This window comes from Barbatula barbatula, assembly GCF_947034865.1.
Source record: "Barbatula barbatula genome assembly, chromosome: 2".
Lineage (NCBI taxonomy): Eukaryota > Metazoa > Chordata > Actinopteri > Cypriniformes > Nemacheilidae > Barbatula > Barbatula barbatula.
Window position 1 is genome coordinate 20272189 of NC_136767.1, and position 69714 is coordinate 20341902.

The window sequence follows — 69714 nt, forward strand, 5'->3', positions numbered from 1 at the left end:
CAGGAGGTGGGTGTATATTAACTTTCAGATGTCATTATAGTCCAGTTTTTTGGACAATGGTGTAACCTTTCGCAGATGTAGGGAGACGCTTATCAGGAATGTGCTAAAGATCACAATGTATCCTGTGATTCATAGAGATGCCATCTTTGAAAAATTAGATCTGTTTTTTGTTCACAAGGAGAGACCAGAAAAGTGTAAGAGGTTAAAAGTGTTACAAAACCCATCATTCTTTTTGCAGTAAATATTTTTTCCATAAAGAAAAACCATTATAGTATAATTTAAAAAGGACCCGTTCTCCTTAGCAAACACATCAGTAGAACATGTTCTCTCTTTTTTTCTGGCACTGTCTATATGTTATTTTTAATCCTTTAATACTTGGGAAGCAGGCAAGGGATTTGATTGTTGGCCCAGATTTGTCAATGTTCCTGCATGTGCATTTAAATACACGGTGGAAGTGTCGAAGTCTTCTGGAGGAAATTGCCTTGGCTTTGCAATCTTGAACAGAAGTCAGTTCTGTAATTACAGGCTGAATTCCCTGAGCGCTTGAATACAAACTCACCTGTTCCACAGAGACATAAAAGAAAAATGGAAGTGACAGAATGCATGACAACATAACAAACAGCAGTTTGGAGACGTGTAACTTAAACATGATTAAATGCTTGTCGTCTTCTCTGTATAAAATGTAACAAAAAACAAATAGTTTTTATTATCTTTATACATTTGTGATATGAGTTTGGCAGACATGACTGTAAGTTTGACATTAGGTTGGAATGCAATTGGAATATCTCAGTTGTAATAAACTCATCAGTAGCACATCATTGTTTATATATATATACATTAAACCCCCTGAGCAACATTGAATTACAACATTACAACATTACAAATCAGAGACATTGTTAGCATATTAACAACATTTATCTCTCTAACTTTGCAAATCATTTGATACACAATTGCTTGTGTTCTTGAAGTGCTGTTTGTTTTTGTTGTCTATGGATAGTCCCTGGACATATTTCAAACATATTGTGTGCTTTAAAAGAATTGGAAAATCTGCATAGGTTGCTTTGCATGTGGTAAACTCAAAACATGCGTCCATTATGGTTTTTAAGGGTCATGTGTAGGGGTAGGAAAATAAGGAATGACCCTACCACTCCGGGAGGTTTGTGGGGCCTCTTAGAAACCTGAACTGGTAGTTTATTGGAAGGGAACACTAGCAGGATTCTTACCACCCACTAATCCCTGTAAAAAAGGGGCAGCAACGGTCATTTAGTGACTCTTTAAGAGTTATTCGCTGCAGATTCCTTTTGAAAACTTCACATATAAGTTAGTAAAAATAAGAATACCACGAAACCAAAGCTGTCAAGGCATATGCACTGGCAGATTTCTCTGTTATTTTAGAATACCTGGGTCCCCGGAGAGCACATGGAGATTTGTAGAGCGTTGCTGTTGGAATTTTTCAGACTGTAATTGCACTTGCTTTGTCCTTGGGGACAACTTAATCGCAAACAATAGGTGTGATTGGCGGCTGAAGGTGACCTGGGATGTTTTTGTGCTCAGAGTTGTGACAGAGAAAGTTAAACTAACAGTAAAAAATGGGTGGTGCGGCCAACCAAAAGGACAGTATATACTGTATAAGACATCTGCATGGATGTGTCCATGTGTATCTTCAGATTTTCTTGTTGCAGCAAATTGTTCTGATGACAGTTCAGAAAATGTGATGGTGTCGAAATAAGGTTGCATTGTGAAACGCCTGGAGAGAACGATTCTGTTATTCCCTTTTTAACGGCATGCAAGTATAAAAATTATGTCTGTGTTTGCCCAGAAAATATATATAAGCCTTATGCAGTGCAGTATGTAGAACTTTACATGAACAGAGCTGAAAGAGCAATGATTTTTTTAAAGGCATCCATTCTGGCATTTACCTTACAAATGTCACTAACATTTAAATCTGAAGTTAAATTCAAAGTGCCTATAAAATGTCATTTGCTTTAAAAGCATGCATTTCCCTATACATCTCTTCTGGCATTGATCTAATAGCGTTCTTACTTCTCCAAAATCAATGTTGAGAAGTTTCGTCTGATTGTTGCCCACATTTGTCTTGCTTCTCAACGAAGAAAACTTAAGTTGTTTATTTAAAGTCTCAAAGCAATAAGCTTCTCTTAATCCCTGATTTATTATGGTTTGAAGAGACTAACGTATATAAACTCACACCAGTTGTTCTTCTGGATCTGATTCTCCGCATGTTTGCTGCCTGGAGTGTCAAGTTTAGTTGGGGAAGGTGTTTAAAGTCCAGCCCAGGGTGAGAGGACACGAGCTTGGAGCTATTCTGCTACTTACCTTGTCCAACCTAATGACCCGTAAACACAGAGCCGTCTGCTGGGTCTGGTCACGTGGGATTTGGTTTTGTTAGTAACAGTATCAATCAAATGAATGGAAACTTAGCAAAGCACTTTAACAAAACACATTTACTTATGAAAATACATTTAATTCAATTCAATATTCAACATTCAGTATAACCTTCGGCATGTGTTATAGTTGTACAAAGATGGCACAGGTGTAATTGAAGCACACTAATGGAAAGCATTATCACAGCATTTTTAAATATTAAATTCATTACTTTATTGACACTTGACTTAAGTCTCAATGTTTCACTAATGCAAAAATTGTGTGGCATCATGTCCACATTAAACTGAATAAATATGAACACAGCGTTCCTCGTAAACTTATTTTCTTTCTGCAAAAGCCATAAAACTCCAATGCAATGTTGTGTAAGAAAAAATTGTGTATTTCCGTACTTTGATTCATTAGTCAATGAATCAAGTCAAATTTTGTTTGCTTAATCTCTAAATACACCACATTCAAATGTACAATAGCTTTCTTAAACGTAGGTTTAGAAGTAGATCCTGGCATTATTGTTTTCCCAGAATCAAAATTCGGGACGAATCTCTATATGCTGCAATGTATAACTCTCTATGATGTAACCCAATAACATCTCGGTCTCACATTTTTAGAGTTAGAGGTTATTGTTAACACAGCTTGGTGGAATAAATCAAACATAGCTAAATTTGATATTCCAGGTGGAATGTGATTGATATTAGTGGTGTGTTCTGCGCGGGCACAAGCGCATAATGTATTAAAACGTGAGAGTATGTGTATGTATGTGTGTGAGAGAGAGAGAGTGTTCTGATGTGTTGACAGAGCTAGCTGACGTGCTGAGGCGTGACTTGTCCTCTATTTAGCACCCGGCAGGATTACTCACACAAGGGATGTGGATATGCAGATGAAAAGAAGTGAAGATAAGAAACAGAGAAGGACGAAGTTGAGTGCGAACATTATTTGGCTTTACCAAGGGATGGTATTTCAGAGGTCATGTGAGAAAGAGCACACAGGAAAATATAAGGATTGAACGGTGGCATACGAAAATGCCATGCTATCACACTGAAAATATGACATTTTAAAAGTCAGTCAAGGAGACAGATGGGCCAGTATCCCTTACTGAGGAGAGGACGTTTGGAGAAATGATGATATTTTCACAGTATTTCATGAAGACTCAATAATTGTCAGTCAGCCGATCATTATCACAAAATAATCTCAGGGATTATCAGGTCTTGTATATTCCTGCAGCGGTTTGTTTTGTTATCATGACCAGCTATAGATCATCCTTCTTTAAACAGTATATGGCTACTTTAAGTAAGTATATAAATGGAGATTTATTGACAATATTGATTTATTGATTGGACAATATTGATTTTAGTTGGATTTTGTATTATTAAAGGACAGAAACAGGAAGGACAATATTAATACAGTGTAGCAGCCATTATACAATAAACATATTTAGTGGCGATATCACAATTGACCAATCAGATTCGAATAAAAACTTGAATGTAATTCTTCAATGTATTCTATATCTGCAATAAAATATTTACACATTCCTTGTTGTTACGGTTTGAAGGTTGTGAAAATAGTCGCAGAACACACATCATGGTCTCAGCAGCCTGTTGAGTGAGACAGGTGAAGAAAGACAAATACAAATTAGGTGTGTGTACAGGCTGCACACACAACTGTCCCATTGGTGCAAGTAATAATGAGTTCACAGCATACTGCATTGCTGACAGAAGAGTCTTTCAAACTGATCGGAGACCTGCTCTGGTGTTTCTCTCATAATGGGCATTGTATATGGTTTGGAAGAATAGAGCTGACCCAAGATTTCCCAGCAACTTGCCATAACCTCAACTGAGCTCATCTGCCCCGTAAAATATCCCTTATCCTGCTCTTTGTTCTCCCTCCGCCCTCTCATTCATCTAAGCAGGGATGCATGGCAGAGAGAGGACAAAGAAAAGGCTGAAGACCATCCGCAGCTCAGAGCCCTGCTGGAAGATCACAAAGGCCGAGTCTTAAATGAGACAATCCAGGAAATCTCCTGTCATGCTTCCAGTGCAATAGCCCCGCACCCGATCCAACAGCACACTATCAGTAAAGTTATAAAAAACACTACGCCTACAAATTTGAAGGTTCAAGTCCAGGCAGTTATCACCTACAGATGAAAGAGTTTTCTAACTCCAGGATTTGGGAAGTGCCTGTGTTTGTCAAAAGATAACCTTGTAAAGCTTCGCTGGAATTCCAAAGCTTAGTCTTCTCTGCAGCACGCAGTCAACACATGTTATTGCGCTCCCGGCTCTGAGAAACAGAGACATAAACCTCCAGGACATCTTAATCTCCGAAATACACCCTGACATGCAGACCTGTGTCCCTGCCTGCTTCGTATGAATAAATCATCCATCCAAACTGGCGGCGTGTCTCTCTACTCAGCAATGGTAACGACGCCTCATTCCCAGTGTTGCCAGAGATATGGCTTAATGCTCCGAGGGTTCAGATAGACGCTCACATTCGCTTCAATATTTCCTGACTCGATAAGGTGAAGGGAAGGAGTGAACATTGCGATAAAAGTGCCACAACGTGTCTTAACTGATGTATTACCCCATTTATTTTGTGAAGGGAAGGAGAGGCAGGGGGCATTGGATAAGAGTGTCGTCTTTTGTCAAAACCGCTGAAAGTCACAGGGGTAAACAGTCATTCTCTGAGTTGGACGTGATGGTGGTGTGGGGATTACGCGGTCTCTGCAGATGCAAGGGACATCGTGCAATGTCATTGGAGCTGTTCGTGGAAATGCAGATGGAGGTGGATGGAGCGAGAGGGGGTGGAGGGAAGGATGAGGTGTTTGGAGAGGAAAGATGGGAAGGTGAGGAGTGAAATATCAGACATTTAAAGAGAGCTTTAAATGAGTCAGAATAAAATGAGGGAGAGAAAGGGTTTGGAATCGGATTCATTTATATTTTCACTCTGTGTAACGTTCTGTTTAAAGGGATAGTTCTCCCAAAAATGTAATTGTTGCCATCATTTATTCACCCTCATGTCGTTCAACACTTGTATATAATTTTTTTCCATGGATTTCAAAAAAAGATTGTAATGAGATCCATAAAAGGGAAGGAAGGAGGCGGGAACCGGCGAACATTTAACAAACTTTAATAAAAAAGAAACAAACAATAAACACGGAAGTAAAGACCGGCAGCCACTTCACCGCAGACTGCCGGCCATAAAACATAACCACAAACCTAACACATGTCCGGGCCCAGTCCTCTCTCGTCAACAGTCCTGCTGCTCATCCTTTTAAGCTCCGATCTCCTCCGTGAGAAATGCGGGACCGGTGCGCGCACAGCTGATTGCAACTATCACTCAAGCCACTGGCCCCGCGTCACGGCTCTCGTCCCGCCTTCCTCACCACAAAGATATTTTGAAAAATGTCTCCGTAGTTTTGTGTCCGTAATGGAAGTCAATAGGGACCAAAGTTTTAGTTACTGACGTTCTTCAAAAGATCTTCTAATGTTTTCTGCTAAAGAAAGAATGTCAAACTGGTTTGGAATGGCATGAGGGTGAGTAAATGATGAAAGAATTTTTCTTTTTTAGTTAAACTATGCCTTTAAGGAGCAGTTTGATGAAACACAGGCAGAGGATTGGTTTTATCATTGATAGCGACATTATAAAATTCATCAAAATATCCAGATGGAATATGATAGCTTTCCATCTTGACCTCATCACTCACAGCTATTTAGCTGCTCTCGTTTAGTATTTCTATACTTAAAAAAAATACAGGTGCATGTATTTTTTGTCAGGACATTTCTGTTAATGCTAAAACACATGCAATGCCATATTTAAAGGCGAAACAGCTAAAACAAAGAATACTGAAAATCTTTATTTTAAGAGCGCATATTGTGTCCTATTTTTACAGTGTATAGTAGAAGTAAGTATTTTTGTCTGTGCGTGTATATAACAACTTTTGTAAACTGAATATTCCCAAATAAAACTTTTCTAAATTACTTGTTCTCTATATATATTAAATGATATCAAATAAAAGTATGGGTTTTTGAAAGAACAAAAACCTGGATTTAAAATAATAATGATCTTATGATGTGCTTTTAATGGGTGTGATATGTAAACTGTGAAAAATACTTGAGCAAAAGTTAGAGGCAGGCACACCAGGTAGCTGTCTACCTATTTTCACTGCTACTTATTGCTAGATCAGCTAATATTTTCCTTCCTGTCCTTTGAGAGAACAGTTAACGGAGAACACATTGCGTATAAACAGCTCTCAGCGCATGTGTGTGGGCTGTCTGTGGTGGTGCATGAATTCACGCCAGAGTTGGATGCTAACGGTTAGCACGCCTAACTGTTAATTCAATTCATGAAGGGAAGTAAAAGGAATGAAAACATGACATAAATAAATATGATGCTTATATCATTCAGTCACAACTTTGATGGCTAGACATATCTGTCAGGAATACTCCATAATCTGTATACATTAGAGGAAAAATGTCAATCTTAACCAAATCTGCTTCCATGCAATAAGTAACAGTGTAGAGCAAGTGTATTTTTGGGTACTATATGACATGATGTGACAGTTGATTTCTCTCCCCATGTGGCTCTGGAATTCCACTGTTGTTAAGTCTGACCTTACGCACCCCATTAAAGCCTAATTTCTTCCCCCCATCCACAATAAACATGCCCCATGTACACTATTAACATTTTCAGTCATGAGTAATTCATAATTAATAATAAAAACAATGGCTGCGTTAAAGTAGATTAAAATAATACATTGAAATGAGCTTTCATTAAACACAGCTTATGGTGCATTGACTCTTCACTCATCTATTGATAGACATCTTAAATAAGAACCGCACATGGCTGGTATGTCTTTCGATGTTCATACCAACCATGACAAGCAGTTGACAGGAATGTAGGATTTTAGGTTTCAGGTCGCGTCCACCTGATGTGCCCTGATGATGGAAAGCAACAAAAAGATCATGGACTCGAACAAACAGACAGGGGGTGAGATTCCTAGCATATGAGCATCAAACAAAAATATTCTCAATGTGCCTTTCTCATTTGAATTCTGTAGATTTTTTTTTTATTTAGATTATTGATTTCTTTATCAAGAAATTCTTTGTTTAGACCATGTGTGAAAATAAAACCACAGAATGTGTACGCTCGCTAATGAGCTAGCAAACTTAACTGACATATTTGCATAAATGTAAATGATGTATGTGTTTGTGTTTGCGTTGCCTTTAGGAGCTATGGGAAACACATTTGTCTCTATATATTTTATTCAGTCGATAGAATCTTCTTTCAGAACAGAAATCTCTGTCAACCCCCAACTCTCTGCTTTCACTGGACTCACATTGTCTCACAGAGCTAAACTGAGTGATGGGATTTATTTTTTCAGCTCCATTGATGTCAAAGGAATGTGTAGCCATTTCCATTGCATCGTGGAATAAAAAAAAGCAACATATCTTTGTAAAAACATACAGACCCGTGAAGACTGAAAGATGCAGATTCTCCTTTCTAAATGACCCTGAACGCTAGTTGTAAATGTTCTTGATTTTTTTGCACTTCTCTATTTCCGTCTTATCATCAGAAGGGCTAAAGGGAGCCTCTGTAAATGTGGTAAAATCATGGGAAGTGCAGCGTGGCCGTATATGCCGTATTTTCTCCGACAGGCAGTTAATCTTTCATTTTTATGGATCTTCACACACCATGCCTCTGTGTCTGAGAGATGTTCATCACCCATCGGCGAACAAAAGCAGAAGTCTGAGACGATTTCAGTGGCTCCTGAGGTCTGAACCCCTCGGAGGTTGTTAGGTCATGGAGGTCACAGAAAAGACCTAATCTCCTGTCTTTGTCTCGCGAAATTTACAGGCTTTTTATATACGTGCACGGAGGTGCTGACCTGTGTGTGGTCTAAAACATCTCCTGCCACATTGGATTATCACCGCATCACATGCATCTGCAACAAATCTTTTATCCGCTCTCTTGTTTTGGTGCCTATATAATATACTTGCTATTATGTAAAAAGCCACCCTCTATATCTGAGGGCAGTAATAGCTGTTTTCCATTCCCCAAGCCTAATGACCATAATTCACTGCATCGCCTATGCCGGATTTATGCATAAATGTAGAAGGTAGAAAAGAGCCTTTCACCTCCTCCTGTGTATCACCGTATTAATACCAATACTTGCTTTATAAATTATGAATAGAGCTCTTTTCTTAACTAATTATATAGCCACAGCACCATTTCACTGATGGCCAATTTATTTTTGCGCTTAATCTATGCTTTTTTCACTTAAAGAGGCCTGTTTCAATTGCTGGTGGCAGCACACTTTGGGTAAGAGAAAGACACAGTAACTTCTGCACGCTGTCCAGATGACCGTCTCCAAGTTAACCCGTCCTGCTCGGGCTCCCTTCTGCATAACAGATAAAGATTAGATTAGGTTGAGGAGGGAGGACACGGGACACAAGCCAATATTAGTTGTGAATTCATTTTTAATGAGGTAAACAGGTCTGTTCAGGTCATGAGGGTGAGTGTTGAGTCCATATCTGCAACTGTCTTTTCTCTCAAAATCACCCTCTTTCCTCTGACAGCCGCAGGCAGGGCTTCTCCACTCATAATTACATCTCACCGGTGGTGATAGAAAGTGCCCTGCTACCCGTCAAGCCGTCGTGTTCCTGCCACCAATTACGTGGGTAAATGAAGTGTATGCAGCCTGTGCTTTCAGAAGCCTTTTTTATAATTTGTAGAAACACAACCATGTTGGTAGATTGAACCTCTGCGCTGCAAATGTGCAGTAATGTGGAAAAATATCTACTGAGCTGTTTCTTTAGCATTTAGCGTTGAAACAAATATACCAGTACTGGACATCTGAGCTGACAGGAATTTGTAACTTTTTTAGAGAGAGGCCTCTAAATTGTGAAGCGTACACTATACAAAATCCTATAGCCTATACACAAAAATAACATTTTGTAAAGAACTGTATATTTCTGCATGTGACCATTTTAACTGTATTTCAAAAATACTTGAAAAAAATCTGTCTTTGAATACAAAATGGTACATTTATTAGCAAAAGCAATAATAAAGCCCCACCCCTAAACCTAACCATCACTAGCGCTAATGCAAATTACTAAAACGTACATGTAAGATTTTTCAACTTCATTGTGTTGGTATGTCAAAATAATACGAAAGTACAGTCTGGACCCTGTTTCTTTGTGGTTGAAAGAATTTCCCAGTCTGTAAAAACCAAGCCCAAGTTTAAAAATCGAATTGAATATAGTGAAATAATGTCAAAAGTTTGATTTGAACCATTAATTTCACTACAATTACAATTGTTGACATGGCCTTAATAAGTCTACATTATTATTATGGTTATACTTTCACATGTAAAAAATGACTTTAGCTGGGTTTTCATTGACTGGCTCACAATGATCATGTCCAACCTTCATGACTTACCAAACCTTTTTGTTTTAATTTTCATTCATTGTAATACAAAATTAGAATTTCATAAAAATGTCAAAAGTTCTTGACATATTGACCAGTGGCGGATAAGTCTCACAGTGTACAATAAACAGATTTGGTGTCTGGCAAATGCATGAAGTTGTTTAATTTCAACAAAGATTGCAAAAGACTACAGAAATAAGTAGTTGTGTAGTTGTTATATCATCACTGATTTTCTGAAACCTTGTTTGTCCAAATTTGCTGTTTTTCAGTAAATGAAAAAAAAACACTGCTTACATACTGTGTTGTCAAAGTTGTCATACTTTTTATTGGTTACATATTTGCAAAACCCAGTGACATAAATGGTGACTAATAATAATGATTTATGATACAAGGTTCATAAAGATTTATACAAGGCAAAAGATTTGAAATACAAGGTTACAGAAGGACCTCAGGGATATAGAAAACTGATAAAAAAAGATTCTTTTTTTGGATAAACCTTATTTTATCTTCAGAAATGGTAAAATGCTAATAGGCATTGACTAAATGTTTGTTAGGGTGGACCCTTTTCCCCTCTGACTCTAGATCACTGTGTAAATGTGTGCCTCATTATCTAAATGTCTCCTTGCAAATAAAATGGGTTCATGTAGTTTGTTTCTGGTTACGTCTCGAAAGAAATTAGCTGACAGGGAGCGTGCAGCATTGTCAGCTGGGAAATCAGAGCCAGTGGATGCGTTTTCCAGTGGATGTCAACAGCATGGGAACACCTGACAAACCTGGAGTTCTTCTGTGCCACTCCTATTCCCTGTGAAGTGCTTTGATTCGGTGAAGGAGAGAGTGTGAGAGAAAGGTGAAAGCAAGAACAGATGGAAATCGGTGACATGTGCTCTCAGGAAGACGGAGACCATGAAAGCAATGTACAGATGCAATTACAAATGTTTATTTGCTTCAGCTGTATTATGTTGTTAGCATAAACTACCTTCGCTTTCCGCCTGCTGATAATGAAGACATATTAGCTGGATATGTGACATTATGGTGGGCGTATTATTAATGCACTTTCATAAAGACTCTTGTAAAGAAGTTTAGATCTCATTCTGGCTGCGTCCCCCCCACCACCCACCATATACATTTACAGAAAGAAATCCACTCACACATACACTAGTACTTTTTTTTTGTTCACCTTGGGAAATATCCTTCAGCAGTGTTCATCTCCAGCTCCCCACATTGTATTTTTCCATGGAAAAGAAACATGAAATTGATATCATTTTTGCCGTGCGGCAGGAATAAAAAAGGGAAGCGTTTGAATTTGATCACTGCCTGGGCCTGATTTGAAATGTAGTGATTGAAGCTTCCGAAATGAGACCTAGATAAAAATCCCTTGTCGACCAGGGATATCATCATAGATTCATGACTTGAGCACAAACTGATGGGGGTTGATTTTCTCTCGCCAGAAAAAAACGTTCTTGATTCCTCTCTGGGGGGCGAGCGCCCCGTCTCCACGGGTGCTTCTGTATCTCTCGAGCTTTCTCGCCCCCCAAGAGGACTAAAGGTCAATTTTTGACATGATGAGAGACATAATTTCTCACGCCGAGTGCATTCTAATGAAATATGTTTCGAGATCACGAAGATGGCAAAGGAAATCTTCCCATCTGCTGTGTTTTAGCTCTTTTTTATTGGTGGAAAAAGCTCCCGTTTGCATAAAATGCGGGATGCAGCCCAGTCCACTAATTGCAGCCGGTGTGGTCGGGTATTTTGCTCTACCTGCAGAGCACATGGGGGAGGTGTGTGCACGTGTTTGAGTGTAGTGCAGATGGAAAGGTGAATATCCAAACACTCCAAAGGGATGTGTGTTTACAGAAGCACAGGGGAGCGTGAAAAGCCGGAGGTTGGTTCCGTTTAGAAAAGACATTGAAACCTTCGGAGGAGCAACCTTGACTAAAACGACTCTTTTCCATGGGAAGGCTGGTCGGATTTGGGATTAGAGGTTGATTATGCTGATCACCGTACATAATCCCATCATCCGCCATGTCATCAAACACACAAGATCTTTCCTCCTCTATCCTCCGTTATTCTAATCTGAAATGTATGTTAATGCAGCTTTGAATATATCCCTTTCATCCAATCACTGGCTGCTCCAGTTTATAGTAAATGGTCTCTCTCTCTTTCTTCTCTCTTCCAAGTGTGTGTGTGTTTGCGACAGCCTTGAGGCATCCCGTTTCAGTTCCTCAGCTTCCAGTCAGAGAGAGAAAGGGAAGGGGGGGTATATAAGAGTGGTAGGTGGGAGTAGGGTCTGACCGCAAAGTGTCTACTGTTTAAAAGAAAGGGACTTTACCCTCCCTCTCTCTCTCTTTCACTCATTCCCTCTCTCAGCATCAGCAGACACAGTGGCTGGATGGAGCACATTCAGTCAGAGTAGAGACACAGAGTGGAATGACAGAACTGTCATTTCTCTCGAGACACACTTCAAGAAGCGAGTTACCGATGTGTGCAACCTTTGCTCGGTGTCACATTTCATGCCATTGAGAGAGGCGCATCTTTGAGCCCGTGGTAGAGGACTGGTTTCACTAAGGTAAGCTCATTTGTGCATCTACCTGTTCGCATGAGAGAAGTGCATGTGATATGAGTAGCCGATTTCATATTTTGGTCATTTTGTACGTTTTATGATTAAAGTCTTATTGAGACTAAAAACCATGCTCACTTTGTATTGCTGTTGTGAAATATGCTAGATAGTTCATAAGTCACGTTGAATATTGTGATGGATAACTGAAGTGCTGACTATCTCAGAGTCTTGGTTTATACCGACGCATTATGACTTGCTTAAGGGTGCTCATTATGGTTTATAGGGGAAGTGGTCCACATTTCTAAACTCAGCAATTATTCCAAGTCTGCTTGCTGTTTCAGTCAGGAAATAATGGGTAGCTTGCATCTGATCTCAGGTTTGCCGTAACTCTACACGTGGTAGGCATGTCTGCAGTTTGTGGTCTCTCGGATGTGAGTCAGCTGGTGTCCGTTACCTGCCAGAAGATGTCAGCCCCTCTCAGCGCTGTTCAATAGTAACCGTGTCCTCTCCAGCCGGGAAAAGCGGCAGCTGGTTCATGTTAGCGCTTCCCTATTTAGTTCCCAGCTCCGCTAGCCACTTGCTTCTTGCCTTGTCTGCAGGGGGTATTGAGATCTGCGATCTGTCCGTGCTGATGGGTTGTATCCGTTTGAGAGAATGAGGAAGCTGAGATGCGAGTTGATTGTGTGAGTTTGTGCGTGTGTGCTTGAGGGGGAGGGGTCTAGGCTGGGAAACGCAGGGCTTGTGAGACACCGCATGAGTATGTATACGTGTCTGTGAGAGAGGGAGTTTTGAGGGGGTGGGAGGTCTGTGACAGAGACCCCCTGGATCCAAGGGTCCTAAATAGGAGGGAGGTTTTTTGGGGAGTGAAGGAACCTTGTGAGTTAGAAATGAGGGGCGAGCTTACATGACAGTGCTTTTTGAGTTTTTTTATTTTAAGTTAAGCTTTCATCAGACTCTATTTTGTTAAGTATTTTGTATCAGAAACTATATTTCTCAGATTTTTGGAGCATGATTTGACAGATACAGTAAATTCTCAAAAAAGCCATTTGTCTCTAACAAATTATGCCTCCTGGGTTGGTAATGCCTATTCAGTCTTTTTCCGTCATTGTCTTGAGGACGTTAGAGGTGCCAACCACACATGGTTGTTGCCTGAACGGAATGTTTAAATGTTTTATGATGCCATGAGCGGTGTATTCATTGACGGTGCCACTCAGAACAAAGCTGAGTGGGAAACTAGCCTTTGTTTGAACAGCTGTCAGCTTGTGCCGCTCCTGGCCTGGTAATGCACTTGGAGCATCTATTAGACTTGGTGTACTTCTTTAATGTTTAGTCTAATCAGTCTGTCTGTCTGTTTGTATATCCATCCATCCATTCATCAATCTCTCTGTCTATCTAAATCGGTCTGTTGCTTCTGAATATACCCCTTAAAGATTCTGTACTTTCACACTTAAAATTGGCCACGAGGCCTTCGAAATGATTTGTCGCCATTGGCGAACAATGATTTCCTCAGTGTGTTTAAGTGTTGCAGGTCCAGATGGTTTTAATGGCTGTCTGATGCTAATGTAAGATGGCTTGAGCTGAGTCTCCCTGTTCGTGGCAGCCAAGAGACCCACACGTGTCCTGCAGAAAAGTGGCTCTGGTTGTTGTCAGTGACCATTCATGTCTTGGGCTAGAAATATGTTTAGTTACAAATTGGGTTGTGACAAAAGAGAGGTCTACAAGTGAAAGTGACCTATATGTCAGTTATGGTGACCCATACCCAAAATGTGACCTCTGCATTTAACCCATCCAGAGAGTAAACACAGGGACAGCAAGACGTGAACACACGTACATCCGGAGCAGTGGGCAGCTATCACTGCAGCGCCTGGGGAGCAAGTAGGGGTAAGGTGCCTTGCTCAAGGGCACCTCAGTCTTTACCCGCCGGCCCAGAGGATCGAACCAGCAAACCTTCTGGTCATGACTCTGACTCTCTAACCATTGGGCCACAATGGTCTTGAAACGCCCTGGGTATCTGAATTGGTGGCATCATTAAGAGAAAGTACTCATGATGCATTTTTTTGTGAGTCAATATCTGTCTGCATTTCAGTGTGAGAAAAATATAGGTAAATATGTGGTAAATATTGAGCTCAATGGGGTACACTTTATCTATATCCGCAGACGTCAAAGAGCTTGTTTTAATGCTCATTTAAAACCAGATGATATATTGTGATGATACAGATTACTATATGCATTGTGAGCATTTGGAACTGATAAGTGAATTATATGGGAGAAGACATACCTTATACAGTAAATCAATCATTAATTTCTTATCTATTTTCAGACAGAGAAAAGAAATACACAATTATTATTGCAAGATAGGAATGATCAATAGCTTGCCATTCAGTCGGGGAAGGATGTATCTTGCATGTGAAAACAAATTAAATCTGAAGTTTGTTTACCCAGTACCAATTGACTTTATATATGGACCATCGAGGTTAAACCGTAGCCTATGAGCATTTTTCCAATCCGTCCAGACTCCCGCTCCAAATAAAAAAACCTACTGGAGCTCCCCACATCTTATGATATCTCAAAGAAAAGTTTTTTAGGTTAACCAATTTAGTTTTTCTACCATACAAGATGCATGATGTAAAAAGGGACGGTCTGTTTGGTATGGTGACAGTGATGGAACTGTGAGTTGTGCTTTTAGCATCTGAACAAATAAGGTTGCTTTTTTGGCAGCAGTAGAGGTTAAGCTAATAAAACCTGGGTCACCGGTTGCTGGAAACGTAAAATGAGACGGCGAGTAACAAATGTTCCTCCTTCATTCCTTCCATCTGGACTTTACGAGAACAAGCAAGAAAAGCACACATGGCTGAAGTCAGGAATTATTAAACTTAACTCCCTGTAGACTTCTCCAGTGTCTCCTGTCTCGAATGCTGACTGACATGTCCTAAACTTTCCATTTCTCCTTAATCAGCGAGATGGAGTTCACCTTCGGCAATGTCACCATAGGACAGCCATATCTCCTCTGGTTTTAATGCTACTGTGCTGAAAGTGTAACAATGTCAGTGAACCGCAGGTCCATTCAGCGCAGCGCAAACACCACAATCTGCCCGTCTGGCTTATCGCTCTAACACACACAAACCTTCTTATCGCTGCAATCCGATATTCCAGCATCATTAGAGCTCTGTAAATGGGACTTGACTGTCAAGAAACTCAGCTTTTTCATTGTGAAAATAACCTGCATTGCGTTTTATTTATCAGTCTGTATGTAATCCTATGCCTCTTCTATGGAGCGGGAAAATATTGCTTCAGGGAATTAAATGGGTTTATTCTACATCGATCCCCTTTGCGTTGGTTTTGAATTGAATTAAAGAAGAAAAGTTCCAACAGTGAAATTAGATGATCAAGTTTAACATGTTTTTTGGAACATGGCTGCTGGTTTTAATCTGACCCAAGTTGGACATTCAGCTGCCAGCTCGCCACCTTAAACTGGCAAGACCAGCTGTTATCTGAATTTTCCAACAGTCTAGCAAAGTTAATAATGGCTTACTTTTGTTTTTACGGACGTGATGTTACATAAAGTATTTATTTTGGTTCTGGTTCCTAGGTCATATTCACACCTTGCTGTCAATCCTCCATGGGAGAAATGCCAAGAGAAAGTTTGGGTTAGAGATCACTTTTTGTGGCATTTGAGAGACCTTTATACTCACGTTGCACATACGCTGGTGAGAAAGTGTGCCTGTGTTTTCATGATTGCCAGACGTATTCATTTTTTTAAACTGCTCACTGATCCAGAGCTACTGCCTCTGACTTCCTTTGAACCAGAGACAAGCCAAGCAAAATAGAGAACTGTGGCATAGATACTCAGCAGCCCTGAAAGAGCTTGTTTCGAGGCCAGCGGAGAGACACAATATCAACGATAGACTGAATAAGCACTCAGCATTCACATCAGTGCACCCCCACATAACCAAATTTAGAACGGTGTAAAAGACAAGAATCTCACAAATATTAATGAGAAGTGTATAAAGTATTAAAAGAATAAAAGAAAATAATGACTGGTCAGTGTAATGAGAATGAGAATTGCTCATGCAGGTGATGACTTACAGATCCATTTATGAAACAATAACAGTGGCTGTATGCTTTCCCATCGATCCAAGCACACACCATTGAGCGGTGTTATGAGCTGTCCTGGAAATCCATCTCTATGTTAGATGATTACTGTATGAGCTGCTCCACGCTGCTGCTTTCAGCATCCCGCGTCTGATTCTTAGACTGACCTTGAACTCTGTCCAATCGATAAGCATCTACTTCACAAAGAGACTTCCAAAAGCTCTCATATTTGTAATGTTTTACTGTGCTTTATCAGCTTATCATCAGTTAACTTCTTTTATGCTTAATCAAGACCAGACACCTTCCAGAAAGTTTTAAGTCAAGCTTCACTGAAACTATTAAGAAGTATTTTTTAAAACTTCATCGTATTGATTTTTAATGAAGTCGGTTCTGCACCAGTAGAGGAATGAAACAGTATATACAGCACACCTCTGGGAGATACAGTTCTTCATCATCGACACTTCCCAGTATTAAACAAACTGTCAGGGCATTTTATGGAATCTATTAAGGTGAATAGAGTTGGCAGACAATAGCAATCCATTCAGCATGGCAGGCGACCCACATTAAGGCTGCGTCCCAGGAAGGCAAGTGCTTTCTGTCATGGGTGACCTACAAAGTCTGCTTAATGATTTCATAGGAGTGAAGAAAATGAGCGTTGAGCAAGAGATGTGCTTCCTCAATGTTTAACAGACTGTGGATGAATATTATCTCTAATTATTGAAAAAGCTACAATTCATCTGAAAGAATAGCTGTTAAAGCAGTCATTGCATTTTCTATGTGCTGCAGGTTTAAGTTACTATTGTATTTCACAGAGTTTATTTGATTTTATCTTGAATTGTGAGGCTCCTCCATTCCTCCTATTGGCACACTGAAAGAAGAATTAAACATGTAAGGAAAAAGTACATATCTCTCTTTAGTATCTTTCACTACGACAGCAATAAAATGAAATAGAAAGCAAGTGGAGACCTTATAGTCTTTCAAAATGTCCATCAGTCTAGCAAAGTTATGCATTGCTTAATTGTGTTTTTATAGAAATGGTATCGTTGGACACAAGATGTATGTATTTAGGCTGTGGTTTCTGGATAGATTTCACACGTTGCTGTCAATCCACTCATGGGAGAATTGCCAAAAGAAAGCTTTGGATCAAAGATCACATTTAATGTGATTGTTTTTTAAAGGGAGAGTTCACCGAAAAAATAAAAATTCTGTCATCATTTACTCACCCCGAGATTGTTCCAAACCTGTATACATTTCTTTGTTCCGCTGAACACAAAGGCAGATATTTGGAAGAATGTCAGAAACCAAACAGATCTCATCCCCTATTTACAGCCATATAGGGAAAATAAATATTTGGGAGTCAATGGAGGATGGTATTTGTTTGGTTTTCTGACATTCTTCCGAATATCTTCCTTTGTGTTTAGCAGAACAACTACATTTATACAGGTTTAGAACAATCTGAAGGTGAGTAAACGATGACAGAATCATAATATTTGGGTAAAACATCCCTTTAAGTTGTTTGCCTCTGAAACTACATTTATGGATTGCAATTAAAACCAAACATTTGAATGTTAATTCAGACAATTATAGTTCTGCGTCTAAGCATCTGTACATTTCCTGTCAAAATTATTTTTAGGATTAACATAACATTGCTCAACACTTCGATTAAACATAATTTAAAACTCCATTACCTTTCCAGAGCTAAAGAGCAAAAGAGCAACCTCTGAGCAATTAATGTTTCCTCTGGGGAATCTAACTAATTTATCAAATAACAGACTTAACAGAAAGTTGCCATCTGAATAAAATCTTTAATTCGCATCCAGTTTATAAAAATAATATATTATGTACTCTGTAATCATGGTGTTTGGCATTCACTTCAAACTGTCATGTCTCAGACCAGTTGTGGTATACATTTAAGTCTCCAAAGGAAGTGAAATATGCCTCACTTGCAAACCGCAGGCAAATTCATTGCTCAATTATGTGAAGGGCAACAAATTTTAATTGGTCAAACTTAAACAAATTATTTGTTCGCTACACTTAGTGTGGTAAAAAATCCCTTTAACGGTAGTTCTGTATAATTATGACTTCCAGTGTATAAATCTGGTCTCCATGTGAGGTATTCTCTTTGAAATGCTTTAGTCAGCATTCAGCACCAAACCCAACATAGGGCCAATTTAGATCACTTGCACTAGGCCAGCAGGTTCACCCCCAGCATTGAAATTCTTCTCACATTACACAATGCGGAAGCCAACTGGCGCAGCCAGAGTCTGAGAAAGTAACAAATGTCTAAAAACTAGTCCTGGCATGAGAAAGCAGCAGTCACATTGTGTCTGGTTTTATCTGAAAGTGGCAGTAAGCAGGAGAATTAGCATACTGCTCTGAGCACACCACTCTGTTTATGGAGCTCAAATGAAGGCGAATGGCTTTATCTGCTTCTCACAGATTAATGTTGAATGTAATGATGATAACCGCTCATCTTTCTTTGATAGTCACACATATCTTCAATCTCCATCATAAAGATAAGGTTACGTTTTTGAGTATATTTATATTTCCTTTTTCATTTATTCAATAACAGTTCTCTCTTGGCCGGATGTTAAAGGCAACCGCTCGCACAAAGGCCAGCTTGGTCCTTATTTTCTTTCTCTGATTCTTGTGGCAACAAGCCAGGCTTCAAAGTGAAAAAGCCAGCTATCCATCCAGAACTAAAACTGCAAAGTGACTCAAAGCAATTTTCTGCCTGTTTTGCTAATTTAATCTCAGGGTTTAGATGTGACGAACGAGATGCGGGATAGGTCCCCATCACCCCAGAGGGTCCAGATCGGGAGTCTCCCATCATCAAGCCCCTCTTTAGCGCTCCATCATGGAAGCATTCATCCCTGTCTGTCCAATCACTGATGGGCGGCAACGGACATGGGATTCCTCTTACTGCAACTCATCTGTCAGAGCCTTTAATCACATGTCAAAGCAAACCCTACACACACTAAACCGATCTTGGCAGCTGATATTACCTGCTATTGACCTTGCAAGCTGCGCTCAACCAACCTTACCCTGATCCCCCCCCGGAAACTCAAGGCGGCCTAGACAAAATTATGATTTGTGTTGCCACATCGTGTTGCCTTTTGTTGCTGAAGGCTTGGCTGCCCTCGAGGGTATATGGGGACATTAATGCTGTTGGAGGAATCTTGGCTTAATCTAATTCACAGCTGTGAGAGAGATAAGCATTTTATGTGAGAGATATATTAAGTTTGAAGGGTTAAATATGGTTGCATGTTTGAAGAAAATTATTCGAGACTAAGCTGAAAGATGCTAAGAATTTAACAGAAAGTAAATGTATCACCACCTTTGGAAGGTGGTGAATTACATGTGGTAGAATAGCGTTTGTAAAAACAGCTATATGAAGACTTGAATCCTGTTTGTGCCAAGCGAAAATCACAATATACTTCATATTCCAATTCAGTACTCCCTCTCACACCAAGCAGTAACATAAATACCAAGAGGTGATGTGACTCCTGAGCCCAATATGAATTCACATAAAATATTTTATATTACTGTTAAGGAACTTTCATTTTAATGCAAACTGCTGCTTTCTGGAGAGTGGTCAAAGAATGCTAACTTTTTTTGTGAAGCATGAACTCCGAGCGCCCACGCAAACGGAAGCACTGCAGATGGTCCCTTCCGCGCGAATATTAATCTGTCAGCATGGGCTGTGGGCAGAGCGTCAAAGAAGAGAGCAGCACCCCAGATTCAGGTGTTGCCTGCTGTGTGTCATGGCAGCTTGTCATAGGAAACTCTGCTGGAGTGCTGCTCTCCTGAGCAGAAGATTGCCTTGCTTTTATTGGACACAGTTAGTCTTGTGGAATCCAAGGCAACAGTTACCTTAGAGTGCTACTTAGTGTCTGTCTACCCTGCAGTGTTAGAGACCAGCATGCAGGCTTGAGTCTTTTTGCACGATTTTGTGTTCTAAATATGATGAGTGGTGTGGTAAGCTTTACAGTCTTTAGTTGTGAGTCATTATGGCTGGCAAGGGCATGCAACCGAATTGAAAGTTTACAACATTTAATGTTAGGCTTCCAAAAACGTAAATGTTTGATTTTGAAAAAAGGCAATGTGTTTTATTGCTGTAAATTATTAATTTATTTTATTATATTAATATCAAAATTTCAATTATAATCCTCAAATTAATAATTTGTAATTCTGAAATTAATGATTTTATACATTTTACAATTTTGTACAAAAAATACTGAAAGTTGACTTCCTAAATACTGATTTAAATATGGATATTGGCTAAGGGATTTGAAGATAAATATTTTTCTGTTATTAAGAACACATAATTGAGGTCAGGTGAGCATGGTGGCTTAAAATGGTTAATGGTTTTCTTATTCCATTTTCCAGGTCTAGAACCAAACCCAGTATCTTTAAACAGTCCTGTTTACAACTTCAGAAGAGTTCTCTGAAAACACTTCATCATGGGGATGCAAGGCCTACCCCTGGCCTGTGTAGCGGTGGCCATTCTAGTCCACCTTTCTAGTGCTGGCCTGGTAAAAAGAGTAATTAGACACAGAAGAGAATCACTGTCACCAAGCACTGAGAATTTGACGGTCCCAAGTCATGATCAGCCTGTGGTCTTCAACCATGTATACAACATCAATGTGCCATCTGGATCCCTTTGCTCTGTGGACTTGGATTCACCTGGAACAACAGAAATGAAGCCAAAATCTGAACAATCTGACCAGCACATAGAACACACCATGGATGGGGACAACCAGATTGTTTTTACACATAGGATTAACATTCCCAAGCAAGCTTGTGGCTGTGATAACCATCTGCCTGATCTGAAGGATCTTCTGAACAGACTAGAAATGCTGGAGGCAGAGGTGTCCAGTTTAAGAGAGCAATGCACCAGTGGGGCAGGCTGCTGTGGTGCTCAAGTAGCAGGTAAGGGTATGTTTAACATACAGTATGTGTAGACTGTTTGAGTTTCATGAACATCTTATTGTAAGCCATTGCGTTTTGTCATAAAAGCAACCTTTTTGTAATTGAGAATTGAGTCTTAGCATTAGGTCAAGAACAAATCAAAGATCACTAAAACTAAACTTACCACTAAAATCTTATTTTCAGGTGAAGTCACTACCAAACCCTACTGCAGTGGACGTGGAAACTATAGCAGTGAGACCTGCAGCTGTCTGTGTGAGCCTGGTTGGAAGGGATCCAACTGCTCTGAGCCAGAGTGCCAGAATTTCTGCCAGGACCAAGGCCGATGTGAGGATGGCAAGTGTGTATGCTTTGATGGCTTCGGTGGTGAGGACTGTGGAATTGAGCTGTGCCCTGTAGATTGTGGTGACAATGGGGAATGCATTGATGGGGCTTGCATCTGTGAGGAGGGCTACATTGGCGAAGACTGCAGTTTAACCAACTGCCCGAATAACTGCCTCGGCAGGGGGCGCTGTGTGGAAGACGAATGTGTTTGCGATGAGCCCTGGACTGGGTTTGACTGCTCTGAGCTCATCTGCCCCAAAGACTGCTACGATCGTGGACGCTGTGTCAACGGAACCTGCTTTTGTGATGAGGGCTTTACTGGGGAAGACTGTGGGGAGCTTACCTGTCCCAAAAACTGCAACCACCGTGGCCAGTGTGTGAATGGCCAGTGTGTCTGCAACATCGGCTACAGTGGAGAAGACTGTTCCAAGCTTACCTGTCTCAACGATTGCAGTCAGAAGGGTCACTGCTTCAATGGAAAGTGTATATGTGACCCTGGGTTCGAGGGTGCGGACTGTAGTGTTCTCTCCTGCCCTGACAATTGCAATGAAAGGGGACAATGTGTGGACGGTGAGTGTATTTGTGATGCTGGATATGAAGGGGATGACTGCTCCGAGCTTTCCTGCCCCAATAACTGCCACAGTCATGGGAGATGTGTCAACGGCAAGTGCATTTGCAAAGAGGGCTTTGCTGGAGAAGATTGCAGCATCAAGACCTGTCCCAATGACTGCCATGGGCATGGACAGTGTGTAGATGGCAAATGTATCTGCAAAGAAGGCTTCACAGGGGAGGCCTGCAGCATCAAGACCTGTCTCAATAACTGCAACGAGCGTGGACTGTGCGTGGATGGAAAATGCATTTGCGAAGAGGGATTCACTGGGGAGGACTGCAACATCATGACCTGTTTGAATGACTGCAATGATCATGGACTTTGCGTGGATGGCCAATGCGTTTGTGAAGAGGGCTTGTCTGGAGAAGACTGCAGCATCAAGACTTGTCCCAATGACTGCCATGGCCGTGGACAATGTGTGGATGGCCAATGCGTTTGTGAAGAGGGCTTTACTGGGGAAGACTGCAGCATCAAGACTTGTCCCAATGACTGCCACGGCCGTGGACAATGTGTCGATGGCCAATGCGTTTGTGAAGAGGGCTTTACTGGAGAAGACTGCAGCATCAAGACTTGTCCCAATGACTGCCATGGCCATGGACAATGTGTGGATGGCCAATGCGTTTGTGAAGAGGGCTTTACTGGCGATGACTGCAGTGAGTTGACTTGCCCCCATAACTGCCATAACAGGGGACTTTGTGTAAAAGGCCAATGTGTGTGTCACAGCGGCTTCACTGGAGAGGACTGCGGTAAAAAGACATGTCCCAACAACTGTTTGGATCATGGGTTCTGTGAAGACGGAAAGTGTGTGTGCTTTGAAGGCTACACTGGAATGGATTGTGCTGAGCTGACCTGCCCAGGAAACTGCAATGACCAGGGCCAATGTCTAAATGGAATATGCATTTGTGATTTAGGCTTCACTGGCGATGACTGCTCTGATAGTAAGTCACTACAACATATATGAAATTATTTCCTTCAACCAACATTTTGCACAGTATCAATAATGTATTTTTCAAAGCAGTGAATATCACATAAGTTTTGTGTAGAAATTAATTAAATGTCTTGTTTCAATCCATAGTCTCCCCACCCAGAGACTTGACTGTTACTGTAGTGGGCTCAGAAACAGTGGACCTCTCCTGGGTCAATGAGATGGTTGTAACCGAGTATCTTATCACCTACGTGCCTACGGCTCCTGGTGGTTTGGAGATGGAAATGCGAGTGTCAGGTGAAAAGAAGACTGCAACCATTAAAGAGCTTGAGCCTGGCATAGAGTATCTAATCAGTGTCTTTGCTATCCTGAATGGCAAAATGAGCGTTCCTGTCAGTGCCAGAATAGCCACACGTAAGTCACCCACTGTCTTGCTTGTCAGTGAACACAAAGTTGCTTACAGTAGCAATGAGTCTTTGTAATTTTGTCTTGAGTATGCAGTATTGTAAAAGCTATAATTTTCTATACCCTACTGTCAGATCTTCCTGAACCTGAGGGACTGAAATTCAAATCTGTAAAAGAGACAGCAGTGGAGGTTGAGTGGGACCCCTTGAACATTCCATTTGATGGCTGGAACCTTATCTTCAGAAACACAGTGAGTCTATAGGCATCAACAGAACAGCTTTTGTGGAATCTAGTTGATGATTTGTCACAAAACTCATTGGCCTTAACTGTTGGACCAAAAAACACATGAAGTATAAAAAGGAGCTTTCTGTTTGCAATTTATAGTATAAAATGGGAAGCTGTAAGAGCATCCAGTGGAAAATAGCTGAGTGGTGCCACTAAGCAAAAAGCTACTTTCGAGAAGTCTGTGGTTTTGTAAGACAAAACCTTGTTAGAAGCTCCTGGCAACAGCATGCGTGACCATGCACCACAAAACTGTTATTGTCTCTGAAATGTTTTATTTTCATTCCCGGGGGCTTAAGCAAACACCAAAAAAGTATCAGTATTAGAACATGCAATCCTCCCCTCCATCCCCCTTTCAAAACACAGCTTGGGAGTCTCATTCTCGCATCAATTTTAAGGATGTCAATGCCAAAATAACCCTCACTGTGACGTGAAACACTCATCCAAGTGGTATCAACTAAAAGCTTAGAGTGTTTATTCTCGGCAAGCTCTCTCGATACCCTTTAGCTCAGGGGAGTTTCACTTTGTTTTACTGAGGTTGCTTCTTTGATGGTTTGGGATGATCTTTTCAAATAAAAAGAATCCTTACAGTACCGTAACCAAAGAGACTTTATCAGACCAACTAATACAGTATACATTTCAAACTATCAGATACTAAACATTAACCAACAAAACCATTAACTTTAGATTAAATATTACATATTATAGATATTTTTTATTATAACAGATTTTATGATTTCTGTTTTCTGTTTTTGAATGACAGAAAGAAGAGGATGGAGAGATTCTGAACTCTCTTACCGCCCCTGAGACCACCTTTGAGCAGTCTGGTCTTGGACCTGGTCAAGAGTATGAGGTCAAACTGGAGGTTGTAAAGAACAACACCCGCGGACCCCCAGCCAGCAAGAACGTTGTGACAAGTAAGCAGCTGTCAACAGTAATAAAAGCTTTTTTTTAGTTTTTTTACATTGATTAAATTGTTAAGGGTCACAAAGTTCATGGAGAAAATATCAAAATTACACCTAAATGGTTGAAATTCATGCATGCACGTTTTTTAAATAAGATCTTTCTTATTTTCCATTTTCCTATTTCCTTTATCCATTTTCATGGCCAGTCAGTATAAAACAAAATTGGAAATCTGAATCACATGAAAATGTTTGTATTAGTTGAGTACTACACATTTCTGAGCTGCCCCTTTGAAATAAACAGCATATGCTGGAAAGGCCCTTTTTCCATTTATTCTTTATACCCAATTACCACTGTGGTATTTTCCCAAATACACCCTATTTTCCCTTTTCATCAATTGTATCTTTTAGAATACTCTACATTCCATATTAAACTATAAGAAGATCTATCATTAGATCTCAAAGTTTAGTGTTTGCGACCATAGTTTTTCCAAATGTCAAAAAATTCAGCATGACTCGATCTCATGCATTCTCCATTTCTTCACCTTGTGCCACATTGCACTGTGGCTGGACTAATTGACATATCGCTAAGGCCCTCCCCTCAAACGCAGATGAGCCGACGGCAGCTGAGTATAAGTATCACAGGGACCGGAACTCTGCCAACTTTAAGTCTCAGCGCCATAGAGAAGCATTGAAATATCAGAAGCTCTCATCGTTACAGTGTTTATGCTACAAAAATTGTAAAACGATGTGCCTGGGGTACTTGTTACACTGATTCCAGGTATCCTGAGAGGATGGGGAATGTAATTTATTTTATTCCATTTTCTAAACCTTATCAAGACAGAGCAAAATGTAGCCGCAGTATCCTGGTTCAACCACAATCCCAAAGAAAAAGGTTTTCACACTCTCATTAACCATTTTGATAAAATGTAATTTAATAAAAATGTTCATGTGCTCAAGCTGAATGTTAATGTCGTCATGTGCTTCAGCATATAGGTATCACTGGCAAAAAACGTTAAAGATAAATCCTAACATAGCTAACTGTTCTCACGTCTTGATCATTGCAGGTCAAAAACACACAAATGTCAGTGAATCTCCATATTAAACTGGTTAAATGTAAATTAATGTTATCTTACCCTGCCTTACATGAACAGTGTCATTTGCGATCATGACGATCGGCATCTCCCAACTGTGATCTGTTTCCGAGTTAGCGACAGTATCTAAGGGGGCGGGGCTTAGCGATAGGTCGATTGCTCAAATTATTCTCTGTGTGTGGGAGGCAGCATTTAGCATCACGAGAGGTTCTCCTCCTGTGAGATCACTGGTGCGTTTGACATGTATAAATGTGATTTTTCGATACACTACCTTCAAACTAACTTAATGCATTATGAGGAACCATTTTAATTTTTTAATGCACAATTCAGTCACTATGTATGTTTTATATTTACACTAAACATTTTATTTTATAAAATTTTTGACTTTTTTCCAAGTTTGGTTTGTTGCAGATTTACTTATTAAATTAACTTCCCAGATTTTATTGGCGATTCCATTTTTGCATTATTTATTCACTAATTCTCTATCCTAGTTGTCATATATAGAAATATAAAGTAAAAATAAGTATCTCATCGGATCGTATCTTGTTACATACTGCAGCTTTTTAAGCTCACTTGTCTGAATGAATGAAATTCCATTGCGCAGCTGTCTCATTCTCTCAATCCATCCGCAGTGATTGACGCTCCCAGCCAGGTGGATGTACGTGATGTGACGGACTCTACAGCCCTTATCACCTGGCTACAGCCTGTAGCTCATGTGGACGGTATCTCCATGTCCTATGGCCAAAACAAAGATTCCTCGGACAAGAAGACGATCGAGCTTTCCTCCATGGATACCCAGTACCATCTGTCTGAGCTGCATCCTGACACTGAGTATGAAGTGTCTCTAATGGCCCGCCGGGGAGAGACAACAAGCTTTCCTATCTATGAAACCTTCACAACAGGTTTGACAAGGCTTCTTGCAAAGTTCAACAAATCAAAATTATTTTTTAAACTTCAGTCTGCCCCAGTGATGTTGCCGCACTTAGACTTGCACTTAAGCAATTATGTTGGTCTTGGCCTTGCGTAAAACCACTCATGTACAGGAAGCATGTTGATATGTTTCAGACCTGGATCCCCCTAAGCATCTAAAGGCAGTGGAAGAGACAGATGAAAGCATTACTCTGGAGTGGATAAACAGCAAAGCAAACGTCCCCAGTTATCGCATCAAATATGGCCCGCTGTCTGGAGGGGAACATGGAGAACTGGTCCTCCGCAGTGGCCCACAAGGCATCACTCAGGCTAAAATCACCGGTGAGAGACGACACAATAATTTTTCTCATGAGATTACAGACCACATCAATTACAAACAAATTGCGGAGATTAAAACCTATGCATGAAAGGCTGAAGAGGAATAAAAGAGCCTCAGCTGCTTTTTACACTAGAGACCGGAGCAATTTTCAGTAAACCAATTTTATTTTATTACTTGAAAACCACCCCTCCACTGGTCCAAACCATTTGTATTCTCCTGAAATTAGAAATGTAATTATTAGGATTTAAAATGTTTGAAGGGTTGCTTTTGAAAAGAATTCTCAGATGATCTCTTTCCCTTTCTAGCGATAAGGAAAAATTGTATCCTGAATAGAAACTAGCTTTTTGTTTTTGCCGGATTTGAAGAATTTAACACGCTGCCCATATTTCCACAGAAGCCCATTTGTTTTTTTGTCTTGAAACATTTCCGCGAATAAGAGGGAATGAGATGCTGCCCTAAATGGCCTAAAGGACTCCATGCCTTAAACGAATTAACACCAGCGCTTGTTTCAATGTAAAAAAATTCCCAGTGAAAAAAAAAGTTGATGCTTTCTCCATCCCAGCAGCACTTCTTTTCTACACTTAGCTTTGACTCTAATTCTTTATTCTCTACAACCATGTGTTACCCCAAGTAGGGATTATCAAGACTGGGCGAAAAATATATACAAAACGGATAATAGATTCTTTGTCTGGTGCGGTTCTTTGTCCTTGGGAGGCCTGTTCCCTGTAAATAAGGCGGACGATGTGTTCAGCTAATAACGCGGTGTCTCTAGCTGGCACTCTCACACGCACACCACACTAGTTGTCTCTTTCACACAGTTATTATCTGTAATTGCCGTCACGCCTGTGATTTTATTGATAATGAGCTTCCTCTGCATTAGCCGTAATTTCATGCTGCACGGTGACCTCTGGAGTGGCCAATAGAGGCATAAGAGCGGCAAAGTGTGGGATTTGAGTGGAGGACTCTTATGAATGGGATCTGTGGGGATCTGGGAATCTCTTGTATAATGCTAAATATTGTTTCTGGCCTGTGGAGAAGCTCTTTGAAGAAAAGGATTCAATTGATATGGAACGCAGATGAAATCGAAACCGCACTGTGGCGCGTTTGAAAACAATTGCCTACCGAAGAGGTTCCAAAAACAACTGATGGTTTTAGTTTATCAGATGATTAGAGATGACTGAATTTATGGGGCTCTCTCGTAGGTCTCAGACCCGGGTCTGAATATGGAATGGGAGTAACCGCTATAAAAGACGAACGTGAGAGCTGGCCTGCAACAACCAATGCTGTAACTGGTAAGCAAATGTAAAAAATTCAAGGGGAATTTTATTTTTAAAAACACTATAGGCTCATTGTCCGTGGTGGTTATGGTCGTGACCATTACAAAATGGTCACTAACTCTTAGGGCATCATGTTAATGTATCTTGTTTATTCACTCAATATATCAAATTGTAAGTAAAATAAAAGGGATAGTTCCTCCAAAAATGAAAAATCTGTCATCATTTAATCTCCCGCTTGTAATTTCAAACCGGTATGACTTTCTTTCATTCTGTGGAACACAAAAGAAGATATTTTGAAGAATGAATCCAGCGGTACCAAATGACTTGCATTGGTTTTGTGGCTGTGCTATAGATGTGAATGGGTATCGCTGTTGTTTCTTTACCAATATTCGTGATAATATCTTCTTTTGTGTTCTACAGAAGTAAGTCAGTTTGAAATGACAAGAGGGTGAATAAATGATGACAGAATTGACATCTCTTGCATGTAAGACAACAAGCCCCGCTTTAAGGTACTCTATATAATGCTAATTTCTGATTTAATGTCCCGTCCTCTCAGTTCTTGATGCTCCTAAAGAACTTCAAGTCACTGAGACCACAGAGACCACACTGGTGCTGGTTTGGAGGAGACCGGTGGCCAAGATCGATTTCTTTAGACTTGTGTTTGTATCACCTGATGGCAAGAAAACCGAGATGGAGGTACCGGGCAGTGTCAATACCCACACCCTTGTGAACTTGAACCCAGGCATGGTGTACACCATCACCCTGATTGCCGAGAGAGGACGAATGAAGAGTGCTCCAGTCACTCTGTCAGCATCCACAGGTCAGTCCACTAATGAAATCACATAGACATAACTGTATACATACATGTCTTATATTTATGACACAGTTATATACTTTCTGCACATCACCTTTTATTTGCATTATTGCTTTCAATTTTATGAATGAAATGCTGGTTTTGAATTATGGAATATTTGACTTTACTGTAGTTCTATTAAAGGATTTATTCAGCAGGTCTCTGGGGGGTTCGAAAGAAACTGAGGAAAACATTGACTTCAGTATTTTCCCCATGACTGTCAATATTTTGCTTGGAGTTTGCTGATACTGTGGTCATTGTTCATTGAATTTGATTTAAGCAGAGAAAACATCCTTAAAGATCTAATAATATTCTTATTGTCACTGTGCCATCGTGCACTGAAAATAGATATCGGACATGTCTATTTTCAGCCCTCATCTTTAATTCCTCATTTACAGTACGTGGCTTTAAGTAAAAGCCAAAAATGGCTGATTTAGATCTTGTTTAAGTCTTTGTGGACAGGATGCTACTTCCAATCCAACATCCTGCATTTTCACCAAAATGTTTATCTTACATAACAGAGTGAGTACTTACACAGTATCAAGGACTATACGTTGTTTTACATAAGTTGTCTCCCAAGACAACAGCAATAGTCTTTCTCAAGTCACACACATACACAGAGGGAGAAAGCTTATTCATGTGATAATTGTCAGAGTGAGCCCACTCCCCTTTAGATTTGCTTGATTTGACCATAATGAACTGTGGGGCGGACTGATAAATAGAACACATGCTGAGCCGCCTGTGAAAATGTTGTCTCTGAAATCACCAGCTCTATAATCCCAATGCATTTATTTCAGTAGCCATTATCAGCCTTAGACACTGAGCACAAACACGCACATACACTTTCCTCAAATCCATTATGGAACCGGGGAGGTGGGGGGGGGAGAGATTTCTGGGTCTGGGTTTTCCTTCTGTTTGAACATCACTAAATGGTCCTCAGCACTGTTTACAAGAACTTAGCTTGAAATGCAGAAGAGTTAGGTAGAAACATGTGAGAACACCAAATGGAGGTTGAAAATGAAAGTGCACCCATAGTCTTTCAATATCTCAATGGTTTCTTCCAAACAGCAAGGGGATTAAATGGAGAGGAAATTAAAGCTTCTGTTCAAAAGCATATTCAAAGCTCTGTCATAATTTACTCACCCTCACATTGTTCCAAACTTTTACAATACATTTATTTGTTCTGCTAAACACAAAGGAAGATATTTTTGGAAGAATGACTTTATCGGAAATCAGTAACAGATATCATCCCCCATTGACTTCCATAGTATGTATTTTCCCTACTATGGTAGTGAATGAGGGGTGAGATCCTTTAAGGGATATATTTTGGGTGGGAACTTAAGAAAGATTTTCATTTCAAGGTGAACTATGCCTTCAAGTCTTCTTTTGACATGTTACAGAACAGATCTCAACAATGTCTCAGACTGATTGTAGTAAAATCTAAATATGTTTTCTTAAATCTTAAAGTGAGTTTTAGCTATTTTAATCCATTTTTATTAGTCTATAGAATGTCACAAGATCTATGAATTATAACTGGAAGCTCCATTAAATCTCCTGAGCTTTATGAAAGTGAAACATCTGAACAATACCGTTTTCCTTTGGGCATGCACCCTCAACAAAAGGAGTATGATTTTTTAAACTGAGCTAAAGAACATCAAACGTGTTGTATTGTGAGATGGTTTGAAGGTCATGTATGTCTAAAAGCACATACAATGATCTATCCAGATGGCCAAATAATGCTGGTCATGTATGCAACAAAGGCTTTAACCAAACACCCTAGAGGTGTTTGCGTCTTGCATTGCTATTGCGGTGATAAACCCATGCTTTTGAATCTCCTCCCATTCTCATCTGCATGCAGTGAAGGCCATTTCCCAGGCACTTCTTCTCGAAATACATTTATCCACTAAACCAAATTAACCAATTTCCCCAAATCTCAGTTCACATGAATGACGTGGAATGATCAATGAGTTGTTGTTGCTGTTTGACAGCTTTGAATTGTTTCAATCTCCAGATTTAAAAAGCAACAACTGGCCCTAATGCTTGGGAAGGTCATTCACTTCATTTCCATTGTCTCTCACCCTATTTGCACGCCACATTTCTGCCCACTTGAATGTGCATGGAGAGGATAATGGTTGCCCACCGCGCATCTCCTAGCTATCTGCCCCCTCTTTGCCTGTGAATGCTGACAATGCACAATAATGTTCAATTATAGGTTGCGCTGCATGGCTGCCTCCCATGTTTGAAGTGTTCTGCGTACCGCTGCTCAGGCAGGCTAGGCAGAACCTTCAAGAATTAATGGCTTTTCTCTGGGTCATTAATACCAAAGCTGTTTCAGCAAACTGGAGTTAGGTGCTCGGCTGTTAATGAGTTTCAAGAGATGCGAGTGCAAATTTGTTTGTTTGCCATTACAACTTTCGTAAAGTTGTTACTTAAAGCTATTCCACTGCGAGGGCAGATGTTTCTCTTCCGTTTGGAACAGATGGAGATGAATTTGTTAAGAGGTTCATTATTGCTCACTATGTGAAATTGTTAACTTTTTCTAATATGTGTGCAACAGCTGAAATGGAAATGGTGCCGTGTTGGTTTTGAATATAATTGTCTTTTTCCCTTCAGAAGGTGTCATTACGTTAGGCTTAAACCAACGAAGAAGATTGTCTCTCTTGAATTCCGAAACCCTCAAGGAATAACTATGGAATTACCCATGATGCTTTTGCTTGCTGGAACCGATGTTCAGTTTCCTGCCTATTTAAATATATTTTGATCTTTTATCATCCAGATGAGGAGAAGCCTCAGTTGGGAAACATCACCATCTCCGACGTATCTTGGGACAGCTTCAGCGTGTCATGGGACGTGGAAGGAAAAGAGTTTGATGGCTTCCTGGTTGAAGTCTCTGACCCTGATGGCCTGTCAGATGGCCAGACCACCACTCTTTCAGGCCAGGAATTCAGCCTGGCTGTTAATGACCTCTCCCCTAGTACTTTCTACAGGGTCGCTCTTCGTGGCATGTTCAAGGAAGATGTAGTTGACCCTGTCTTTGCTGAAGCCATCACAGGTACCTTTGCTTGGACCACCTGAGTCCTCTCTGGTATCAAATGCTGCATCTTAGGCAGCAAGCTAACATCTTATCTCATTTAATGAACAGTTCATGTCATACTAACTCCCTTTTTTTTTGCTTAGTTTGAACCAGCTTTTTTTCTTCATTTGTTGCCTTTATGGGTTCGTTTTCTCTCTTCATCGTCTGTCATCCAGTGCTGAAACTTACTTTGTACTTTTCACATATTTCTTATATTTTCCACCATTAATGAAATAGGTGTTATCAAAATATTGAGAACTCCAGCCCCATTAAAGAGGTGTATAAAGATCTTTCATAATGAAACGTTATGATTTTATTACCTCAGAATGAGCTATTTCTATCTACATGCACAGCAGGTCCCCTCGCATGTAATTCACCATGTTGTGTCAGCCGCCGTAGAGCTTCGAAAGGGAAGGGTGGATTAAGCCGTTTGTTTGCAATCCACAACCTCACCTCTGGGTGCCGCTAGATTTCACTGACGGGTCCTTTAACACTTAACATCTGATTCTTTCAAGGGATAGTTCACCCAAAAATGAAAAATTATATAGATAGTTTATAGATACTATATAACTATTACTTCAACCATGCATAGCACTACAAGCAAACAAGGCATTTGTTTCAAGTCGGCAGTGGTGTATTTTGAGAAAAATTTACACGCCTCCCCTCTGCTTAATTATATGTTCAAGCATACTGATACTCGGAGCACACCTGCACGCCATCAAACGCACGTCTGTATAATCACCAGCAAAGCCTGCAGGTGCGGCATATCACCCCTGTCTGTCATCACCACTAAATTTGTGAGTTAACAGCGACAACAAAGCAAATTTTGCTTTTGAACATTTGACAATTTAATTTAGCTTATTTAGATTTTTGCTATGTTGCGTTTAGACTTCAAGAATACCAGACAATGACTGTTGCAAACAAACATTTATTAGGTACAAACCACAGTTTTGCCCCTCCCCAGGGCAACAGCGAATAGAGAGGCTGGCTGAGCTGGGGCGTACTGCCATGGAAGTGATCCTGAAGAGTTTTTGTCGCCGCTTGTGAAGAATCTCTTCAGTATGCACGCCCAGTTTTGTGACCCTGCGCTACTTCTCATTCTTATTCCTCACTTTCACACATATTCTTGGCGTTTATCAGTCAGCGGCTGCAGGGGCCACAGTCATCAGCGTTTCTCAAGTCTGCATGCAAATAGGCAGAGGAGCCGGAGAGCTTATCGGACTTCTGTTAACCCCTCGTCTATCCACGTGTCACGCGATTCACAATGAACTCTTGCTCATTTATCTGGATTAATACACGTTTTGAAAATCAGATTCTGTAAGCCAAAACAAACACTACGTTTTCCTTGCATTTCAATTTATACCCAGTGTGCTTATCCTAACTGTTGCATTTAGCTGTGCCAACACAGATATCCCCCTAAGCTTCAGAGTTTCGTTGCATGCTGTAGAATAACTGCATCCAGACTCTGGTTCTGTAGGTTAGCTGGCGCCTTTTTCCACCTCCACAAACAGATGCCTCTTTGTCAAAGCGGAGAGACATAGAAGGCAGTCAGATGAAAGTGATCTTTGGAAAGCGCATGTTTGTACTCTTGAAGAGCCTCAAACCCTTACTGACACTCTTAAACAAGTGAACAGTGCTAATGAAGAGGGACAGCTCCACAGGATTTGTCCTCTCTGGTTTTCATTTCCAACACTTTTCCCTTCAACAAATGTCTCCTCTGTTTCTCATCATCCCGAGCTTTAGAAAGAGGTCTGGTCAAGGGTACTTTTGAAAGTTCATTTTAGGACAACAAGGCCCTGTTATGTATTGTTGTTTTAAATCAATACTACATTGTTCTTTGAACGTGCACTGTATATCTGGTGTATCTATTCATTATCATATTATTTAGCGTATTATTTATTTTGATCGCTGTACTGGATAACAGAACAGACAACACATGCAGCATTACATCAGTGCTTCAGTTTAGTGCACTTGCTTTTGTGGAGACTTTTGTGCTGTTTCAGCATCCATTATCAGTGTACTAGTCTAATGCCCATCTCTTCGCCATTATATTGTTCCACTTAAGTGTATTAAAAACTAAATCAAATTAAACACTGACTTGGCAATAACTTCTAAAGAAGTTTGTTACATGCATGTTTTATATACAGTGGAACAAGTTATCAGAATATGATTGTCAAGAGATTAAAATAAATCCAGTGCACCTCTGAAGTGCACTGATGCAGCAAATATTTACAAAATAAATTGTAACAAATAAAAGTAATCTGCATCCATCTGAATTTGAAGAGTTAATTAGCAAAAACAGATAACTTTTTATTGTGCATGCAATATGGATCAAACAATAGTTAGGTTATTTTGATTAATTAATAATAATAAAAAAATACAGCACACTAAAACAATAAAATACAATAAAAAACAAACAGAGTTATCTGTAAAATCTGTAAATCTTGCAACTTGAACTCTTCTATTTATTTTTAAATGAATTAAATACCAATTTTAGGACGCAAAACCCTGCATGTGTAATATGTGTGTAACGGCATCAGAGAAAGTAAATATCACAGCATATTAAAACTGTCCAACATACTAAAGCTCTGGGTTTCCAGTTTACAAATCCTCCTCAACAATTGCAACAATGGGATGTCATTCCCACATTTTCTTGTGTTATTGTCAGTGGCTTTTTTGCATGTTCAGCTAAAAAGAAGATGTGTTTTCAGGATTAGAACTTCACTCGAAATGCTTATTATAGATATGTCATCGCTCTGGATGAGCTCTATCGTGACCTCTGAAAGACTGCCATTACGATACAATTATGACACTGAAACCTAATAAAATGGTGGAAAATAGAGAAAATACATCAATGTCAATATTTTTCCACTAACCAGCAGACTTCATTCCATATTCTAATACAAATATGTAAATTTCATTTACTGTCTCACTAATTTCAACATCATGTGCCACATGAATAATTGATGGATGGCTGAGCAATTGATTTAAAAAAATGAATTTCCATGCGGAAATCACCTTCTGAATTGTCTTTTAGACCGCATTGTCTCATCTTTGTGAAATTGTTATGTTTTTAACAAAACACCACAAAACAGGCAACCATATTTGCCATTATAGGTCAACTAACCTCTTCTAAGCACATTTCAAAGAGTTTAAAGATGAAAAACAACTTTATTATTTTATTACCCAGCGGCTGAACCTGAAGTGGAACATCTGCTGGTCTCGGACATCACCCCACACAGCTTTAAACTGGCCTGGACAGCCCCAGGAGATGTCTTTCACGAGTTTTCTATCAAAGTCAGTGATTCGAATGGATTAGGCCAACCTCACCACATCAGTGTGTCTGGAAATAAAAGGACAGAAGTGGTTTCCGGTCTTAATGAAGATACAGAGTATGAAATTGAGCTGTTTGGGACCATTTTGGGACGCAAATTCCAGCCCATTTTGGCTGTAGCTCGAACAGGTATTTGGATTTTTATGGAAATCTGGTGGTGGGCCAGGGTTTTTCTATTTTATAATCTATTATACTAATCTCTTATTTATATTTCATTTTAAATTAGTTTCTATGTCAGGTGTGTAACCATTCATGCACAAATCGTCTTTTTATTCAGTGTGACTTAAACATGGCAAACTGTTTTGTGTTTGTATGATTGCGTGCCTGTCTCTGACGATTTTCAGCAGGCTTCATTTACTACTTGAGCCTGAGCCTGTTGGCTTGTCACAGTATTGTGTCTCTAGACTAGGGGGCAAGTTAATCTTCCTGCATCTGTCATGCAAGATTTAGAGGTCCGGCATCAAGAAATAGCTTTAAGGCCAGATTTTTTGACTTTGTATCTTTTCACTGTGGTCGCACGGATAGTTGTACTCATGTCCTCAAAAGTCCTTTTGACTTTTTGTTATTAGAGCAGGATAATGTGTTAGTTCTTTCTTATCAACTAAATTTTTTTGTGTTTTCACATTTATTATCTCTTTCTTGATGTTCTTTCTCTTTGTTAGGTCTGGGTACGCCCAAAGGGATAAGCTTTTCTGACGTGACAGATACATCGGCAACTGTTCACTGGACAATACCTCGTAATCCAGTAGACAGCTACCGGGTCACCTATGTACCCATTCAGGGTGGTAAGTAATGTAGTCTTGGTTTCAGTACAGAAGTGTTCGCATTTTATGCTTTTTTAAATTAATGTTGGTCTGGAAATGAAAACAAAATCATTATTATTTATACAACCACAGGAATCACAAATGAAGACTTTGTACAATAACACTTTCTAAGCATTTTATTCGTGTATGTTGGCAGTTTGCAGTGTTATTTGTACTTCTTCTCTTTATGCTTTGTTATAAATCACACTTTGCGCAATATATTGCATAAGGCTAGACGGAAATTGTCTGCAACATTAAATTTTCTAAAAAGTCCCGTAGTGGGCCTTTGGCCTCCAAATGATCTGTTCAGGTTTTTAGATCAGACTCATCCTGTTATGTGAAACTATCAGTGGATATCATCAATCAAACAAGACTGTTTTATTCATCAGCAGTACATTTATTGTAGAACATATATTTAATGCTGCCCTCTTGTGACTAAAGTTGTTACTTCTATGAATCTGTGTGTGTTATGATCTGTCGCCCCCTGCAGGCAGCCCACTGACACTGAGAGTAGATGGAGGAGAGTCTCAGGCTTTGTTGCCAAATCTGACCCCTAGTGTGTCCTACCAGGTCACTGTCATTGCTGTAAAGGGCTTGGAGGAGAGTGAGCCAGGATCTGAAAGAGTCACAACAGGTACAACTCAGCTGAAACTTAAAATTTCATATTTTAACAATGTTTTCATAGAATTTAAATAGATTTTGCAAAAGCATTATACTATATTTTATATCACAATCTTAGCATATCACATCGTGAAGCCCTAATATAAATCCCCTTTGAAAAGTAAAACACATGAATACACATAAAGGAAAATTGTATAAGATTATCAGAAAATATATTTTTTATTCAGTTTACCTTACCCCACTGGAAAATAATTTCTTAATTTCAACCTAATTAAACTCCTTTAATATTTCTTTATTTTCATTCAAATTTAACAGCATTTAAAATATCTACAATTTCATCACTCAGGGAAATGCAACTTTTGTATAAAAAGTTTTTATAAAAAGAAAACAAGACAAACAAATCACAATCCAAATTTCAACTATTGTCCATATAGTAACACTAGATACTGTAATAGTGTAATATTAGCTGTCAGTACTTTCACTTCTGGCAGGGTCCTGTGTTTTTTCTAAGCGAAGATCATAATTCTTGCCTCTTTCATTTCTCTATGTGATCATCTTTTGGCCTCCAGCCCTGGATAAACCACGAGGCCTGACAGCAGTTAACATCACAGACACAGAAGCTCTGCTGGTGTGGCAGCCTTGCATCGCTACTGTGGACGGATATGTTATCACTTACAGCGCAGACAATTGTAATTCAACTCAGACTATTCTTGTGTCATTCATGATGGAACTATTCATGGAACTTTGAAAAGAGCCATGGGCAAACAGTACAGCTATAAGTTTTGTTTTGTTTTTCTCTTAGTGGCTCCAGAGACGTACAGGGTATCGGGGAACACTGTGGAGTTTGATATGAGCTCTCTCACACCTACCACTCAATACACTGTTAAGGTCTATGCAGTCAGAGAGGCAACCAAGAGCGCTGCAACTACTACCGAGTTTACAACAGGTACGGTTAATGCTCACTGACTCAACCTTCCACACAAACGGTGGAAAACACCACAAAACAATGCCTGGCATCCGTTTCTCTTGGGGAAATGCAGTCAAGAAATGATGTTGTAAGAAGAAGAAGGATTATTTTTATAGCACATAGGGCTTCTCACACTTGAAAAAGGAAAGGCCCCCCAAAACATACCAAGCACTCCAAGGATCCCATTTTTCTTGGTAGTAATACAAATTTATTAATAAAATAGAGAAAATATGTATGCAAAAATAAATATGCTGTAAATCCATAACTATAAAGTGTGTAACAGTAGCCACATAAGTCATCATGATTGCAAAAAAATTGAGCCCTGCAATACCTCTACAGCCCACCGGGGGACGACTGATAGAACTTTTCTCAACAGTGTTTTTCAAGTCAGTTTTATGTCTATAAATGCATTAAATGTGGTATTTTCCACAATAAATGTTCAGAACAGTATCATTGTGATTAAAAACATTATTGTATGATTCTTTCTTATGATTTCTACAGTGCAAGTAAATGTTTGTGATATTTGTGTTTTCTACTGTCTACTATAATAAATGGCAGCTTTATAATTTAATATCTTCTTCCACAGATGTTGATGCTCCCCAGAATCTGGCTGCCAGTAATATTCAAACAGAGAGCGCAATGTTAACATGGCAGCCCCCGAGAGCCGACATCACTGGGTATATTCTCAGCTTTGAGTCTGCTGATGGCATTGTCAGGGTGAGTGGTCTGAAAAAATAAGTTGGTGGACAAGCTAGACCTGTCTTCGGATTCTTCATACCACATAAATTTTACTTCGTACTGCATTGAGTGTACTAACAGGGGTGTGATCATGTTTCTATTTTCTTGCATTAGGAAGTGGTCCTTAGCCCCACCGCAACATTTTACAGCTTGTCCCAGCTGACTGCCTCCACAGAGTACACAGTAAAACTTCAGGCCATTGCTGGGCCAAAGAGAAGCAGAATCCTCTCTACAGTTTTTACCACCAGTACGCTAATAACCCTCTATTGTTTTAACAATAACAGGCGGGTGCAAAATTCATAACTGCTTTAAAATTAAACAGGCAATTGATCCGACATTTTGTTCTGTCTTTCTCACAGTTGGAATATTGTACAAGCACCCCAAAGACTGCTCGCAGGCTCTGTTAAATGGAGAAACGACCTCAGGCTTGTACACTATTTTCCTGCGTGGAGATGAGAGCCAGCCCCTGCAGGTCTACTGTGATATGACCACTGATGGAGGCGGATGGATTGTGAGTAACTCACACTCTAAAGTTATAGGTGGATATATAAGACTCATCCAAGAGGTGTTATTTAATGTATAGTCTCATCATTTAAACAATATAGTGTTTCTGTGGCTTGACAGGTAAAGCATAGTGCTTGTAATGCCAGGGTCATGAATGCGAACTCTGAAAACATTTTTAAGCTGGTTTAGATAAAATCTGCTAAATCATTCATTTAAATGTGCACGTCAGAGTAATATTGTGTTCATTTAACGCAGGTGTTTGTTAGACGTCAGAGTGGTAAAGTGGAGTTTTTCAGAAACTGGAGGAACTACACTGCAGGCTTCGGTGACCTGAACGATGAATTCTGGCTAGGTAAGTTTGATCTAATATCCAGCATGTGCACTTACATCAAATTATGAATATTGGGGCCATAAGGCAGCACCATAATATTGTATTGTGGTTGTGAGAAATGTTGATCTTGTTGGTGTATTTATCTCACTGCTTGTGTCTAGGTCTCTCTAACCTCCATAAGATCACCTCTACTGGCCAATATGAATTACGTGTGGACCTGAAAGATAAGGATGAGTCTGCATATGCACAATACGACAAGTTTTCAGTCTCAGAACCACGCAGTCACTACAAGGTCCATGTTGGAGGATACAGTGGCACGGCAGGTAAAGTTTGCTATTATAAATAGTTATAAATTGTATTATAGACGGTTTCATCGGACACAGACGACTGGCCTGAAGTTAACTTTCGGTCTATGTTTGGTTACCGGACTGGCAAGTGTCTACTAATAGAACAATTTATTTTATATTTCGTTTTTATGATATAAAATTAAAACTACTCAACAGTTATAGATTTTTTGCATAGAACGTTTGATTGTGTTGTTCCTGCTGAAACCGTCAATATGTTTTATTTCTATTTTCTTCTGAGGTGAGCGTACTGTTTTAAAAATTGACGTCTGTGAAATAAACTTTTTTCAAGGTGATTCAATGACTTATCACAATGGTCGCCCATTCTCCACCTACGATCATGACAAGGATATAGCAGTCACCAACTGTGCTCTATCTTATAAGGGAGCATTCTGGTATAAAAACTGCCATCGAGTGAATATTATGGGCCGATATGGAGACAACAGTCACAGCAAGGTAAAGTTTGATGTGTGCTAAAACACAGTGCAGAGCAGAATTGTGTATGCTAACCAGAATCTTAAAATATAATTATTTTATCTCCAGGGTGTAAACTGGTTCCATTGGAAGGGCCACGAGCACTCCGTTGAGTTCGCTGAAATGAAGATGAGGCCTGCCAACTTTAGGAATTTTGAGGGAAGGAGAAAGCGATCGTAAATCGGCGTGCTCAACCCCTGATCAACCCACCGTCCCCCAGCCGCCCAATCACCTGCATCATCTCATCCCCTTCATCTACCAAAGCCACTGCCAGGAGCACAGCCAGCTCTCTGCACTCTCCTGTCCATGGAGAACAGAAACAAAAAATGTCTTCTTTCCCCATTTAAAGCTAAAGACCATACACAACAGTGTGCGCACCACTTCCTTTTACACCAATCTGACAGTAAACCAGACTCATAGTGGAGTGTTCAGCTTTACACACTGTGCCTGTACACCACACGCCAAAGACAGACGTCCATACAATACAATGCCAGTGGAGGGATTTTGAGTTTGGCTTGGTGCTTTCCATAGAAAAATTAAAATATCATCTCTCTGCATCTCACATTCAGTCACAGTGGATCAGATCTGGAGAGAGTAGAATGTCCGTGTGTGGTATTCTTTGTTTTGGAGTCTCTTCACTAGACTGTAGCTAACTAGAAGTGTTTATCCTCTAAACTTCTCATCCTAAATGAGAAGAGCACATTATGATTAAAAAGTTTTATATGCAGATAACAAATGGACTGCATAAATACATCTAGTGAGGAGGCTCAGAGAAGTTTTGTCTTTTTCTAGGCGGAGACAAAAGTACACATGCTCTCTGCCTTCTCTTTCCCACAACTCAGTTCTGAAGTGGCACGTGTTAACATCAGGAACTGATGTCCTTACAGTACCGCTACTGTAAGTGTTCATTTATATGCACCTTTCTTTGCGTTTCCTTTACTCTATAACTATATTGGCATTCATTGACACAACATATGAATCTTGATTTGATGCTCGGTTAAAGAAAGCACAGGCAGGACCTACAGTCAGATGAAAGTTTGTCATGTTTATGATGATCCATAATGAAAAAAGTCAAGCATAAGAAAACTAAAATATACCAGGCTGTTGGTTGTGGTACATAGCCTATAGCCATATGGGAAAGCCCTGTTCGCGAAAAAAATATTAATATACAGAATACGTCTTTGTGTTTGCCCCCTTTTACCCTGCTATCGACTAAACCACTGACCCTATACAATACTTGTGTAAATTATGTCTTGTTTCGATATTTGAATTTTTTGTTGTTTGTTTGTTTGTTTGTTAAATGGGTGTACAACAGGTGTTTCTTTGTAGCCCCTCTTACAATAAAACAGATTTTGTTTAATAAAACGCATTGGTGTGTTGTGTTGGTATTTTTGCATATTCAAAATCTGATATTTGATCACTCGACGAACTGCTCGCAAACACTAGTAGAATGTAAGGGTTAAATCTGGCTGTGCAATCTGATTGGCCGCCGGCAGCAGTAGTTGAGCAACACGTCATTTATAGAAGGAGCTATACTTGGAACGCTTTTCCCAGAACTGAAGTTACTTTTTTCCACCGCATCTCAATTGTCTTTACTGTACAAATCAGTTTTGGTTACATCAATAGGACATTCGCGAACACGTAACGCGCCGATCTGCGTCGTTCATAATAACACGCTGACTCATGTTCCGTTGCTTACATAGATCGGTGCTGTTTTGTTTCTCTAGCGTTTACCTCCAGTATGAGAAGCAAGAAGAAGTCAAGAGGAAGGGTTGGGCACTGCTTCCAAACAAACGCCTACAGTAGGTTACGCAGAGATGGACTTCGCCTTTGTTGCTCAGTTAGTGTCATCTGGGCGGGACATAAACCGTATTTGATTTAGTTTTAAGGTAATATGCCCAAGCTTTCGCTACGCAGGGTTTTAACCTACCTTGCTGTGACTGGATTTAGTACAATTTTGTTTATCCTGGTTTTAAACAACATATATTGGCATGACACAAACCGGACTCTTATATCTAAAGAGCTTCATGATGTGATATCACCATCATCATACAGATACATTCTCAACCAGCCGGACCTCTGTGAGAAGAAGAGACCTTACCTTGTTCTTATGATCCCCGTGACTCTGAGAGAAATAGAGGCGAGAACTGCCATTAGAAAGACGTGGGGTCATGAGAGCTTGACTTCTGGTGTGACTGTTTTGAGATTGTTTGTCATAGGACGGCCCGTACAAAACGACCCAACACTTCAGCAACAGCTGGAAAGGGAGAGCAAGGAATATGGGGACATCGTTCAAATGGATTTTGTGGACACCTACCACAATCTCACTATCAAGACAATGATGACCATGAACTGGATAGCCATATACTGCCAGCGTGCCAGGTATGCCTTGAAAATTGATGCAGATAATTTTCTCAACGTACCTTACCTTGTGAACTACCTGCATGCAAAGGGAGAGTCCTTGAGAGAGGATTACATCTCAGGATCAGTCATCAGAGATGGTCATCCTAACAGAAACAGCCACAGCAAATGGTTTCTCTCAGAGGATATTTACCCGGACACTTCATATCCTACTTATGTGTCTGGAGCAGCGTATGTCTTTTCTACTGACCTGGCCTTAAAAATATCTTTGGCTTCTAGGTTTGTTCAGCCGGTTCCGCTTGAAGATGTTTATGTAGGGTTGTGCCTGCGTGAACTTGGCGTAAAGCCAGTTTATGCAACATGCTTTCTTAGACTCAGAAATCTTTTTGAAGTGCGTAAGATGAAGTATGACAGGTGCACTTTTGCCAGCCGCATTACAGTGAATGGCTTTAAACCACAGGAGCTGCTTTACATTTGGCATGACTTTCAGAACGCTCGTTTTACATGTTAGTACTATTTAATAAACATTTTTTTTGAAAGCTTACACTTTTTTCTTTTTGAGCCCTTATAGCTGGCATCAATCAGGTCCTGCATTTTATCTCTCTTAAGTAATGAATGAGAATGACTTCAGAACCACTCTCTGAAGTTTCGATTTTGTGATGTTTTTATGCTTTATTATGGTGCTTTTTTGACATTACTGACACTGAATGTATTTTTGAGTTTGCTGTAAAGTTTAGATTTCAGAGTTTATTTTTTAAACGCTTATTGTTTGTGCCTCAAACTCCTTTTGTTGTCTCATGTGGTGCTTTATAATTATAACGCAATACTGACTGTAATGAACATTTTTAGTGTCCTTTTTTTACAAAAAACACACTTAGTGCAAGTTTATATTCTGCACTACAGCTTGCGTGAACGTACACTTTCCTGTAAAATTACATTTATAAACTTGTATTTAAATTGTGATGTATGATATGTGTTTGCTAATAACATATTAGATACAAATTGGGCTGTTTGTTTAAAGGGATAGTATACCCAAATAAGAAAAGATCTGTCATGAATTCCTCTCCCCAAGTTGTTCCAAACCTGTATATGTTTAGGAACAGGTTGGTGTTGAATCCTGCCATGCAAACTGCCTGCTGCACCCCTTTGTTCATCAGACAATGACAGCAACTCAAGAATTAATGATGACAGAATTTTCATTTTTGGGTGGAGTACCTCTTAACAGAAAGCATGCCTCATACTCTCAGAACTCTACACACAAATTAAGAAACACTTCTCCATTCATCATAATGACTTTGGTCTTTATTTGGTTCAGTGTTACACTTACTACAGACAGTACATACATAAGTGTGTTGTAAAATATTTGTAGTATATATAAAAATATATACAAACTCAAAGTTGCACATAGAGTGGTACATACAAAACAACAGAAGAATTAATTGTATACAGTTACAGTTAAAAAACTATGCTGCATCCTCTCTTCGGTTCGGTCTGACCACAGCACCTCATCCACATCACAAGCAATGTTTTCCCTGGCCAAGCAGCGGGGGAAATATCGCCTAGCATGGTGAGTCCAGCCATGAAAAGCATCAACTGCTATATCTCCACATGCGTCTTCCATAGCTTGGAGAAGGGGTATAGGCGTTTGTGACAGGTGTTTGCCCATGTGATGAGTCAGTGTGGACTTTTTAATGGCAAATGTGTTCCAACCATGGGCGTAGCTAGCCCCTTTTTAGGGGTGCTTCAGCACCCCTTAAAAGAAGCTCAGCACCCCTAAAACTTGGAGTAAGAAATGTTGTTATTCTAAAAGAAAAATCGTCTTTTACAAGGTTAAAGAATGTGCAAAACATACTCCGTAGTTTTTTGTTTAAAATGTATGTGTTAAGGATGAAAATGAAACATCCCCGCTTAGCAAATGGTGTCATCCTCTTCTCTTCTTCTACTTCTCCTCTGTACCTGCTACGCTCAGCGCGAGCGTCATCCAGCGCGAAACACACGCGGAGTGAGAACCCTTTATGTGGTGTTGTGAATCAACTAAGTTACTCCAAAGCTGTCTCAAACTTCTTTCCTTTTACATAGAGTTGTTCCGATTCCGAAACCATATCGGTGAGCACTGGAGTCAGTATCCTGAATCACCTTGGTACACCTATAACAAGTGTTTATTTTCGGACTATTTTAGTCTATAGTCATAAACGGAAAGAAGTAGCGCCGGTTAATATGTTATTCCGCGAGACGCATTCAGTTCTGTTTATTAACTGCTAGCGCGTGAAACAAAAACAACTAAACTGCGGACCTGTGCTTCTGTTGTTAAAGTTTATCGTTCATTTGATACTCATTTTAACAGTCTGGAGTCATGTAATTATGACGTCACGTGCGTCGTTTCTGGTCAGTCGTCATGGAAACATGATCGCCCTGGCGTTTGGACCAGAGTGTCAGAGGAAGTGATTCTTTCTGAAGCGCAAGAGTGATGCTGGTACGGTTCAGATTCGTGTTCCCTTCACTGAAAGTCTTTAAGTGCCTTGCGGATCCATACATGGCTCAGGAGGACCACAGGCCAAAGCAGACTCCAGCACCTAGCTGTGATGTCTATTGAGAAGGAGTTGCTTGAAATAATTGAACCTCAAAGGGTCATTGACAGGTTTGCCAGCCTCAAAGTGCGGCGACATAGATGAACTCTCCCAAAGTAGAGCCAAATGGGGATTCAGGGGAAGTACTTTAAAGATTTCCCTCTATTTCTTTTTTATATCTTTACTTTCTAAGTATTTTCAAGACCTCTGTAAATTATCTGGATATTTTGGACTTTTTGGTTTTACCTTCTTTTTTAAATTTATTTTATTTATTGATGACTTATATTGGTTTATGAAAGTTCAGACTGGCGTGCGACCAGATATGTTAGAGATGGTCATTTGTAAATAATTTACAGAAGATGAATTACATTTTGTTGTCCAAGTACCTGTTACTTTGTTCAATGACAATAAAGATCTAATCTAACCAATCTGATGACTGTTGATACAAAAGGAGGCATATGGAGTTAAGGGTCAGGAAAAGCTGTGTGAAGAAGGTTTTGTGTTTGTTACAGGGGGCTGTCTGTGTGAACTCTCACAATTAAGCTGGTGTCCTAATAAGGTCTCAAACCTTGTTTGCATGTGTTAGCGACCACTCATTCAGTATTTTAGGTTTAGTTAGTTAAAACAGCTCCGTTCTAACGTTCTTACTTTAAAGGGATTGCCATGCAAGGAGTTCTGTTCTGCAAAAAATGGTCTCAAAAAAGGTGTCTAAAAAGAAAACCTGGATTTTGGAGTTAGTTGATCAATGTTAAAATGATTAAGTTATTTTTCAGTAGATACATTTTTTGTTTTTGTGTGAAAAGAGGGTGGGTGGTGGCAGTGGGGCTCATTGGGTGCTCAGCACCCCTAAAGCTCTAACCCTAAAATCGCCCCTGGTTCCAACAAGAGATTTTTCTGGACGAAAATTCTGCCAAATGCAGAGACAGGTGTGTAGTGTTTTGAATAAAGTGTATTTTATAACTGCAATGTGAGTGTAAAGCAGGAATTGTGCTTATAGTTTAGCAGAATTGGTTCAGGGGGTTGGTGCATGAGTTACATGTTGTGCTCACTGTGTCTCAAGTACCAATATTTGTGTAAACAATTGACAAAAACTGTAATTGCAAAGATTATAGTGCTTCAATTACACGCATGATGGCGCTGTTTACCTATTATTAGTAGCGACTAGCGCACTCGGTGAGCTATTTTGGAAACCAAGAACTGTTCAATTAATGAAAACAAACTTTCAGTAGATATGAGAGAAATCTTAAATTATGCTTACATAATTAAAACTTTTAATGACTTATAATCTGAAAAATGTTTTTAAAGAAAATCTAAATTAGAAAGTAAACAACGATTATGATTTGCTGTCTAATTTGTGTATGGGAATTAACTGTAATCACTACCAAACCTTTTTTTGCTTGCTTTCTTAAAATAAATAACATCATGCAAAAATCCATGCGGGCTTTTAAAACAGCTGAGTAATTCCAAAATGTTTCTGTTCTGTTGTATTGTTGTAGTTGCCTGTACGGATAATGCTAAAAATCCTGTCTAAATAGGCAACACTGAACACCCCTGGTTTGGAGCAAGTCCCTGCGTCTCTACAGGAGTCAGGACAGGTGGGCGTGGTGGAACGGAAGAATCGCGACGTCACTGCTCGCGGTTCGTGCTACACTGCCCGCATTTTATCTTTGCTAGACAACTTTAAAACCCCGAAGCTTTTAGAGTGACGGAGTGTGCTTTTGCAATATATCACGATCGACTGGGTTGAGTGAGTGACGGAAAATGGAGTCCCTCCAAGAAGCGATGCCACGGTTTGCCTCCCACTAGAAACTCGATTCATCTTCAAAGAACACAACGTGTTTAGAGATAATCGATTTTATTGGAACGTTCGGTATTCGGTTAATCATCAGCGGAAGTGAAGACGCCGGGGTCTTTGACAGCTGTAAGTAGCAGATATTATTGGGGTCTACTAACTTCATGAGAACACTGTTTTGTATATTTGTGTTTGTTTGAAAGACAGCCTACACCTGCAAATTCTGCTTACAGTATTCGAATGGAAATAATGCTCACTATCCATCAATAGCCGCCTACTCTTGCGTCTGTCAGTTTCGTGTTTATACAATTTGTTTAATGTAATGCGATAAAAAAGTGTATGCATTAATGACAGGTTAAAATCTCTCTTAGCACACAATATGTTGCCTACCTACAACATGATGTGAACTTTATTTGAATTGCCATGTGAATGTATTGTTCTGTTCCGTCAGTTTTTGCTCATCTGTTCTCTGTTAAGACTTCTGTGGTTCTGTGCGTCTTCCTTCATTGTTGCTTGTATTTGTGTCATTTTCTCATAGTTTCTGTGATATAGGCACCACCCAGCTTGTCTGTGTTTTGACTGGCCCTCCACCCAAGATGCACATGAATAGCTTAGTAAACCAGTGCAGTAAGTAACATTGTCTGTTTTGTTTTTTAATCATTAAAGTGATTTTATACATGTGCTGTGTCATGAACATCACGTCAAACATGCTGCATTTCTTTACCTGCGATATTATAGGCAAATCAAAGATGCCTGACACATTAGAGAGTTCTTTATTCATCTTCACTTGGCATTTAAATTGGTGGATTCCTGGGGAGGTTATCATGAAGAAGTGAATTTGAGAAAGCCTGCATTGGACCAAAATACTCTCAGATCATACGTTCCTTATAAATGGTTGGTTGCTTTCAAGAATTGAAAATTACGATCTTGTGGCCACTTTTGCAGGGCTGTTGCCAGTGTCTCTTTACTCTGTGTCTTGGTTTGAAAAAACGTATACTGGCACAGTTTAAAAGCATCATTATCGGTGGATTGATGTCTTTGAAGCCTCTTGTTTTTTGTACTTAAGTATTTAAGGAGATGTTTAGAAGATGTGGAAGAATTCTTGAGAGCTACCAAGGGTCTACTGTCCGGGCAGTCTGATATATGTTTAAACACATACACACACAGAGTACATAAATGGTAATTTTATCGCCATTGATAATAATGAGTGCTAATTTGTTGATTATTAAACATTATACTGATTAAAATGATCGTACAGTGTACAGAATTCTTAGCATATGCAGATAGGAGGGATGCAGGAACAAACTTTTTACTGTACGGCAGGTGCATGTCTGGACTTTCAGATGGGTCACAGGGGTGAATTTGGGAATACAAAGTTTAGTTAACATTCATAAATATCTCATTGATGAGCATTCAACATTTTCACTGTTTGTAGTCATGTAAAATGATTTACATTTCGTTGAATATGTGGAACGGTCCTCTTCTCTTTATGTTAACATCATTTTTTGTGTAATTATTGACATATTTTCAGTCCATCCCATACAATGAGGTGCCTTGTTATATAAATATATTATAAAAATATGCCTATTGCCTCTGGTGTGGTTTCCTTTCGTCTTCGTATGAATCGTAGGCAGCTATATTCCGTTCTTCGGAGTTTGTGCTCTGGTGATGACATAGCTGAGATCCGTCCTGCCCTTTGGTGTGAGACAGGAAAACATAGCTCTCCCTCCCTCCGTCTCCTTCCGAAAGTACAGCACACATACCAGTTCTTTCTCTCTAATTTGAAACAGCCTACAACCAATTGAAGATTATATTCGACTATTTCTGAAAGACTTTTACTTTCTCTTTCTACATAGTAATATATTTGTCTTTATTATTTATTATTTTGTCCTCAACTCATCTTAAATGTATGAAGGAATAATGCAAGGTTCGCACCGGGTACTTTAAAACTTCCTGTTTGAAGCAGATTGATGTGTTGTTACAGTGAGAAATAAAAGTTTAGGGTAGATGAAAGTCTATGTTTCAGATTAAAAGTGATGCTAAGGAAGCGCATCCTGTTTGTCTTTATCAAATTTTAGACTGAATCTTGCTTATACTGGATAACTACTTCTTACTTAGATATATTAGGTGTTGAACATTTATGCAAGACAGTTATTTTAACATTCAAATATTCCTTTAGTGTTTTATGCAGTTAGATTAAGTCACCTTTTAAACTGCACCACACCAGAAACCACAGCTTTCCAGACCCAAACATTTAGCTGATATAAATGTATCAGGGATCAAAGTTACTTCTTGAAGGTTTGCAATTGTATCCTATTGGTCAAGAAACTAAGTTTCTTCTTCTCTTTTCGGGTTGATATTCTCAGACAGGTGGGCTCTCTTAAACTCTATTATGACTACCATCACTCCTTTGAGAATTGAGTTTGCACGCACGAACATGTGAGTTTGATCGGTTGCCGTGTTTGTTTAAACAGCCAGAATTCAATACTTCTTGAGACTCCATTGGAAAGAGACACAGTCTGATAAGACAGAGACATCAGTATGACTTCTGGCATTTTTGTATGGAATGCCACGCTGACTGCTGTGCTGAATGTTGTTTTGTGGAGAGAAAGAGTGGGAGGGAATCTGAGGGGGAGATCTCTGGGCTGATGCCAAAGCTGCTCTCTTCTCATGCAGCAAATCCAATCTGGAACAGACTTACAGCTTCTGCCCCTGCACTTCACACCATCCAATGTGAATGTTCTGTTTCTCTGAGAACATGTCATGATGCGGATAAAATGACTGCTAAAAGATTATGATGGTGTGTGCTGTACATGGATGTGTATTATGGTGTGAGTGGAAGTGATTTACTTGGTGTGAATTTCGTGACTGAACATTTAACATCCTCTTGTTTAGTACTTTAAACAACAATTGTATTGCATGGCAGTTTCTTTGAGCAAAGAAATCTCAATGTACAATGTAAAACATTTGCCAGTAATTTACTGTAGATTTCATTTACATTTTTTAACCACTCTTCTTGCTCATTTTGAATCTGAAAAGTCATTTTTCCTACTAATAGTAAAGTAGAATTAAGTAATTAAATTGCCAGTAATTTACTGGCAAATGTTTTACAGTGTACATGTCATGGTTTTTGTTATTTATTCAACATGTCTTAAAGCTTCACCCTGCAACGCTGCTATATTAGCATTTTTGTTGAAACAGAATTGCAGGTTACATAGTTATGTTTATCAAAACATCAAATGAGTTTTAACAGACATTTCATAAGAAACATCAAATTACAGCTCAGCTTAAATCATTTTAGAAGCTGTACCGTTGCGAATTGGGGTAATGTTTGAATGTGTTTTTATGTACTTGCTCAATAGCTTATCTTTTTAATTCCCCAAAAATTATCTTTAATCCAAAAAGTTTCTTTTAAATGTTATGCCCATCCTGCATTTAAGTGTCAGACTTCCTGTAAAAGTCCAGGTTTAGGGTGGACTTCCTCTAGTGTACATGTGAAGTCAGGTTGCAGGTCTCATGACGGCATGTTCTGACGTGCGTTGCGCTGTGTAAACGTCTCCCTTTGACCCTCATATATCAGAAACCTTCAGATTCCCTCTACAGTGCCAAACGTCAGTTGCCACTTACTGTAGATAGCATCTGTTTCCTCTGAGAGATGTGGGAGACCGAGTCCAATTCCAGTGCTACATTTTATCGCTGCACTGTTAACTAGTATGTTCTTTGTCTAAAGCTATATGAGCTTGCATGCTTGATCTCTCCTTGACATGTTTCTGTGGTGGTCGGCAGTTATTCTCGTAAGTCGCCCTGTGGTAGGAAGATGGTTAAACTCACACCTGGGTGCAATATTATGTCATTTACAGGAAGTTTTGTCTTTTCTCAGAATGAGTTACAACCAAAGCACCTACAGGCGCTAGTATTTTGTGTAGGCATTATGACAAACAACCAAATGTAGTGTTATTCAAATTCTTTAATAGAATGACTTTCAAGACCAAAGTCAGTGCTTAGTCTTATAGTTAGGTTTTTACTGTTTTAGCGCGCTGTGAAACTGAAAGGGATGTGAATGTGCGACTGGTGCAGGAAACACAAAAGCCTCATGTATGCACTGAATAAGGCTAGATGATTCCCTCTCGAGTGACAAACGCTGGCGGGTTTTGTAAGCGTGCCACTCCGTACTGTTCCCCGGCAAATCATCGAGCTGTGACAAATGTCTCCATTGACATCAGTGCCCTGCATTTTCTATCAACGTCTCGCCATGGCTTAAATTCATTATTGGACTGCTTTGGTGAAAACGTAATATTTATTTTCGTTTTGTAAACTTTTCTCTACGTGTTGCTCAACTAACCAGATGAAAACCACTGCTATGTGTGGAAACATTTCATGTTGCAATTATCCTGTGATGGTGATGTGTTTTGGTTTAGATAGTGGATACTTTAATTGTTTGTCTATGCTGCTGCTGTTCCGAGTTTTGCTGAAGAAACCACACTGAAGTCTCTCATCAGCACATCAGTCTCTTTCTGCATGCAGCCTATCTGTTTTAGGACCTCATGTTTCTGCCAGTTTTATAGCCTACCACAGCAAATCAAAGCTATACTACTCAGTGAGCTTATAGAGTGCTTGTGAGCTGCAACCAAGATGCTGTAGAGGTTCACTTTCATACACACGTGCACATACACACACACTTCACAACCTCTCTTATATATAGTTTATATAAATTATATTTTATCATTTTTTCCAATTGAGTTTTTGTGCTTAAATAATATGGTACAGTAAATAAATATTAAATCGGTCACGACTTGTTTGACTGCTATTTAATTTGAAATTATGTTTTACATTTGTAATCTTGAACATTTCCCAGAGACTCTCTTATAGTTATCTTTGCATATTTGTTATTTTCCTTATTAATTGTGTGTGTGTGTGGTTTCAAGTGGAGGTCTCCACGATGTGTGAGGTAGACGTTTCGTCTGAGCCCACCAGCCCAACACTGTATAGCGAGTCTTCTGATACGTACTGCCATGTGGATCGCTGGCAGAAACTACGCACAGCTGTCCGCAAACTAGAATTCTGGGAAAACTTCACGCATGAGCTGATTGGCAGTGGCTTCTTCTCAAAGGTTTACAAGGTAAAAACATAAATCTGTAATGACACTGTGAGAAGATGTAAATACAATTTTATTGTTAAAATGTGTTCAATGTTTTATAATTTATGTTAGGATAAGAATAAATTACTTTATATAAAAATACATTATAAATGTTACAAATCATTATACAAAGGCATTAAATATATAAAAATCTCATGATCAAAAATTCATGATCCAGTCTGTGAAAAGTTCTGAAAACCAGGCTACAGTCTCAAAATCTAATTATGAGATACAAGCATCAAAGTTTGATTCCAGCCATTCATTTGACTGTGATTTTGTATTTTTTTACATGGTCTTAGTCAATATTAAATATATCAAGGTTATCTTCAGTAATGTATTCGCACATGACTTGTCTTGCTGTTAACATTCATGCATTCTCTGATGTATCTGTGATGCATAGTACGTGTACAAAATGAGTCCGTCTTTGACATTTATCAACTGCTTTAAGATGGCCTTCATGTCTGAGTACACCAAACCCATTAATGGTTTCCTGATGTGTCCCTGCTGTGTGAATGACATAACTGATTGCATAGCTCATGGACACCATGCCATGTCACTTCCTGCCTTGGAAAGTTCAGCTACACAGGGGTTTGTCTGTGATTGTATTATAAGAAGAAAAAGAAAGACAATAGAATGTCTTAAAAACTGTAGTCCTGTAAATCTGTGTGATTTAATATATATATATATATTTAATATATTCTGCATTTTCAGGTAGTCCACAATACCACACGAAAAGTGATGGTAGTGAAGATCTATAAGAACGATGTGGACCAGGACAGTATTGTACGAGAAATCAGTCTTCTGCAAAAGCTCTCTCACCCTAACATAGTAAGGTAATCGGCCTTATCTCCCTCACTACCAACAAAAGATTTTCATTAAGTTCTAACTAATACAGTTTATGAGATTATTATGGGTTTTCCTGGTGATAAATATGAACAGCCAGTCACGTCGAGCCGCTCCTGCACACACTTTTACATCACTGTTAATCTAACGCCAGGAACACGTGTGTTTGTTTAAGCAATCTCTGAATGGCCTTTTTCCAGTGTATTATGAAAGGACAAAGCTACATTTAAAGCTCTCTGCGCAGCTGTCATTTATCACAACTTTCCAGTTACATGTCATCTTTCATCACGCCATTTGAGATTACAGTCACATTGAACTATGAACGGGGTGACAAAAACCATATGTGTTTATGACATATTCCATATTCACATAGCATATTTACTGCTTATTCATAGTTCTGTCACATATGTAAGTGATGACGCATGAAAGATTTTCATTTTCAAGACACTTTTATCTAAAGCAACTAAGAGTGCATTCAAGTTTAGCAGTGTTTGTGTTCCTGGGGTATTATACCTATTTGCTTCTGTTTTTTGCATCTAACACAATGCTCTACCAATCCAGCTACAGCAACTTTAAATCTTCAATTCAAATTTTTTTCATGTTACAAGCTTACAACCCCTTATCATCTTTTGTTTCCAGGTATCTGGGTATTTGTGTGAAAGAAGACAAGCTGTACCCAATTCTGGAGGTAAGTAGTGTTTCCAGAGATTTGTGTTACATTTACTTGAGTTATTTCAACAGAACAACTGCAAGGATATTAATGATATATAATGATGGGATGGTATTTTATTATGTGACACACAACAGTAATTACACAACGACAACTTTATATCCCACTGACTGTTTTCTTTTCTGGATAGTACGTTAGCGAAGGATGTTTAGAGGAGCTTTTGGCCCGGAAAGATGTTCCCCTATGCTGGAGAGAGAAAGTGGACCTGGCCTCTGACATTACCAGAGGGATGATTTATCTGCACTACAAAAACATCTACCACAGAGATCTAAACTCTAAGGTAAAGCACCGTTCCTCATTTCATTAACACGCATAAGCGACGGACCGCTAAACTGAAGAAAGTCTCTCGTGGTTTACATCTAGATCCTTTGAGAAATCAGTAGATCACCCGTGTCTAGATTTTACCCAGAATTCTTCCCTGAGATAATCAGACATAGATGTTTGTGCGCAAAAGCGTCATGGGTTGCCAGGATTCCCACAAGTGCTCACCAAACCTGGGGTGAGGGGCGAGGCAGCGAGGCCACTTCATTGTGATGGTAATAAACTCTATCGCTCTCTCTCTCCCTCACTCTGTGTCTCACTCACACACTCTATTTTGAAAGTACAAAACGCACAAACAATGTGCAGGCTGGCCCCCCACCTCTCTTTTCGTGTTTACTCTGGCCTTGTCACTCCGCCACAGCCCATTTGTCATCAATTCAGATAAGAACAATGAGCAAACAAAAATGCCAACTTCGCAATTAACATGCACAACTGTCACATCTCGCAGGTTGGTAACCAGGAACGTCAATTGGTTTCCACTGTGCTGAAAGTTATACGGTTGTTGGACCATGTAACTTTCAGAAAATAGGAGCTGTTAAAGTCGACTGTACTTCTCAAAAGCTGCTGTTACACGCAATGAATGCTTTGGAAACCTAATTTACAGAGTGTGAAAGCACTTGTTAGCACTGAAGAAAGAGGAAGGAAGAGAAGAAAAGACTAAGAAAAGACTAAGAGAAGACTAAGAGAAGACTAAGTGGTCTAGGTGTTTGTAACTTTGGCCAAAAATCTGCATCTTGTTTTTGAAAAGTTTCATATATAACATATCTAAAAAATATACAATAAAATGACATAAAGTTAGATGGCGGAAGATTAATATTAATGTCCAACATCACTAACCAAAGCAGTCACTGTTTTTGGTAGAAATTATATTTCTATATGGCAAATATTTTGCTAGTTGGTGTAGCATAGTTGTAGAAAACCAACAGATCCAACAGTCATGACATGCATGCTGCTTATTCTGTGTAATTGAATCATTAATTGTAAAGGGCGTATTCAAAATGATAGCGGTGAGGAGTTCAAGTAGAGAGTAAATCATTCTGCGAAAAATCTGGTGTTAAACAAATGGACCTTTTTTAAGGACGAAGGCAGCAAATGTTGTACTGTGCATTTCTCTCTGAAAATCTTACTATAATGGGTCATTCCAGACAGCGTTCAGAAGAACAGCGTACTTTGATTAATACTTTTTTTTGAGTGGGAAAAACATAAAAGACGTGCAGAAAATGATAGGACAGGATAGGATAGAATGTCCAAAATGGCAAATGATCAGCTCCAGGGTGTTCAAAGAAAGTCTGATGTTACCTGTGAGTCGTGTAACAATTTGAAGAAGCCTCTGTAAAGCCAAGCTATCGTGGATCAGTTTGAGTACATTAAAATACCTAAAGAGGTCATGTTGTCTTATGCTGAAGAGGAAATGCCCTTGAAATGGGTGTTTCAACAAGACAACGACCCCAAACACCCCAGTAAGCGAGCAGCATCTTGGTTCCAGACCAACAAGATTAACGTTATGAAGTGGCCAGCCCATTCTCCAGACCTTAATCCAATAGAAAACTTGAGGGATGAGGTGAAATACACTGTTTCTGAGGCAAAACCAAGACATGCAGAGGAATTGGAGTCTGTGGTGCAATCGTCCTGGGCTTGAATACCTGTTCACAGGTGCCAGAAGTTGGCCGACTCCATGCAACACCGATGTAAAGCAGTTCTCAGAAACCGTGGCTATACAACCAAATATTTGTTCAGTGATTCACAAGAACGCTTAATCTTCAAGCATTTTTCATTTTATACTGTAAATGTTTGACTTTGTAAAGAAAAATGTAGACACGGCTACTTGAATAGCCTATTATTCCTTTTTCTTCACTTTCTGTAAAGTAATAACAAATTGAAAACTTTTTTCTTCATGTTTTGATTTAGAATAGAATGTGCAGTGTTCCCAATGCATTTGTGTATTGAAATAAAAGTAATAAGGATTTTGAGCTTTACTCACTTTTTTTAAACAAAATGCTATTATTTTGAGCACAACTGTTTATTAATACTGTGTTTCCATTGGGAAAGTTATTAATTCAGATGTTCTTTTCATCTTTTCACATAGTTTCTAAAGTAAATCTTAGTTGTTTTTGACTGTGTATATGTGATATGATGTAATACATTTAACAGTTTTTAATCACCGTATCTTTAACTATTTTGTCTTTCATTTATTCAGTAATTTATTATATTTTTATATGGAATCTGGCAAAGATCAGTCCATCACCCATCATTAGCATCACAGCCAGAGGCTGCTGCAACACTTGGCATATGCATCAGTTACTGTTCTAAATTTGGAGCTTTTAGACTCAGGCTTGTGCTTTGGATTTTCTTAGTCCTATAATCATTGGTCACGGTTTTCAGAGTTTGAAAACTGAGCCTGAACTGTGGTGTAGATTCTAATTTAAACCAGATGCACACTTCACTTTCTTCCATCAGCACTTTTTGCTCAAATGGTTTCACTGGTTTTACGTAATTTCTCAGGTGAACCTGGCATCATCTTCCTGTGCTCAGTCTCTTCAATTGCCTTTCCTCCAAAATCAGGTCATTTTTTAGTCTGTGTAGGAATGGAAGATAGAACCTGTGGTGGATTCAGCCTCTTTACAAAGACTAGGCTCAGCTGAATCGTTTATTAAACAGACAAACTGATGACGAGAACATTCATTCATCTGGAAGTTTTGCATCAGCGACCAGGCACATTGTCTTTAAAGCCAAATTGCATCAAAATGTTCTAGAGACATAAAACACTTAATGACAGCCAATGTTTATTTAATGTACCATATGTTCAATATCATTTTAAAGTATGATTTATCTTGGGTTAGGTTCAAGCTTTCTTTCTTGTGTGTTTATTTATTATAGATTTGTTGGATAATTTAAGTAGGCTTCATTTTGCATGTTTTTGACGCCCCCTTCTGGCAATTGTTAAGTAAAACACTTTCACTTGAAATGTTTCCCATAAACACTGCAAAGTGCTTATTGTTAGTTTTTTACATGAAGTGGTATTTTATGGGATTCCTAGAACTCTTAATATTGTTGTATTTGATCATGTGAACTTTTTTAAATTAATATAATTAATATGTTCCCAGCACTATTGGTTGAGCATTTTGATTTGATATCCCAAGGAACACAAATACTAATAAAGTGTATAGTTTTGAATACACCATTTGTCCAAAATAATGGACAAAATTCATGTTTGTGTTTCACTTTACACAGAACTGTCTGATAAGGATAACAACCAGAGGCAGAGAGGCGCTGGTGACTGATTTTGGCCTGGCTAGAGAAGTGGTTGAACTTCCTGCAAAGGACAGAAAGCTTTCACTTGTTGGATCAGCGTTCTGGATGGCCCCTGAGATGTTGCGTGGGGAGCCTTATGACCGCAAGGTGAGGATCCCAAATTTATGTGTTATCTTATTCTTTATCGAATGTTTTAAAGCATACAATGCTTTATGTAATGATAGGTGGACGTGTTCTCTTTTGGAATTGTTTTGTGTGAAATCCTGGCTAGAATCTCGGCAGACCCCGAAATCCTTCCACGCACTCAGGTGACTATAAATATCACGATTGACACTAAAGCCCGGGAATAAAAAACCCAAGATCAGAATTTGATTTACGCATAACATTTTCTTCTTTATCTGAACTACTATTCCTGCGTGGATGTGTGTTGCAGGACTATGGTTTGGACGTGTCAGCATTCAGCAGAATGGTCAGTGGGTGTCCTCAGCATCTTTTGGAGTTGGCCGCCAGCTGCTGTCTGGTAAGTGTATTTTTATCAAACGAGAATGTGACATTTATAATGCTGTATATTTCCTTCACCATGACGCATAGAAGTGTTTTGCCCATTGCATTTCTCTTTGTAACTCTCAGATGGAGGCGTTCAGAAGACCGTCTTTCACAGAGCTCTTGGAGGAGTTGGGTGAAATGTCTGAAACTCTGGAGTCTCCTCACACTGATCTCACCACAGGCTGAGCTACAGCAGGTGCTTCAGTTTCCCACCCTGCAATGGACACCAACCTCTGGAGCGCAGTCGATGAGAATTTCAGCTCTGCTGAAATGAGCTGTTTGCATCGCGAAAGCAGAGTAAGGAATTTATTTATGGACCTAAAGCTTCAAGAGCTTCACTCATTACAGTTTAACTCGGCACAACTGAACATCTGTGTGCACAGCATACAGTATATTGAATATTATAATATACAGAACTGTTCTTATAGTATAATGAACTGTTCCAGCTAAAAGTATGTTTAGCTGTTTGCAGTGTCAACATTTCCAAGCTAAAGACTTTACCAAAAACATGTTGCTATCTCTGTGTTTTTATTAATCCTTCATATTTAAAATCTTCTAAATTGGACTTTGACATTTCAGTTCAGAGCTTTGTTAAATTTAGGGTCACAAACATAATTTGGTTTTGAGCCCTACTTTGAATATTTTTATATATTTTAAAGGTATTAGTAAACATACTGTACAGTATAGATTATTTGTTTTATTTAAACACCCGGGAAAACGTTGTTGTCCAGAAATGCAGAAATGAATTTGTATCGCCTTTTGGAGAAGTCAGTACACTTATTTCCTCAACATTAAGCAATTCAAGTTCATAGTTGTGGTGTTTGCTTCCACTTCGAGCTGAAGCCACGCACCTTTTAACATAGAGCACTGTTTTCTGTCTTTAATGATCTCTGTGTTGCTGTAACTCAAACCGGCGCTGGTACTTCAATGCCCTGGTTTGTACAGAGTATTCAGCGAAGAGTTTTCTTTTCTTTGCAACATCCAATCAAACTAGACGTGAAAGGTCTAACTTTGTAAGAGCGTTGATATTTCAGTTTACTTCATTTAAATGTGTTCTGAATTTCAGTAGTTATGGGTCAAAAAAGTGGCTACCCATAACTCAGATTAGTTACTCTTATTTGTAAATTATTTCATATTTATCTTTAAGTTCAGTTAACAGTCATTTTAGTGCCGTGCTTTAGATGCCTTTGTGAATCTTACATTTTAATATTAACAAATTTGATATTCTGTGCCTGAGAAAATACTAAGTGCTCTCTTTTAGTTCTGAATTTATCATGTTAACCTCACTGTCACAGGAACACAGGCCCAATGTCTTTATAGTCTTACATTTTCTGTGGTTTATAATGTTTTGTAATATGTCAAACTGTGTTTATTTTTCAAATAAAACAACTGAAAAAACATTTTCATTTGGTTTTGGGAAATGCCACTAAACTCTAAACCGAGTATAATTAAATTAACTCAATTATTTTTATCAGCAAAAAATAAATACTCACTGCTCTGTATTAAAGCTGGATGGTTGAATTACGATGTGGAGATTTTGAGCTTTCATTGTCACCGGAATAAATCAATGGACTTGCCAGGTAACTTTTTGCCAGGTAACCAGAGTACAGTCTGTACTCTTAAGACTCCCAATGCTAATCATTTTTCAATCTAAGATGTTGTCATCAAACCCCTCAATGCTAATGATTAGAAATATTGAATGAATAATAATTAGGGTATCATGAGATTAGGCTCTTTTATGTGAAGCCGGAAAATTGAATTACATGCAGACTTGAAATAATGTGCCTTGTTTTCAGTGTGATTATCAAACTTTTTTATGAAAATGTTTTATATATATTTAATGCAATAAGCCTCAGCAGTTACAAGTTAATAAGACAGTAAGAATCACACTTACAAATAAGATTCACCATTTTCATTTATATTTTGAGAGTTATTCATTGTTTTCTCCTGACGTGAACACAAAATATGTTTAGCATACATAAAATAGAAAATAATTTAGTTGGTGCGTTTAGTGTTTACACATTGGCCTGCCTTTATCTCCATCTGTACAAAAACATTAAATTATTAAGAATGAATAATTCAACAGTGGCTTTTCACATGTGTCTGCTGAGGGCTTTTATTGAGGCATGGCAACAGTCTGTTGCTGTAGAGATCAAAGGTAGGTTTAATAGCTGATGTTTTCCTTTTATGTTTTAACAAGCTTTATAGCCAGGATTTAGATAAAACTGTGGTGGGGTTTAAGGTTTTAAATTTTTGTGTACAGGGCGATTACTGCACAACATATTACCAAAATAAGAACACAGTAAGTTACTGTATTCTAGCTGTGTCTGTTTTTCTGCAGATGTCATGTTTATCTGAATGAATCAGACCTGATACTTAATCATCCTTGAGAAAAGGAATATCTAGAAAACATTGAGAGATTATAGTCCTGGGTGTTTTTCAAATCAATTAAAAGGTTAAAACTTGTTTATACTATAATAATTTTCACCCTGCCAAAGTAAATGTTTGGTTTAAGATGGATCCTAGCAATACTGGTCAAGCCGGTGTTTAGATGGTTTATGTGGTCGGTGAGCCTAACCAGCTAATGCTGGGGCCCATTTTAATAAGGATGTTCAACCAACTCTAGGTTAAACCTTGAACTCAGAGTTGGTTTACTTAGAAATTAGAAACTTTGAGTTTTGGGTTTCAGAACAGCTGATTTGAGTTAGTTTAATTGACTCTGGCTAGGCAGGGTCGTTTACACGAGAACGTTTTCAAGTGAAAGCGCAAAACAATTTATGCCATTTGGCTGTCCGTTTACACAGAAACAACGTTTTAGGGGACTAATAACTCAAACTTTTTGAAAACCACGGCATTCTCATTTCCGTTTAATGGTATGCGCGTGTACACCTAAACACAACGAAGAATAAGAAACAAATACAACAATGGCGGATTACATGGGTTAACGCTAAGTGTAGATTTACTACACCAGTGATATAACCACCAGAGGAGACAAATTATTTATCTACAGCAAAATCTTAACACTCATTCACAGCGACAGTGTTTTTAAACGGCGCCTTTGGATCAGACCCGGGAAGACGAGTAGATGGGGGGGACAACTTTGTCGATGGCGTTGTTGACGAGCTTCAATGGAAGGAAAACTTTCGAATGTCCAAACTTTTCACCATCTTGTTTGTTTGTTTGTATATGTGCGCACGCTTCTCTTCACTATGAATGCAGCGCTCTGTATCGTATGGTCTCTTTAGCGGCGGAAGTCTGCCATCCAATAAACCGTCAATCAACCGTGACTATTTTCTTTACGAAGTGATGTCGCCAACTACTGGCTTGGCATGCGTAATACAGCGTTTTAGTCATTGTTTTGATAACGTTGTCCTGTGTACGTGAAACTTTTCAAAAACGCAAAAGAAAAACGTTTACGTTGCCTTACTCACTACTAGCGCATGCACCACCACTATAAAAAGCCATCATCAATGGAGCTCCGATTCACCATGGCAACGGCACCAAAAAAGGCAACATGGTGGCAGTAAGCGCTTGAGACTGAAGCAAACTTTCAGAGTTAAATAAATTAATTATTAAATGAATGAAACAAACGAAATGACACAGAAATAATAAAAAAAACACTGTATGGTCTCACTCGCCATGAATGCTCTTGTTACGCTATTCTGACATCATGGTGTATAGGACACCTGTAGGGCATCAGACTCCCCTGCAAAGTCAGTCTGTTTGCCGGTTCGAACCATGCTCTGAGCAGATTTCAGTTCAATGGCTGCACGTCAAAATTAATTGTTTTTGGCATTTATCCATAGAAAATGAAGCTCTGTTGTGATACACGTATGATGGCTGGCGTTATTGATGTAAGAATGAATGGATATGGTTTTATATAGGCCTATCTAATTTACTTTTAAATTTTAATATAAATGCACAGGGAAAGACGAAATTCCACTCGGGTCCTAAATTGCTCTCCTGAAATCAAAGTACATCCCCATGAATTAATGCAGCCTCTTCATGTAGGCCTTCTGAATCCTCTATAAAAGCAAATGTGACATATTAGTCACTGAGATGGTCTCTGTGTGGTCAAAATGTGTCCCGTGAATGACTGTATTCATGAATGAGTTACACCACTTGCACTTTGAAAGGGGAAGGAGATCGAAATAAAATGTGGGTTTACCATAGAAAACCCCAGGTTGAGCGCAGAGTAAGTTACTATGGTTACTGTTAACTCTCCTTTAGAATTTAGCTTCAGTTACCCGGCTCTCTCAGGTTTGACATACCTCGCATACTGAAACGGAAAACCCAGAATAGACTATTATTAAACTTGCCTGTAGCTCACAGGTAAGAGCATTGCATTAACCATGCAAGGTTGTGGGTTCGAGCCCAGGGGATTGCACATACCTGTGTATAAAATGTATAGGGTAATGCTATGTAAATTGCTTTGGATTAAAGCGTCTGCCAAATGCCTAAATGTAAATGTAAACCTCCTTTCTGAAACGGCTCCTGGACCAATTTACCAATACTGGTAGTGACACAAATGTTCCATTAGATGGCAGTGTCTTTCAACATTTACAGCGCCATGCGTGTCAGGGTGCGTATATAGACTTCGAAGGCATTTAGTTATTGTTCATTGCGTTCATAAAATGTTTATTTTTGGTTTAAAAAACAGGACAATAAGTGTTGTATACGTATTGGTCGCTACGGTCATTTTTAACTCCGTCATGTTTACATCTGCTGTTACCACACATTTAACAAGGATTAATTTCATGTTGAATCAATGTTATATTGGTTATTCTGAACATTGATTAGGAATACATAATAAATCAATTATCTTTTATCCGCTCATTTTGAAATCGTATTCATTTGTGTTCGGTCTACATTACAACATAAATATCAATTCCAGCTCATAAAAAAGCACTTCAAATGTTACTTAATGTTGCGTAGAATTTCTAATGGGGTTCACTCGCTTTCTCAGAAATGTGAAGAGCCTGGAGAACCAAAGGCAACAATCAAAGCGTTTATGACACATCTGCTCCTTCAGGTGTGTGCTTAATGTTGCGTGTCCACCTGAAGTAATGGAGGCCTGATGATCATTCAGCCCCGGCGCATTTAACCTTTATACAACCCCCACCATAAACACACACATTACAGGACACTGGATCCTCACTGGGGTTCATGTGCTTCCCGCAGCCTCCTCGATAGAAACTTGTCAAATCTCACATTTAACAGTCAGTATAACATCATAACAACATACTGTAATATATAATGCAGAGATGTGCTCAATGTGCACTGGCATAAACGTATACAACAAAAATCTATTTAAGGCAACACAGAGAAGTGCTTTTGTAGTTAAAAATTCAGTTTCACGTGCCACTGGGTACTACTGCTTCAGTACAGTAATATTCTCAGCAGAATAACAGGAATGTGTGTGGCTAACGGAGTGTGAAATGTTTGACACCGGAGTGACACAAAGGACAAGTCACATACAACCAACTTACAGAACCCTGGACTTAATGGGATATACTCTTTTATACATATTAGCAACATACATTAGTGGCCAAAAAATATGTATGATAGTAGGCTTCTGTTACACTGTGCCATTTAATGGTAATGTGTATACCGAGTAAATTAGGGGATAATGGGTTTTATACGAAAATACAAAACTGCACAGGAAAAATCAAATGTTGTTGATCTTTTTATGTAGTAAGCTTTGTGCTTATGGGATGTCATTTTTCAACTCCGTTATCAATACAGTTCACTTCTCGTTGGTTTCTGTTCAGAAAACATCCCACTTAGCAAATTGTGTAATGATGTATGCCGTGCCCTTGGAAGAAGAGCACATTAATTTGTTCACTTAAAAATTGTCCTCTGTTTTGCTGACCACATAAAGTGAAGGTCCTGTTGTGTCACAAAATCTCTGCCAGCAGTTATTTGTATTCTGGGAAGCTTCACGTGGGTGTAAATGGGGTTGTACATTACAGTTGTTTTCTGTAATTGAAGTACTGAGATGACATTGAATTTACGGCTTTGCCGATTTCAAGCGTTTGGGGAGAGATCAGAGCTGGCAAGCCAAAGTGTATTATGCTGGTCTCAGTGACAGGGCTGTATGTTATCTGATCACCACAGGCTCAGTGAAAAAGGTTTGAAGGAACGTGAGCAAAGTGGAAACGGTAAAGAAAAGATCATAAAGTGGGTTAGTGCCTAGAAATGATTTAGAAAGCCGTAACCATTTTCACACAGAGACAAGAAGGAGATATACTGTACAAAGTATAAACTGTACCAGGCACACTTCACAGGAACTGTAAAGCATTACTACACCAATCTCGGCATCTGAACTGAGTTTCTAAAATGCAGAAAGTGTACTATAGGGTCTATAGGGTTCGTAAAGACATTGTATACTAAAATTCCAGGACTTTCAATGACTTTTCAAGTCTCTTTTTAATGACTACGATTTTAGATCTTATTTATCACTGAAATTCTGTGTTGATCTATACTTTTAAGAAAAGTGTGTAAAATATAAGTACGCTGATCAGTTTGAGCAAATATTTGTGAATTTTCAACTAGATTAAACACTTTTTAAAGCACTTTTCAAGTAGCTCTTGCTGAACAAATCCAGGTACCTAGGCACTTCAAGCAACTATAACAGCAACCTATCTAGGTCAACGATAAGCAAATTCTGACATTGACGCACAGAGAAACAGGTTGAGTGCAAGAAAGAAGCTCCACTGTTCCCCTAATGGAAAATGTGCCAGGTCAAGGTGAAAAAGAGTCAGAGGAAGGATGCGGAATTAGATCGACATATTGTAGAAAGGAGCGTTCCACCATGGCTCTTGTTTACAGGATGAGGAGGTAGCGGGCTTAAGCTGATGGTAAAATAACCAGTGCCCTCCAGAGAAAGAGCAAGAGAGAAAGAGAGTAAGACAGTAATCTATCTGAACACTGCCGGATTCGCTCATTTCTTTGAAAGCTTGAAGGGCTGCTGATAAGAGGTTTAGGCTGGTTTTGTTGCCCGCTTTAATACCGAAATCTAATTTCACATCAGGTCTGTGCGGCAATGGCCGTTTACAAGGACATCGGTTTAAGAAACAAGAAATGCTTTGTGAGTGCTGCCATTCTCTCCATTGACTAATACTTAAAGTATATGCGAAAAAGATAAGATCCCATCCTGAAGGATTATTATGATTCATCAGTCAAGACTGTTCAAGTTCATTCTGAAGTAGGTCAATGGTTATAAAAGGAATCGATAGTGACATGTCAAATTTTCTGTATAATTTTTCACCCTTTCCACATCAATAAAAGTTTGACATGTTAGATTGGTTATTGCAGCATTTTTTGTCATCATTCTTTTTATATTGCGTATTTTAATGTGAACGCCAGATGAGATGGAATCTGCATAAAGATGTGGAATAATATACAGTATTAGCAGCTACTAGAACACAAAAATTGCCGTGGTTACATTGCAGACTCTGTCTATGTACTGTGTTCTTTGTGAGTGACTCTATTGCTTAAAGCTCAGCAGCAGCAGGTGGAAGGACAGATAATGAAAATAGAAAGAAACGCTGTAAACGACAAAAACAATGATGAAGAAACTCAGCCTGAGGCTTGTAGAGTCATCAGAGCATGTGAAAAATGGCCAGGAGAAGATGTTTACACACATGGTGATAAATGAACGGTCTGCACAATTGTGGTAAGGTCAGCCATACATCTAGCCCTGGCCAACCAATGAGGTGCATAGAGAAAGGGAAGTAGAGTTAATGGAGGTTGCGTTTGTGCATGTGTGTGATTGTTAAGAAATGAGCTGTAGAGCCGAATGCGATCTTTACCACGAATTTCATACACTGTCTTTTATCATCCAGAAGACTTACAGATGGAACAAAGAAACATGCAAACAGAGAATAAGGACATACTGTAGTGTAAAAAATGAAAAGGTTCACATAAAATTCACCCAAAAATCATTTACTCACTCTCTTGTCATTTCAACCCGGCAAGACTTTCTTCTGCAGAACACAAAAGAAGATATTTTGAAGAATTTTAGTAAGCAACCAATGGCAGTACCCAATGACTTTATTGTATGGACACAAAACCAATGCAAGTAAATCGCCATAATTCGGTTCCCAGCATTCTTCAAAATATTTTCTTTTGTGTTTTCATTTTATTTGTGAACTATTTCCACTTCATCCCCTGAAAATAATGTTTTGTTGCTATAATGTTATGGCAGATGAAGATACATAATATTTATGACTAGAATAAAATCTGTTAATTTACATGTTACCACCTTTTCAGTAATGCGAAAATGTTCTTTTATTGTGTAGGAAGGGAAAACACGAAAACCAAGTGAGAACAAGAAAGGTCAAGATGGACTTGAACACCATGCACTCGACCCTCAAGAAGCTTCATTGAGCTTAATTATCAGAAATAGATAAAGGATTACCCAGATATTCATGACACGTCAAATTCAATCTTTAAAACAAAACAGCAGCCAACAAAACCTCATGAACCTATGCAGCGAGAAACAATGTCTCGTCGATGGAATGACTCATGGAGCTCAGCCAGGCAGAAAGTGCAGACATTGTACATAATGGGTTTACAATGACGTTCCCTGACCTTTTAGCAGAAGAACATGGGAGGTCTTGCTGTATGCAGGGGTCCTATTATCCCGCCTGTTGCTTTCAGAAAACCTCTGTCATGATTTGTTAGTGTCCCTATATGTGTAAAACCACAGGCGCACAGGACCCTACAGATTTTACATGACATTTCCAAACATCAAATCTTGCACCCACCCTGCTAATTAAAGCACATTTGACAGCCAAGCTCTGTTGTAGGAGTTGAACTACTTGAAATGGGCTACAACAGATGCAAGGACGACGTCTGTCCTCTCTTTCTGTTTCCTTTACCCATGGGGACTTAAGTTAGGTAGCCAGTGGAGACTGACTAAACTCAAATTGGGTCATATGCTGTATTACACATCACAAATCATTCTAAGAGCATATCGGCAGAAAACCTAAAGCACTTTGAAGCCGATATCAGTGATACCCTTCATCTGCGATATTAGCTGGGGAAAAATATGCCGCATGAATGAATTAATAAGTGTTCAGTAATGAATGCTAGCTTTGATGTACAAAAATGGTTCATCCACTAATTGCATCTTATCACAAAAATTCATATCAACAGGGCACAGTGGACATTGTGAACAAACCTGTTGAAAAGACACAAATGAGGGCGAGACAAAGGGAGAGGGATACTGAATGAGATGGAGAGAGAGACGAGTAGATCTGCTCTTTATCTTGGTGAATACTGTATTTGTATTCATAGAGACTGACACAAGTTTTCACCTTTCTGAACAGAGCATGTCTTTCATCCTGACATTAAAAACGTCTGTCACCGCCCATCTGAGGTATGACCGAGCGTGCTCAGCTGGCCTTTACAATGGAATAAAAAATGATGTCATGATATAATCAGTGATGGAGTTATGTCACAATAGGTTGTGAGAGGAATGTGTGACACTGTCACAAAGGACACATTTTCAAAGAAGTAGTTCACCTTTGAAATGAAAATTCTGAAATGGGAATTATTGAATTTCAGAGAACACGTGAAGGAAGCATAAATCTTACCAGGGCTGCGTAATATTCAATTGTTGCGTATACCGAACATTTAACAACTTTACTTGGACCCATTGTGCAAGCTCTCTCTTTAATGTCGCGTGGGTTATATAGTACATGTTCCTGCTGATTGGGTTGACATTCTTGACACACCCCCCAAACAAGAGAAAACCTATGTCAAACCCTGTAGCACATCGTTGCAAACCGTTTCCAGGAAATGTGTGACACATGACAGGAAATAGAAGCATCCATTATATTGGAGGAAGCATGGCACATGTGGTTAGTTTAGCTCAGCTCAAATTAATGAGGATTAATGAGTTGCTGTTTATGGGTTTTCCTTTTCAGAGACTTGGGATTGGAAACTTTACACTTGGATTGTTTTAGGGTATGGTAGCCTATAATGTATTCCTTGTTTTTAACAGTATGAGTTTTGTTTACATGGTGATGATTTCATGAGTGCTACGATGTTACAAAGGGTAAAAATGAAAGAATGTCATAATGGTGAAATTTCTCAACTCCTAAAAATAAATGCCACATTACCTTTCACCACATCTATATTTCAAATACGTTTTAAAAACACACATTTTTCTGTCCTGTTCAAGGAATATTTTTCTTGAGTTAAAAGTTGTAGTTATATATAAAAGTATAAGCACTGTGCTCTGTACTTCTGCATTAGTCAGTTCTTATGTGATATATCTTTTTTTGCACGAGTTGATTGTGTTGTACTGATTAACAAAATAATTGTTTTATCAAATGGATTTTCAGTAACTAAATTAATTTACAGTATATGTCATTGCTAAGATTAGAGGTCCACTTACTCTGGAACTCAAGTCTTGCACAAGACGTGTAGAATTTTTTTTTATTGAATATTGTTTGTGTGCAGTGACGGAAATCCGTTTGAAAAAGATTTTTGTGTGTGATAAGTGATCAAAAATAATTATTTGGTATTATAGTCTTACACTTACCTAAAGTACCAGTTAAATAAAAATAACAATGCCTATTTTTTCATTAAATATTTCAGCGTTTATTGCAAATAGATTATCAATGTGGGTAATTCTCTTTTTAAAATATGAGTGCTTTCATAATCTTTAGGTAAAATTCAGAGATGCACCGATCCGAAACTCTGGATAAGAATTGGGGCGGAAACAGGTATTTTTTGCTGGAGACTGACGGGTTCCATTCATATCCGATCCATTGCGTTACCCATGGATGTTACTCTTAAGCTTAAAAAAGGACTGACTATCAGAAAGTGTATTCCACGTCATGTATTTGATAGCTTTATGCGAGGAATTAACCAATATAGCATAATTAAGAAACTCTGACCTCTGCTGGTGCCGTCATCTGTCAATCTCCATCCATTATCCAGGTGTACGGTAACAGCCAGTATGTTACTCATTCCAATGTTTACATTATTCTTAATATTCACTCGATAATAGTCAATTTTTTAAAACTTAAAATGCATTTAGCCAGAGAAGGTACTTGCTGAGTGTATTAGGGCGTGTTCACATATGCCATGTTTGGTTTGATTAAAACGAACTCTGGCGCGATTGCTCTGTTGATCCGGTTTATTTGTGTAGTGTGAACGCTGCTACCCGAACCCTGGTGCGCACCAAACAATCGGACCGAGACATCTGAAAGGATGGGTCTTGACCTGCTTTCAAATGAACTCTGGTGCGGTCCAATTGTAATGCGAACGCAACACTGACCAAACGCATGGGACCGGACCAAAAACAGGATGTGATGTCACCAGATGCGACCCTATTAATCACAAGATTGTACAGAGAGAAGAGAGGTGTGTGCAAAACAAAATGAGCCGAGGGCAGACGCTTAACTGAGCATACCTTGTTCTTCTAATCATAGGAGTATGGTTGCCCATTAAATGGTACAGGCGTCGGAATCGGCGTCTACTAGCAGCAGATCTTTGTTTGTACACGCAGTGGAGGAATTTATGACGCTGTTTTGATTCATGTAAAAATTTTTGAGGTCATCGTGAGCTCGGAGCTGATAAAATACTATAATATGAGGACAGAAAAGAGCGCGTTTGTGACAGCACGCATCATTGTTATGG

The 69714-nt window shown here is 39.1% G+C and overlaps 3 protein-coding genes across 5 annotated transcripts; all 3 read left to right on the forward strand.

Moving 5' to 3' along the window:
• The first annotated feature begins 12108 nt into the window (after window positions 1–12108).
• On the forward strand, window positions 12109–41875 carry tncb (tenascin Cb). Its single transcript, XM_079472475.1, has 23 exons — window positions 12109–12385; window positions 20858–21400; window positions 21584–23269; window positions 23407–23670; window positions 23796–23911; window positions 24707–24860; window positions 26572–26841; window positions 27005–27190; window positions 28391–28480; window positions 29022–29285; window positions 32095–32370; window positions 35582–35854; window positions 36388–36510; window positions 37019–37162; window positions 37719–37838; window positions 37952–38095; window positions 38703–38833; window positions 38969–39101; window positions 39214–39365; window positions 39614–39710; window positions 39851–40012; window positions 40326–40489; window positions 40577–41875. Exons 2-23 carry the CDS (start codon window positions 20932–20934, stop codon window positions 40685–40687), a joined length of 5529 nt encoding a protein of 1842 aa, XP_079328601.1. The 5' UTR covers window positions 12109–12385; window positions 20858–20931; the 3' UTR covers window positions 40688–41875.
• A 390-nt stretch (window positions 41876–42265) lies between these two features.
• On the forward strand, window positions 42266–43701 carry b3galt8 (beta-1,3-galactosyltransferase 8). Its single transcript, XM_079472486.1, has 2 exons — window positions 42266–43548; window positions 43589–43701. The coding sequence occupies exon 1, from the start codon at window positions 42402–42404 to the stop codon at window positions 43377–43379; it is 978 nt and encodes a 325-aa protein (XP_079328612.1). The 5' UTR covers window positions 42266–42401; the 3' UTR covers window positions 43380–43548; window positions 43589–43701.
• A 3292-nt stretch (window positions 43702–46993) lies between these two features.
• LOC306904049 (dual specificity testis-specific protein kinase 2) lies at window positions 46994–59581 on the forward strand. Of its 3 annotated transcripts, XM_079473671.1 has the most exons (10): window positions 46994–47356; window positions 47766–47854; window positions 52153–52346; window positions 53076–53197; window positions 53847–53895; window positions 54068–54217; window positions 57490–57657; window positions 57735–57818; window positions 57944–58030; window positions 58141–59556. In XM_079473671.1, exons 2-10 carry the CDS (start codon window positions 47824–47826, stop codon window positions 58240–58242), a joined length of 987 nt encoding a protein of 328 aa, XP_079329797.1. In that variant the 5' UTR covers window positions 46994–47356; window positions 47766–47823; the 3' UTR covers window positions 58243–59556. The 3 variants fall into 3 exon arrangements, with proteins under 3 accessions (XP_079329797.1, XP_079329798.1, XP_079329799.1); XM_079473672.1 differs by lacking the exon at window positions 47766–47854 and having other exon boundaries at window positions 58141–59448; XM_079473673.1 differs by lacking the exons at window positions 46994–47356; window positions 47766–47854 and adding an exon at window positions 51392–51517 and having other exon boundaries at window positions 58141–59581.
• The last annotated feature ends 10133 nt before the right edge of the window (window positions 59582–69714 follow it).

What these genes read in the sequence shown, in the direction of transcription:
- LOC306904049 (XM_079473671.1), top strand. Translation starts at nt 47,824, where the DNA reads ATGCACATGAATAGCTTAGTAAACCAGTGCA. An exon ending in TCTTCTCAAAGGTTTACAAG is followed by an intron (nt 52,347 to 53,075) that starts GTAAAAACATAA and finishes CTGCATTTTCAG; the next exon opens with GTAGTCCACAATACCACACG. An exon ending in ACAGAGATCTAAACTCTAAG is followed by an intron (nt 54,218 to 57,489) that starts GTAAAGCACCGT and finishes CACTTTACACAG; the next exon opens with AACTGTCTGATAAGGATAAC.
- tncb (XM_079472475.1), top strand. Translation starts at nt 20,932, where the DNA reads ATGGGGATGCAAGGCCTACCCCTGGCCTGTGTAGCGGTGGCCATTCTA. An exon ending in ACCTTATCTTCAGAAACACA is followed by an intron (nt 23,912 to 24,706) that starts GTGAGTCTATAG and finishes TTTGAATGACAG; the next exon opens with AAAGAAGAGGATGGAGAGAT. An exon ending in TTTGGCTGTAGCTCGAACAG is followed by an intron (nt 35,855 to 36,387) that starts GTATTTGGATTT and finishes TCTCTTTGTTAG; the next exon opens with GTCTGGGTACGCCCAAAGGG.
- b3galt8 (XM_079472486.1), top strand. Translation starts at nt 42,402, where the DNA reads ATGCCCAAGCTTTCGCTACGCAGGGTTTTAACCTACCTTGCTGTGACT.